This window comes from Cryptomeria japonica, chromosome 7, assembly GCF_030272615.1.
Source record: "Cryptomeria japonica chromosome 7, Sugi_1.0, whole genome shotgun sequence".
NCBI lineage: Eukaryota > Viridiplantae > Streptophyta > Pinopsida > Cupressales > Cupressaceae > Cryptomeria > Cryptomeria japonica.
In genome coordinates, this window is record NC_081411.1 from 246,702,321 (window position 1) to 246,774,409 (window position 72,089).

Here is a 72,089-nt window from a genome sequence, read left to right on the forward strand (position 1 = left end):
AATCTCTTATTGAATGATCAGACATACCAGCTCTCATCTCTGAAATAGAGATGATGAAACAATTTCAAAAAACAAGCACAAATTTCAATCAAGTCCCAAATCAAAATTCATTTGATCAAATTTCATTCAATCAAATCTCGAATCAACAACATATCCAATAGACACAACCAATGGTCCAATATATACAACCAACACAACCAATGGTGGAATATAAACAAGTTCAACCAACATATCAATGTCAACAACCACAACCAAACATTCAAAAACAAAACTTGCAACATGCACCAAGCCAAATTTTGAGCATGTCAAACCAATTTGATCAGCATCTAGTTCAAAATCAAAACATGACATCAGACCAGAACCAACTCCTTTCCAAACAAGTTCAAATTCTAGCTACAACCATGTCAAAACCTCGAAAGAAAGGTGGCCTTATTGCAAGGATCTTAAGGAAACTACCAAGTGAGTTCTTTGAGGAAGATCAAGATAATACAATTATGTCTAGCAATGCCTCATCCCCCCACAAACAAATGGACTCTCCAATGGCATCTATCCCTACACCATTAGAAGTTTCACAAGAACCTTCCATATTGTCCTCATCAAACAATACACCCAAGGATGAAATTATCCAAGGGCTATCCATAATTGTTTAACAAGATAATCCAATTCATGATGCACGTCCTTGTCATGTTTGAGAAATACAAGACCCAATGCCACCATGCACCTTATTGCCATTACCTATTTTAGAGGACCCCATTTGAAGTCCCTCTTCTTCATGTTCAAGCATTGATTCCTTGCCAAAATCCATCACAAATGTTCAAAGTGCATTTCCTTCATGCCAAAACATTGATCCCTTGTTAGAATCCCCCATGCATATCCAAAGTCCAGCCTCATGTCAAGAGGATAATTTAGAGCACGAAGAAATAAGTCCTAAAGAAAATCAAGATTAAGATCCTAAAACCTTATCATCCCATCCAATTGTTGACCAGGACCCCATCTTCCCAGACACTCACGATGATTCCCCTATTCTTGTCCATCCTATCCAAAGTCCTATTGACACTCCATTCCTTGAGAAAGATCAAGATATCCCAGTCCATCCAATCCCAAATGATCCCATTCCATTTCATGAAAAAAATGTCCTTTCAAATCCCATTGACATTCCAGATATCCTTTCCATCCTTTCCGATGATCCCATTAAAAGTCAAGAGAAAAGCACCTTTAAAGAGGATTCCAATTATCTTCCTCCTTGTAAAGATCAAATTATTCCTTTAAATCCTCCACAAGATCCTTTTGTTCCTCCATCTCCTTGTCTTAATGCTCCATATACACTCCAAGATCCCATTTCTTTTGATGATCCCATTATTTCTCCCATTCCATCTCTTGAAGAGCCTCCATTCTAACATGTTAGTACAAGATTTTCATGAACCCTCGACATGCATAATGGGTTCTTCCACTTTGGTGCAATCCGATCCACTTCAAGATCTCGTTATTTCTCTCATATCATATCCACCTCATAATGGACTTGCATCTTCTTCCCAAAGAAAAGAGTATCCTACAAGTCAAGATATTCATAAAGGCAAAGGAGTAGACCTTCATGAGAAAGAACCCCTCCATATCAAGGAAGATCTTAAGGGTCATGTCTACACAACTCACTCTCAAGACGTTGGTATCCCTCCATCAAAATCAAAAAATATACCTTCCCCATCATACTTTCCATGCATCTTAGGTCCTTATATCCCTTCATCCTTTATGTAAGGTCAGCAAAGGCACACATCCTTGAGTAAATTTCATCAATCCAAAATAACTCCATTTCATTCATATCCATCCATGCATTCCTTTCCTCCTCTAGGCAATTTGGATGCCAAGTATAAAAGTCATAAGTCTAGCAATCCACATGTATTCAAGGATCAACATGTCCAATATAATCAACATGTCAAAACAAAGAACAAAGTGATCTATAAAGAAAAGGAAAAATCCAAAAGGCCACAAAGTCCCATTGAGAAAAATAAAGGAAAGTCAAAATATATATGGGTTCCTAAATCCCTTATGCAAGTAATGCACTCCAAGGAACCACAAAAGCATGAAAAATCAAAAACCATGTGGATCCCTAAGCGGCTCCTTGAAGCACAAAAGCATAAAGAAACATCCAACTTGGCATCCAAAATTGTTATTCCTCCATCCAAACCTTCCAAGTCTATTCCTCCACCACCATCTTCATCCGTTTTGGGCCCTTATGTCCCAAAATCCATAGCCTTTGCTTCCTCAAAATCTCAATATCCAAAATACATCTTTCCTCCATCAGTCCATCACCCCTCAAGGTGTGTGCCAATGTCGATCTTGCCAACATTTCTATCCACTCAAGAACAATTCTTCCAATACCCTATCCATTATCCAATGCATATTTTCCATCCTTCCATCCCTCTGGTCCAATCCTTTGCATAAATCCTCGCCTTAGTTTCATCTCTTTTTCCATGTCCTTATCCTACCAACGTCTTTGAGCATACTTTTAAAGGTCATGGTCCATTTTTTTCTAGGCTACTATCCAAACAAAAAGATGTTTGAGTCCTTCTTCCATCCCCTATCATGTGTCCATTTTAGACTAAAATGTCAAAATCCAAGAAAAAAAAAAAAAAAAAGACGCTTGAGTCCTTCTTCCATCCCCTATAATGTGTCCATCTTCTATTGAAAAAGTCAAAATACAAAAAAAAAAGTGAGAAAAAAGACAAAAGAAAAAAAATAAAGCAAAAATAATTCATCCACTAATGAAAACCTGGCAAACAGGCGCCTTGGGCAAGTACCGTGATGAAAACCTAGCAAACAGGCGTCATGCGTAATCTATGAACTTCTTGCATACCGTACTTGGCGACAGGTTTTATCCTATCATATCCTTTTGTCCTTCATTGTTCCATTATCCTATCGAACCCCTGTCATTACCCTCCATTATCCTATTGTCCCTCATGTCCAGTTTCCCTATCCACCTTTGATCTTGACAAGGCTGAGGATCTTCATGAGCATCATGCATCTTGTTTGCAGCTTTTAGTCCATCATAGCTTTTGGTCATTTATCCATTTACTTATTACAACCTTTCATCCATATTCCCTAGCTTATTGCAACTTTCTGCCATTATCCCTTAGCCAATCCCGACCTTCAGTCCATGTCCCTTATCCATTCTTGGTCTTTCTTATCCTATCCATATCTTATCACTATCCATACACTTTTTTTTTTGTTGTTCCTTGATCTTGATCTGACATAAGGACGCAAAATTTAAACATAGTTTCAAAAAACTCTTGACATGTTCCTCATGCCATCTTCCTACTTTACATTGTCATATCCAGTCTCTTGTCCCATCACGCAATAGCCCTTGAAAATTGCATCTGTATTGTCTCCATGATAAAAGGCCTTTGTCTTTACTCTATCCACCAACATTTCAAAAAGCCTATTTATTCACCTGTCATATTCCCTGCCTTGCTAGACACTGGGTGAAAAATCATAAAAATTGAAAAATGTCCTGAAATAATCCTAAAAACATTCATATAATGTCCTAAAATAATCCAAAAAAATCAAATAATGTCCTGAAAATAATCCAAAAAAAATCAAATAATGTCCTAAAAAAATCCCTAAAAAAGTCAAATAAAGTCCTGAAAAAACGAACAAAAAAATTTCAAAACATCAAAATCCAAAAACAATTTCTATTTTGTCAATAAATGTTTCCCTTTGTGAATAGACAGATCACCGAGCATACATCCAACGACAATCAATCAAACACTGTGCTTTAATGAAATCACGCATTAACAAATGAACTTTTCAATCAAACCAGACTTTCAACCTGATCACCATTGTCACATCAATCAAAACAACATCAATATCATTTCTCCTTGTCTCTATTATCATGGGTCTTATATAGGGTGTGGTATACTCGAAACCAGACTGTGTCCTATCTTAGATGGGGTACCGCATTCCTTGTAACCAGACAACATGATCATTCTTGTTTTTCACTTTTGACAATGACGATTAAAATGTTTGTTTGACTTGGTTGAATTTATGCGTCTTATCTTTTTATTGATTTATCTTTGGCTTCGATCATGTTCCTATGTTGCTTGATGATGTCACTGAGTGATTTAGAGTGACCGAGATGGTTCATGGTCCCTTTCCTTGTTTTTGTTATGTTTGTTGTTTATGGAATGTTTGTCACAAACTAGAGCAACTATATCATTGGGTGTCTATGGTAAGTACGTTCGCTTTGTGAATGCCGCACATACCTTGACCCTTGATGTATGCACCCTAGGATGCTTCACTCATTCCTTGTGTGCGATGTGTCTATCTTTTGCCAAAGGGGTTGCGTTCCAGCTCTAGCCTTCAATGCCATGATGCTCTGCATCCACTTTCCTACAATAAATAAAGGTTCTCACCTACTTATGTGCATTTGAGAAAGCAAGTTTTCCTTTATCTCTAACTGTCCTCTGTCTAATTTCTTCTTACTAATATTTCTTCTGTCAGTTTTGGCAATTAGTCCAGTTTGGTTCTCCAATCTCCAAATAAATACACTGCATCCTGCATTCATGAGTCAATACACTCGCATTATATCAAGCCCATACAAAGCATTTTATCCATTTCATCTTATAAATGCATCATAAACATAAACAACATTCATATATGTTCCAAAGATAGTACATAGACAGTGCATAAGACATCCATACATGAAAAGTACACATAAGCCATAACACATTGCATCCCATCATATAGCTGCATATCATATCATATATCAAGAAACAACAAAGGAGAAATATATCGGAGTACAAAATTGGACTGTCTGTCCTAAGTATGGCCCGCAGGCTGATTACATCCTGTCAAACTATATATGTCTCCATCATAAGGAGCACGTGCCTCTGTCACTGGGTTCTCCCTCTATCCTCCTCATCCATGCCATGTCTCAAGGGTGAAGACCCTCTTGTCCCTGGTCCTAGCTGTGGTGGTCTCATAGGTCCACTCACCCCCATGCTGCTCATGACCTCTAAGAGTGTGGCTTGCTTTATGTCCTCGATCGTGACCAATATGATGCTACTCTCTTCTCTGGTGGAACTGCACTCTCATATAGAGTCCTCAAGTGGTGCATCTCATCTCCTACCTCTAGTAGCATCTATGCCATCTCATGTGCACTGGCATCCCTAATCGACCCAACATACTCGGTCACTCTTTGCTCTGCATGTTGTGCCTGAGCAATCGTTGTATCTTGAGCCACTGTCAGCCTGGCTATCTCTGCTCTGTCCCTATTCCTCTCAGTTGACCACTGATCCTACTCTGTCCTCAACATAGCATTCTATCTCTCTAATGTGGCAATGTATTCATGTTGTCTTGCTATGGTGGCCCTACATATCTACATCTCCTCTGCACTCATTGTCTCCTGCACTATGGATATGTCCTGCAATGACTCATGATCTGCTGGATTTGGCTCATCTCCCTCAGCCTCATCCTCCTTGTCCTCCTCTCCCTCATCCTCATCCTCCTTGTCCTCCTCATCTCCCTCGTCCTCCCCCCCCTCATCCTCCTCATCCCCTCCTCCTCTCTCTCATTGTCATGCTCCTCTCCAGTGAGTGGGAAGTCCCCCTATCTCCTAGGTACCGAAATATCAGGGTCCGTCAATGGCACTAGCCGCCATCGTGCAAACCATTGCTCATACTCCACTGTCATCCTGACATCTACAACATCTAATCTCCAATACCACTATCTCTGCTATAGCTATCTAAAGTCGGTATCTACTATATGTGGTTGAATCATCCTCCCCCACTGACTCATCTCTCTGTGAGATCGGGCAAAGTGTGCAGTCCCTCTCGGTACATCCTGCCTCTCTCCAAACTATCATCTGACTCTCTCTGGAAGGTACATCTCAATCACTCTTTGGCAATTCACTGATCGCCCAATTAGGTATCTCTCCTGTCTGCAATATACTAGTTCATCGCTATCATCTGACCACCCAGGGCAATCAACATATGGCCTCCATGTGAAATCTCTCAACCTGTCTAGCTCATGTCGCCAATACAATATGTATCCGAATGGACCCTATCTCAGTGCTCCCCCATAGCAGTACACATATGGTCGATGTGGTGGTACCTATCTCTCTATAATCGACTGACATATGGCTATGTGCTCAAATTCCCATACCTGTAACAATGTGACGCCACAGCTCAAAGTCTGTACCCTCTGATATGCTATTTGATGCAACTGAAAATATAGCATGGCAAGCACACATGGTCCACAAACAAAGTAATTTGAAGGAGAAAGAAGGACAATGGAGGAACAATGAAGGAGATACATGCTTCGGTTTGCATTTCATTTTAGTATTTCATCTTCATGCCTTTATTGAATGTTTTTAGGATTTCTTATCATTGCAATCTAGTTTTTGTGGTTGAGCTAGTTTAATAATTGCATTGATGGTTTCCATTTTCCTATCTACAGCCACCATTGTCAATAAAGTCTTGAGATCATTGTTACCTGCCTATGCAATCAGAGTTGCTGCTATCCAGGAATTAAGGTCTATTGATAAAACCAAGGTATCCTTAGATTCTATCATTGTGAAGTTAACTGCATATGAGTTGAATACCTATGATGGTAGTGTTTAGATCATCCGTTGCACCAACCATAAAAGGAAAAGAAGCAAGTACCAGTTATGAATCCATGCAAAGTAGAGGTATGGATGATGAAGAAATTCTAATGGAGTTTGAAGCTCTTCTTGCCAAGAGACTTCCAAAAGGTACTGGAAAATACAGAGGTAAGCTTCCTTTGAAATGTTTTTCTGCAATAAGATAGGACATATCATTGTTAGCTATCCTAACAATGACAATAAGGATAAACCAAAGAGGTTTAGAAAGTATAAAGAAGGAAATAGAAGAAATTGTCTTGATGCAATGGATGAAGGTGTTACTGATGAAGACATAGTATTTGTAGCTGTGAAGGAATAAGTGTCTGACAAGAAAGCACTTGTCTCTTGCATTGACAAATCTAATGAGTGGATAATTGATAGTGGTTGTTCTCACCACATGACTAGTGATAGGAGAAAGTTTCTATCTCTAGAAGAATATGATGGAGGTGTTGTCAGATTTGGCAACGATGCACCATGTTTGGTGAAAGGTAAAGGATCCATCTCACTAAATGGAAAGAGCAGTGCAGATGATTTCTATTGGGTAGAAGGTCTTAAGCATAACCTGTTGAGTGTTGCTCAGTTAAATGATAAAGGACTCATTCTGGAGTTCAAAGATGGAGTCTGCAGTATAATTGGAAAGAGTGGTGAACTTATTGCCACTAGTAAGCAGACCAGAGGTAACTTATTTAAGTTGAATGCCAAAATAAGTCGGTGTCTAATGGATAAGTTTGATGACAGTTGGATGTGGCATATGAGATATGAACTTTGATAATATTGTAAAGGCTAGTAATATCAAGGCATTAAGAGGATTGCCTTTGCTAAACAAACCGAAGAATTCCTTGTGTAGAGAATGTCAACTTGGCAAAATGTCTTCCTCAACTTTCAAAGGTAAGTATTTCTCAGCAAAAAACTTACTTGACCTTGTGCATACTGATTTGTTTGGTCCTATGAAAACTAGAAGTATTCAGGGAGATAGGTATTGCATGATTCTTACTGATGACTGTTCAAGAATGATGTAGGTCACAATCTTGAAAGAAAAGTCTGATGCGTTTGGAAAGTTCCAAGCCTTTAGAGAATTAGTAGAGAAGGAAAGTGGTCAAAAGATAAAATGCCTAAGAACTGATCAAGGAGGTGAATTCACTTCTGATGAATTCAACAAGTACTGTGAAGATAGCGGTATCAAGAGGTAGTTGTCTGCCCCAAGGACACCACAACAAAATGGCATAGTAGAAAGGAATAACAAGATTGTAGTTAAAGCGGCTAGAAGAATGATGATCCAAGGAAAGGTTGCTCACACTTTTTGGAGAGAAGCGGTGAGCACTGCAGTCTATACGATGAACTGGGTACTCATCAAGAAAGGTAGAGTTAAAAATCCTTATATTGGACCGAAAAAGCTCCCACTGTGAGTTACTTTAAAGTGTTTGGTAGTAAGTGTTTTTTAAAGAGAGGTGATCATTTGAGCAAATTTGATGCTAAAAGTGACGAAGGAATATTTTTGGGATATTCCACTAAGACCAAATCTCTCAAGTGCTACAACAATAGAACGTAGAAAATTGTTGAGAGTATCAATGTCAGGGTTAATGAATCCCCTGAGGAACCTGAGGAAACCTATAGAGAAGAAGTAGAAGATGAACTGGGTATAGCCTTCTGGAAACCGGTTAAGAAAGAAATAAGTAAAGATCTCAGTGTTCCTATACTGGTAGAAGCTGCAATAGGAGAAGAAGAAGAGGCAAGTGAAGAAGAAGAAGAAGAAAAGCTAGCAGATCAAGCTAGAGTCATTCCTAGGTATGTAAAACTACATCATGATCCAAAGCAAATCATAGGAGATAAAGATGCAAGGATACTCACAAGAAGAAAAGTGAACAAAAAATCTTGCATGATTTCTAAATTAGAGCCCAAGACTTCCAGAGAAGCACTTACAGATGAAGAGTGGGTTAAAGCAATGGAAGAGGAGCTAGACCAAATAGAAAAGAATGCAACATGATCTCTAGGACCTAGACTAGAACATAAAAATGTCATAGGTACCAAATGGGTTTTTAGGAATAAGCTAAATGAAGAAAGCATAGTTGTAAGGAACAAGGCAAGACTTGTATGCAAAGGATATGCTCAGGAGGAGGGAGAAGACTATGGAGAAACCTTTTCTCCTATGGCTAGACTAGAAGGTGTACGAATGCTACCTGCATTTACAACATTTACAACATTTAAGGTTTATCAGATGGATGTGAAGTCTGCGTTTTTTAATGGAATCCTAGAAGAGGAAGTGTATGTTAAGAAACCAGAAGGGTTTGCCTTATCAGAAGATAGTAACATAGTGTGTAGATTACACAAAACCATGTATGGATTGAAGCAAGCACCTAGGGCATGGTATGAAAGGTTACACTCACATCTTGTGAAGATTGGATTTCAGAGAACAAGTGAGGATAAAAACATCAACTTAAATTTTGAAGGTGATCAGATCTGTGAAGTATTTGTCGATGACATAATCTTTGGAGGAGATGATAAAATGAGTCATGCTTTTTCAGATGAAATGAAGAAAGAGTTTGAGATGTCTCTGATTGGAAAGATAAAATTCTTCATTGGTTTACAGATTCAACATATGAAAGAGGGTATCTTTATTACCTAGTTCAAATATGTCAAAGAGGTATTGAAGACCTTCGGCATGGAGGAGAGCAAACCAATTGGTACACCGATGGTGACTAGTTGTAAACTGACTAAGGAAGATGATTTAGTGTTGGTGAATGAGAAGGAGTACCGGTCAATGATCAGTAAGTTGCACTATGTGGTGTACAACAGACTAGATATTGCTCATGTAGTAGGCATAGTAGCTCATTTTCAGAAAAGTCCAAGAGAATATCACTTGGTAGTTGTCAAGAGGATTCTTAGATATCTGAAAGGAACAATTGACTATGGATTGTTGTATCTATATAATGGTGACTATAACCTCAAAGTATATACCGATGTCAATTGGGAAAGTAATGTGGATGACCAGAAGAGCACACCCAATGGAGCGTTCTTTCTCTGTGGAAGAGTAGTCTCATGGACAAGTAAGAAGCAGAGCTATACTTATCAGTCTCAAACTGAAGCAGAATATGTGGCAATATTTATGAAATGCACTCAAGCAATCTAGATGAAAAATGTATTGGAAGGTTTCAAAGTACCTGTATCCGAACCAGTGAATATATTTTGTGACAACACAAGTGCAATAAATATTTCCAAGAATCTGGTACTGCATGCTAGAACTAAGCACATTGAGCTTAAGTATCACTTCTTGAGAGAGAAAGTTCAAAATAAGGAGGTTGTACTACAACATGTTTCCAGTAAGGAGCAGCTAGCAGATATATTCACTAAGCCCTTACCGAAGACTGCATTTACCTATTTGATAGGTGAATTAGGGGTTATGCCCCTTCATGAAGTCAACTAAAATTGTGTGCTCCACATTAGTCAAGTTTGACAGTGTCAAATCCTTCTAGATTGATGTGTTGAAGGATGCTACTCCATAGGGGGAGTAGCATAATAAAGAATGGAAGCTTGTGCCTCCACTTTGGCATTGTTGTCAAAGGGAGAGAAGATATCTGATGAGCTATGGGGAGAAGATATCTGATGTATGGGGAGAAGATATCTGTTAATGCAATACACTAATCTATGATTTCTACAGTTGCAATGCTACACTGAGTATTTGCATCAATGCCAAAGGGGGAGATTGTTGGCATATGATGGACCGACATGTTGATATGATGATAATGTATGTTGTCATTGATGTCAATAAGTGTAAGTAAACTAGTATGCAGATTGAAACAAGTTGGTGAACTGGTATGAAGAAATGCAGTGAACCGATGTTAGGGTTTCACTAAGTGTGACTATCGATTGGTAGTCTCAGCTCTGGGGTTTTTAATTTGGCAATCTAGCTTGTGCGATGAAACTGATGACATTCTATGATGAGTTAGCTAAGAGATGAGGATGAGCTCGAGGTGCCATGTCATCCTTGTGCACGTGAAGGATTTTCTTGAGGATCTTGCATGAGAAGATTGACTACATTAAAAGTCTACCTCAGGAATGAAAATTCTTCCTGGCAATATGAGAAGTAAGAATGATGAGTTACTAATTCCCATGTGCGGTGAAGAATGAATGATGTAGATTGTCTTAGGATCTGTTTGAGATTGTATTTCTCTATACAAAGTGTTTGGACGATCAGGATTGGACCACCTATATTGTAAACCTAAGATGCTTAGGGTTTAGGGTTTATGCTACTGACCTAATTGTTGTCTATAAGGTCGATGATGTTTGTTATTGTAAGTTGTTGGCAAATGTTGTGTGTGTATCTGAGTGATGAGATACTTGCCAGACTAGTAAGAGAAAACTGTAGAGTGTAATTGCAGAAGTAGAGGAACTGAAAAAGATCTGCCTTGGCATGTAGTGTTGTTATCAGATTAGAGTTTTTTCCTATTGTCTTCTAACCATTTCAACAGTTAGAAAATTCCTTTACCGAGTAGCTTTAACAGGCTTATTATAAATCCTCTAACCAGGTGACTCAAGTTTATTGAGTTCTTTAAATCCTCTAGCAAGGTAACCTTTAACAAGGTTTCAACCTTTAACAGGGTATATAGCCATCCCTTAACCTTGTGATCTTTAACAGGATCGGTTCCTAGCAAAACCTTATTGTAAAGTCTTTAACCGGACTAGGCTCCTAACTGAGCGAGCTTCAAAAGAGTTCAAAAACAAGCTTGTGGGTATTCATCCCCACCATGATTTTTCCCATTTGGGTTTCCATGTGAAAAATTATGTGTCATGTGTTGTGCATTTTTCTTGTGATGATTAAGGATTCTTTGTTTGAGTGATTATGCATGCAGAGTTATTAAGTTATGGTATTATTGTTACACCACATGCATATGTTTATTGGTGAAGTTGTTATCAAGTATTGAATGTATTTGATGTGTTGAGACTTATCATTTTATGTTGTTAGAAGTCTTATTATGTTTAATTGGTATTGCTATGGTTAAGTTCAGTAATGAAGACAACCAGTTGGTATTGCTTTAACTTGATAAGTTGTTGAGAATTTTTTTGTCTGTACTGATTCACCCTCCCTCTCAGTACCAATTAGGGTATCTACTGTTCATCATTATTCATTAGTTTCATCCCCTATTCCCTTCTTTAGTGGCCATGCATTGGTATTTACCATGATGGGGGAAAATCTTGCATAAATAGATTTCTTTTCCTTCTGTGACCACTGAATAGGAGGAAGAGGAGTATTACAAGTGTTGTTCTTGAAATAAATGGGATCCACAACATCGTCACTAGTATCCTCTCATGTATCTCGAATATTGGCCAAATTCAAGTTTTCAATCTGCTCAAGTGTGAGGCAACTAAAATCAAGTTTACTCACATCTTCATCATCTCTACAATATGCCCAAACATCCTCTAGCCAATGTACATGTACATACTTTCTATGGATCTTATTCTTCATCCCACAAAATAAAAGTTATTGTAGGCTTTGAATCTTCTCATTGTTACCCACTACATTTCCTCCTCCATATTCTTGGCCTTAGGAGTGGTTTAGTACTAAATATCTGCCAATAGACTGGGAGGACTTGAGACCATTCTTGTGTGAAGAAGACTATCTCTCATGTAGATACACTAACTGATGGCATAGTTCTATTACAATAATTTTATCATATGGATACCTTGGTAGCATAAAAGGTTCACCAATAAAGAAGCCTACATAGATGTATGTGAATGTTGGAAATTGCAAGAAGACACATCCATACTCATAGACTTTGTTATATGCTGCATCAGAAAGTCTCTTTTACTGCAACTCTTTGTCAAATGAACACTTCCATATAGAAAAGAAGACATCATTGACCCTTCGAAAGTGAATTCTCCAATTAGAAATGGTCAACTGAGAATAATAATCTCGTACTAGAATTTGTCTTCTGTCACCTTTTGTAGATAGTCCTGTAAATTGCCTCATGGAGGTAGCAACATACACAAGGTAGGAAGTCATGTATAATTTCAAGGTAGTTCTAACTTCCTTCAATTATTCGCAAATCACATCACTGATTTTCTCACCCCAGCCTATTTTATCATTTCCTTTCCCGATGATATACATATACCAATACATCCATGTTTGAAATAAGTGAGAATCTGGAAGCCCTTTTATCCAAGACAACAAGGTAACAATATCATTATACTAAGTTAAAACACTCCTATGAAAGAGCTTTGGCCAATGGGATGTTGTGGAGTTTCTAGCAATTTGCAAGAAAACATTATTGATTATTTTCTTACACTTGTCTTCATATTCCTTGTACCATTTATGTGCACTTGTCAGAGTGATACCCACAACTTCCTTTGTATAAGAACCTTTTAAAATACTATTAAAGTATTCACTATAAAGATGGATGACTGCATTACCATCTACAACTTTGATCTGTCTAGTAGTAGGATCAAAGAACTCTGTTGTTGCTAATACAAAGTTAGGATCATGAGCTACCACTAGAAAAGATGCATATTTATGGAGCTCACTAGCCATAAGATAAGTCATTTTTGAGGGAGCCTCCTGAACTCTTTTCAGTAACTCCTCCATGTCCACATGCCCTATTTCACTATCCCAGATCAGGTCCACATTTGACTTGATAGAGCTTTCCAGGAACATGTTCAAGTACTTGTCATACTTGTACTTCATTTTCTTTCATGTCAACTTGCTAGGAGAGGGCTCAGGCATTTGCCAAAGGTTGCATTTCAACACCAAGAATCAGTGTTTAGAAAACCAACATTATCAGACTTACATTATTGTTGATTAGAATCAAAACTAGAAGGCAAAAATACCTTAGGAAGAAAAACAACAAAAATAGCAGGTCGGGTTTTAAAACCCGACTTGCTCTAAGGAAGGTCATCCTTGCATATTGGGTTTAAAAACCTGATGTGCAGGATAAAACAAATGAATCGACATGTCAGGTTTTAAAACTTGACCTTCCTTAGGGTAGAACAAAGGCTGCAGGTCGGGAAATAAATCCCAACCTGCTCTTAGAGGTAGATCAACTTGTAGGCCAATATTTATTTCCCGATCTACACATTCATAAAAAAAAAAGACATGTCGAGTTTTAAAACTCAGCATGCACCTTAAGGTAGGTCATATAGCATGTCGGGTTTTAAAACATGACATACCTTTTGGAAAAACAAACTGGTAGGTCAAAAAACTAAACCCAACCTACCTTATCAAAAGGATCAAACAGTAGGTTGGGATTTATTTTCCAACCTCCCCAAAGGAAAGAGAAAACTTTGCATGTCAGGATTTAAATCCTGACATGCGAAGGGGTAAATTTAATATGTAGGTCAGAATTTGAAGTCTTACCTACTCCCAAGATAAGATTCATGCAGGTTGGACTTGAAATTTTGACCTACCTTCAAGGGTAGAACAAAGGCAACACTGAGTGTCGGGTATCAAAACTTGACCTAGGGTTTGGAAGAAAAGCATGAGAATATCAGGAAATAAAACCCAACACTCAAAAACCCCAGCACAAAAAGAAAATGAGAGGAAATAGGAAAAAGAAAAACAACAAACCCAAAACCCTAGCCTTCAAAAAACAAATAAGGAGGAAAAATGCAAAGAAAATCATCGAACTTACCTCAGATCTGTAAAAAAATCAATGGAAACAACCAAATTCACAAGCTCCTACACTTTCTTGAAGAAAATTGGTGTCATAGAGCTCAAGAATGCAAACTACGAGATAAAAATAAGAAATGAAAACCTTAAAAACATATTTAAAAAGGTTAAACAAATGTAATAAATGCATCTTGTGCACCAAGCAGGCTGGGTTTTAAAACCCGACCTGCCCTCGAGATCAGCTGTAGGTCAGGTTTTAAAACCTGACCTGCACTCAAGGCAGATCTGCAAGACAGGTGTTAAAACTTGACTTGCCACTAGAGACAACAAACTTCCACATCGGGTTTTAAAACTCGATGTACAACCCAAAAGCTAAAAAATGCAAGTCGGGTTTTAAAACGTGATGTGCAAAAAAAAGAGAAAACAAAAAGCTAACTCCTAAAAAGAAAAATACGCTTAACTAAGACATAAAAGGGGCATGACTTATGAGGAAAGTCGGTCAATCTTAGAATACATGAGATACGAAATGGACAAGTTTTGTAGGGGTTACCTCACAATTCAGTTCATCTGAAATCAGCGACAACAAAGTTCATCTGATTTTGTCTCATCCTACATTGGTTAGAAATGTGTCCAAACATTCCACAAGCATAGCATCTCTTATTTTAGAAATTGTTCATCACAGTGCTTTGCACATGTTTGACTCATGACCAAAGTTGTTGCATTTGAAACATCGACTGGTAAAGGTAGGACCATTATTTATCATCCTATTTCTGCATTCCTTTTCCATATAACTGAATTTATTGCAAACAAAATGTTTACCATTGAATTTACAAGCATTAGGTTGTCTTACCAGAGGTCTCTTATTCTTCTAATGATTTCTTTGTCCAAAACCGAAGGAATCTCCTTTCTCATATCCAAGTTCTCACATGTCTTTTCCACTTCTCTGACTTTCTAGCATCTCATCTAGCCAAGCCAAGATAGCTTTGAATTTTTCCTTGTACTGATTAGCAGTGGAAAGTTCATCTCTTAGGATTATGATCTTCCTTTCAAGTTCTTGCCCATCATTCTTGGATTGCACCAATTCAAGTTTTAGTTGATCATTCTCATAGTTCAATCTACAACATTCATCAGATCTATCCTTCAATGACTGAGTCAGATTTTCCTCATTCTTCTTCCTGCCTTCAATCTCCTTTTGCAGCTTCATCACAATGGATTGCTTCTCATTCTGCAGGATTGCATTCTCTCTAGCAAGCTTCTCATATTCATCTATCTTGTCTTATAGATCTTGATTGTCAATGCTTTGTTCTTCTTTCTTTTTGAGCTTATCCACCAGTTCCTTTCTCTTCTCTCTAGATGTGTTCACTTGTTCTTTTAGGGATTCAATCAAAGTTTTAGTTTCTTCCAGACTTCTCCTCAAGCTACTTTTCTCTTTTATAGCTATATCAAGATCTTCAAGTGCCACAGTGAGTTGCTTCTACAAACCAAAGTCCATTGATTCACTCTTCTGGATCTTCCTCAAGTTGTTAGACTTCTTCTGAGGAATTAAGATCTGATACCAATTTTTGAAATAAATGAAAACTAAGAGGGTGGGGGGGTGAATTAGTGTTATTCTATTTACAAATTTACTAAACTAATTATTTAACCACTAGATGCATAAGAATGAAAGCAAAGTGTGGAAACATAAAACAATCAACCACAACACCATAACACTGGAATTTCTAAGTGGAAACCTGGAAAAGGAAAAACCACGGTGGGATTTGAACCCACAATATTATTATACTATGACTAGGATTATGATAATATTACATAAAGGGGAATGCACTTGCATTCAGGCACACTGCCTAGAGTTCACTGCTCAAATGAAAAAAGAGGGATATAACTTAGAGGAAGGCTCATTGCCTTACAAATGAATATAAATTATTACAATGATGAATAAACTAAAGAATAGCATCTACTAATGCCAAATAGAAATTCCGGTTAGGCTCAATTTGACTTATGCAACTGTTTTGTTTCTTTGCTCGATTTTCCTGCTTTGTCTTATACCGATGCACACAAATTTTCAATCACATTCACCAAACTTTGCATATTCTCTCATACAAATTTTCCACACACATACACACTTACAAAATTCCCACCCAAATCGATCTTATATATCCACACCACTAAAACAAATCATTTTTCATGTCGTCTTCCAAAAACTACATAACATGTAACATAAAATGTGTAACCAATGAGTCAGCTCAATCCATTGACAAATCCATATGCAGACCTAAACAAGATGATATAAAGCTTCACACATGTCAACCCAATTTCCTTGAACATGAAACCAAACACCATAATCATCCCAAATATTTTGGACCACACGTTACATCAACATAACTCTATTCTTCCTGGATCACCACATACCAGACCTTCAATCTTACTCATGAATCAACACCGGATATCAAGATTAAAGAATGAGTTTCCTTGAACCTCGAATCATCTACCTCTAGTACCACAACCAAATTAATGCAAACAAAATCAAGATATGCACACTATACTTATTCTTTGTCGGTTACTGTATTCCACGTTCCAGACTTATGCCAAATGAGCAATGCAACTTTTCGTAAATCAAATTTATGTACACCGGATATGATTTTTTAATTGAGTTGCCATCAAATTAACTCAAATCATTGAAGGGGAAACTTAACATTTCATGCCTCTCATAAATGAGTGATATAATATCATCCCCTTCACATCTAACTATCAATTAACATCACAATAATAATAATAATAATTTAACCTAATTAACTACATTAAATAGCATCATTAATATTTTACCTCTATGACACTGACCATATAATTATATTCCCTAAACAAGGTTAACATCATAACATCATTAGTATCATGCTATCTCATCCAATCAAAATATCATAAAATATGATCCATTACTTTTAATCAACTAGTCTAGTAAACATCATTTATCTTATTCTAGTCATTACTCAAGTCAATATTTATATCCACATCTCTCATATAGAAATTCTATAGCCTCCTAAAATTGCACCTATTTGCAATTTTAAATGCATGCGGGGCCCTCACCTTAGCATTCTCATCCCTATGCTTAATTAGGACCTATTTATGCCTCTCCCATGCAATAAACTTCATGTTTTCATCTTGCACTATGTTGGGGCCCCTTGTTCCTGACCCAATTTAGGGTAGGACTAGGGTGCCACACCCTGGTCCTCATTAGAACCAGCGTGCCATGCCTAGGTTCTCCCTAATTGGGATCTATTTTGGCCCCTAGGCCCTATCTCAAATTTGAGCAAGAACTGATTCCTCATATCAGCCTATGTCAAAAAATTAAATCTTTGACAATAGGAAGGTATATAAGGAGGCCTTCCCCTCACAATTGGATATACATTCATGAAGGCGGAATTGCATCTCAAGGATTCAAGCATTATTCAAGGCTGCATATTCTTCATCTATCCATTGGAGCAAGATTACTTCATTGATTTGAAATAATGTGTGTGTGTGTGTTAGGTTTTTGCCATGTTCATGCCATTTCATATAACATATGTGATTACATTCAAGAAGCAAAGGATCATCATCATCTATTGCAGATCTGAAGGCATACCTTTTCATCATTTATTTCATTCATTTGTAGTATTTCAATCAAGGTTGATTCCAAACCAGGGTTTGACTTAGGCAAACCCCTAATCCCAACACCTTTCTCCTTCTTTCTATGTGCGGAAATAGGTGCACAGTTGTACCTCTGATATTAAGCTTTATTTGCAGAGGTGAAAAACCCTTTTCGACACATGGAAAGTTCTGATGACCAAGAGGGTGGGCATCCTAGTCTGAACACACGGTTCCTACTACCTTTGGCAGATTTCATAGAGAGGCTCTGAATTATTTCATAATTCTAAATCTAGGTACATGACAAAATCCCAAATTTGTATCTCACTATTTTCGCTTATTTTGTCTTCAATTTTAGCACTTTACTTATTCAACTTACAAAAGAGGGTCAAACACCTTGTAAACACAATCAATATACTTAGTATTCCTTCCTTGTGTCATTTAGGATTGGATCTAGAGGATTAATCCCCTCTTTTGAATGTAAAGTCCTCCAAGTGAAAATTGGCCTAGTGATTTCCCCCTTCCATGTGGTGAATTTGCTAAGCTCAAATTTTCTGCTTTACAAATTCTAAATCGTAACATTGATCTATCTCAACCATCAAGTACAATAGGTCTAAATTATGCCATAACAACAACCAAATGAATCAAGTTCCCAAATAAATCATAAAAAGGTTCTCACAAAAATGCACAAGAAGAGAACACACATCCCACTGCAACAACATAATCAAATTGAAATCCATCACATCACTGGTCTAGAACAACCATGAAACACATATCAAAGCAAGGCATAAGATAACACTCATGATCACATGCACTGCATCAATGAAGAGTCCAAGGCAAGATCAAGTACCATAACAAGATCCGCATCCAACTTCAAAATATACAATCTACAACATAAAGCCAAGTCCACATACAAAAGTATGAAATGTAGAAGAGCAGATATGAGGGGCATTACATTTATTTTATTCCTAAAGTAATTAGATTTAAAGAAAATTCAAAAGATGCAATAAGGCCATGAGAAAGTAAATTTCTTAACACTATCTTTAACTAATAGTATCAACAAAACCCCCCAAAAAATATTAACGCATTCAACTCATTAATCATGCTAAAATTATCAATTTTAACATTAAAATGAAGCTAGAATTTAGAACATAAACCACCATACACATATTTACTATTAACCTCAATTACCATAAACCATTCACAAATTGATTATAAAAATCAAGATGCATTCAAGTACCTAGAATGTTTTATGGGTTAAGGAAGTTAAAAGGAAAAAGACAATACTAGATATCTACAAGAAACACCCATTGAGATAGTGAGTCATGTGCTAAATTTCTATTAGGCTCCAATAAATATATCAAAAAAATATTTACACTTCTTCTCAAAAGTATTTCTCAAATAAAAAACTATTGAATGCAATAAAAAATTCAAAGACCATGAACTAAATAGGACTTCGAATCCATCAATTCGCAAACCCTCATAGTGGGTTCAAGATTTCCATTTGTATAGATAACAACTCAAAAATATACAAGGTGCAACCAACATGCAAGGTTTATCCAGAAAGAAAACACCTTTTTAGCAATTTTTCCAAAAGAGCTCAAATTTCACACCACAAAAAATAGGAAGAAGCATAAAAAAGATGCAATTGTTAGAATCAATGACAGTCCCAAAGACACTAAGAGGGGGGGAGGTGAATCAGTGTCTAACCAGTTAACAAAATATTTATACTTACTAAAAACTTTGCATCCCAAAACATTGTACCGGTAAATAAGAATTAATGCAACAAATAAGAATAACAGAGACAACATAGAGAACTTACAATAACATAAGATATTTAACGAGGAATTCAGGTGTGGGAAAAACCTCAGTGGGATTTGTGACCCACAATATTCACTCACTGGCCAATGAATAAATATTACTTACATGAGGGGCCTGCACATGCAGGAAGGCCAAGAGCTTAGAGCTCACTGCTCAACTACAAAATAGATGCCTCACTGACTTACAAAATGGATGATTAAATCCAATACAATGTACTACTCAAATCAGCATCACCTATGCCAGTTTCAGTACCGGTTTAGGCTCAGTCTATAACCAAAACCTTGCTGTCCTTATACAAAATTCTTCTATCAATTTCACATCATATCATTCCTCTTTCATCACATATATCACTTATCAAAATGACCTGCAATAATTCATACATATATGAGTCTTTTACAATCTACCAAGTCGGCTTACAAAAGGATAATTATATTACAATAAAAGATATTCCCATGTCGGCTTGAGTGTCGATATAAAGTTTCTGATGGAAACTGAATGTCGGTGAATGCCAGTTAGTTCCCTATCAGTTTGTCAATCAGTTTGCCATCAATGACAACACAACCATTCTCACAAACCATTCTCATAAGAGTGTAGAATGCCAACAATCTCCCCCTTTGGCATTGATGGCAACACTCATGAGAAAAATGAAAAACTACTATCCAAAATTTGATATCCAAAAATATGTGCTCCCCCTGAGCAAATGATCTCCTCTGAATAATCATTTTTCTCCTCCCACTACTCCCCCTTTGACATCAATGACAAAGATGGTCAAAACTAGTCAAACGAGTGTAAGAATTTCACCTCAAGGTCTCTAACCAGTTGGTTACAATCTGAAAAATATCTACCAAAATTAAGTTCAGACTCTGCATAAACCTTTTTCTATCATTCAAGGTTGCCTCAGTCTATTGGATCATGTCGATGAGATAGTCCATGTGTTCTTTTGGTGATCACTCTCCTCTAAGTAATGCCTTAGAGATTTCAATTCTCTGAGAGATAAGATTGTCCAACTTAGGACCAAGTTTATCTTTAAGTTTTCGAGCATTTGACCTTATCCTTGCCTTCTCTTTCTCAAGTTTCTCTAATTTCTCCTCAAAACCTACCATTTCCTGCTCAATAACTGATATATGTCTGGATGAACCAATTACATTATCAACTATGTCATCAATTTCTTTCTGTGTTTTACTGATCTCCTTATCTATGTCCTTGGTCAAAAGGTGAGGTTTGCATGTTTCCCTATACAACTCTTCATACTCAAAAATTGTAAAGTTAAGTACTGGTAATAATGTATTCAAGTAATCTGTACACTTCTTTATAGTGTCTTCAAAGAATTTGTTTTTCTATTTTTCAACTCTCTCCTTAATTATGTCCTCATTCACCTTGTCAATAGTTATTACATTATCAGCAATAAATTTGGACAATGTGTCCAATTTACCTAAATAATCCTTAATATGATCTATGTTATAATTTGGTGTAATCAATTTAAGAACTGGTAAAGTGTTATCAATTGCCTTCTAGGCCAATGCATTGCAATCTGTTATCTTCTTGATTGAATCCAAAAAAACCTCTGTAACATTGGTAGGTCTAAATTCACCTGTAGATATGCTAGATGTCTGACCAATTATCTTTATTACCTCTTTTCTTCCATCCGGTGTATCCATTTTTCTTGCATTTTCCTGCAGTGGATCATTCTGGGTTTGCATCTCAACCTACAAAGGTTTCTCAGACTCTTTTAATGTCTCTGTGATTGTCGATTTCGTTGTTTCTGTGTGTACCTCTGCCTCAGTTTGTTTTTTTGAAAGTTCAACTGTTGGTATCTCTATCTCTGGTGGCCCTGTACAAGTACCTTTAACTTCAATAGGTTTTTCTGTTTCTGATGCTTGCTTTGTTTGGGTTGGGATCTCAGCTTCAACAGTTTCTATCGATTTCTCCGCTATGTTGCTACTGTCAACATTGTCTGCCTTAACTTCTGAATTATCCTTATCCACAATAATGTTTACTTCTTGAGTATTCACATTCATTGTAAAAAGTATCTCTGATTTAGGATTAGTATCATCATGTGTAATACCTTAAGTATCAATAATCGGTGGATCCTTTGAGTGTACCGGTGCAGTATCCAAAGGTGGTGGTGGTAGATTGTTAGTAATATTAATGTTTGGAACTCCACCATTTTGTCCTTTGCCCTTGTCCTTGTCTTTCTGATACACTTTGAATGTCTTTTTAGGTCTGCTCATTTCCTCTTGTGTTTCTTTCTCCACAAAAAATATATCCCAATTATCTACAGTCTCATCTGCAATCTCTTTCACTCTTCCTGTCATCAAGCTCACTTGCTGGTATGCCACTAAGGTTCATGACATTTTATTTGATTTCCTTTACTTTTTTAGAATTATCTCTAATGTATTTTTCTCTTTTCTTTCTTTTCTTCAACAGATTTACATCACTCTCAATAGTGTCAGCACTACCAAATACTTTTCTGATGGTTCTCTTAGTGCATCTAGTAAAGCTTTGGCATATGTCTCCAGAATAGTAAGATCTACTTCATATCACATCTCAGTGACCCAAATAGTCCTAGGGAGTACTGCCTCCATCCATGTCTCATCTCTTTTGATAACAAAACATATTTTTTTGTCATATTTATCTACTACACTTTGTGGTAACCTTTCTCTAGCTCGCATCTTAGCTTTGAAAGTCTTGAAATACTCAGAAATGTTATTCTCACAGTCTGATCCCATATCGGTGAAAGCTTCCAGAATTTGCTTACCTACCGGGATGTCATATGCAAAGTCCTTGTGACCAATACCAAGTATTTCCTTAACAAAGTACAACATCAAACATACCGACAAATTTCCAAAATGGAAAATGGAATGTGCCTTTCTTGTCTCCTTTAATCTTTTTCAATTTATCAATAAGCTCATCTTTGAACCATTCACAAACATAAATTATTGCATTGTTTTTTACCATCTCATAAGCACTATGTATATAGAGACTAGAAACATAATTTACCCTATTTGCATGAGTGGTCTTGTATCCTAGCACCATACTTACAAATCTCACATTTGTATTCTTAATATCATTTACTCTAAGTGACCTGTTGTCAGATGTTGCTCTGGTTAAGCTTGTCACCATTTTGTTGGGAATATTCTTTATCTTATTAGGTCTACTACCGGATGAGGGTAAACCTATGACTGCCCTAATTGCTTCTTTGGTAATTTTGCAATTTGATTCCAGCCATAAGAACTCTCCATGAACTCTACTTAACACAAGTCTGACGACCTCTTTAGGGAATACAGGGATGTTCAAAATATCAACAAAACCTACGGTTTCCACAATCTTGTGATCTGATTTAATAACTCCTTGTTCATCAGTTATAACCTCATCATACATTTTCTTCAAATCCTCAAATCCTAGATCATCTATATTGCAATGTATATAAATCCTAGGGTCTTCAGCAAATGCTACACCTTTAGGAATTTTTGAAAATGCCCCGACAAAGTCATCTTGTTTAGCAATTTCGGGAATTATCTTAAACACGGGCCTAGGTTTCTTAATGTTCTCTATAATGGTATGGTTTGCAATAAACTCGGGAACAGAAGAAGAAGCCATTGAAAAATACCTTTTATTGCCTGAAAATATTTTGAATATCTGAAGAAATCACTTCACACGTTCGCCTTGAATGCCTTCGCTTAGTTTTCATGCTCTCTAATAATTTGAATGTCCAGTGAGTCAAAAATAAGGGAAATTAGATGATTTATAATGACATATCATCCACCAACCGCATTAAATGCTCACTAGTTAAGAGAAAACTTAACACATCTATTGGTAAAGAAGAAATCAATCTTCTCACCATCAACTGAGGGTAATCTACATGATTTTCAACTTGTTGCAATACCCCCAAAGGGTTACTTCTCAGTTGGATGAAGAATCTCCTACCAGTGGAGAGTTACTCTATTCTATCGGTGCAAAGATGGTTTCATCAACTCTCTGATCTCTCTTCTTAACCCATTGTTTTGAAAATTCTTCCTTTACTTCTTCGACCTTTTCTTTGCCTTTCAAACTGGATCCTTTATTGTTTGTCGGTGAAGTATTGCTTCTACAAAATTTTGCAATATGTCTAATCTTGTTACAAACATAACAAGTTACATTATTCTTCTAAATATCCTTTCCATATCTTACGTCAGTTTGTGTTCTGCATTGATTAGATAAGTGCCCAAATCTTCCACAAACCTAGCATTTCATATTCATTCTGTAATTTTTTGAATTATGACCAATTTTATTACATTTGGAACATTGATCAGTGGGTTCATTAATATTCTGATTATTTCTAAGTATACAGTGATTTTCTCTATGACCATATTTGTTACAGTTAAAGCATTTCCCATTAAACTTATAAGCATTAGGTTGTCTTACTAGTTTACTGTGATCATGATTATTTGCAGTACTGAAACTTTCTCCAACTTCAAATTCAAGTCCATTAGTATCTCCATTAGGCTTTTGACTTTTCAGCATGTCATCAAGCTCCTCTGAACTTTTCTTGAATTTGTCTTTGTGTTTATTTGCAGTAGCCAGCTCATTTTCCAGAATTCCCTTTTGTCTCATAAGCTCAGTTTTATCATGTTACATGTGAATTAGATCTGTCTTCAGCATATCATTTTCATGACTAAGTCTTAGATTTTCATTTCCAGCATCATTGAGTCTCCTAGTCAAGTCTTCTTCATTATTCTTCATGTCTGTAATATCTTTACATAAGCTCATGGTCATATCTTGCATTTCATTCTTCATATTATTGTTTTCTTGTCTAAATTTGTTTGAAAGTTCTCTAAGAGTTTCTTCTTCATCATCATCTTTCTGCATCTTTTCATGAAGTTGTTTTCTTTTATTTGTGCTATAGAAAAGTTCTCTTGAAGTCCTTTAATGAATTACTGTGCAGTCCTTAGATCATCTTCAAGTTTGATATTCTTCAATTTCTCTGCATCATAATCTACAAGAGCTCCTTCCAATTGTTTTCTTAAGTTCTCCATTTGTAACGGTGTCACAATATTCCTCAAGATGTTAGGCTTTTGAAAATAGAGGACCAGGCTCCAATACCTATTGTTAGAATCAATGATAGTCCCAAAGACACTGAGAAGGGGGGTGAATCAGTGTCTAACCAGTTAACAAAATATTTATACTTACTAAAAACTTTGCATCCCAAAATAGTGTACCGGCAAATAAGAATTAATGCAACAAATAAGAATAACAGAGACAACATAGAGAACACACCATAACACAAGATATTTAACGAGGAAACCCGGTATGGGAAAAACCTCTATGGGATTTGTGACCCACAATATTCACTCACTGGCCAATGAATAAATATTACATACATGAGGGGCTTGCACATGCAGGAAGGCCAACAACCTAGAGCTCACTGCTCAACTACAAAATAGAAGTCTCACTGACTTACAAAATGGATGATTAAATCCAATACAATGTACTACTCAAATCAGCATCAACTATGCCAGTTTTAGTACCGATTTAAGCTCAGTCTATAACCAAAACCTTGTTGTCCTTATACAAAATTCTTCTATCAATTTCACATCATATCATTCCTCTTCCATCATATATATCACTTATCAAAATGACCTACAAGACTTAATACATATATGAGTCTTTTACAATCTACCAAGTCGGCTTACACAAGGATAATTATATTATAATAAAAGATATTTCCATGTTCTCTTGAGTGTCGGTATATTGTTGCCGATGTAAACTGAATGTCGTTGAAGTGTCTACCGATGTCGGTGCTTGCCAGTGTATGTAGAAATATTAATGTCAATGAATTCTAGTCAGTTGCCTATCAGTTTGTCAATCAGTTTGCCATGAATGACAACACAACCATTCTCACAAACCATTCTCATAAGAGTGTAGAATGCCAACATCAATATTGAAGAGATAAAATGGAGATTTCATGCTACATCTCAAGTGGAGTTGTATTTTCCATTATAAGTATAATTGGAAACTCACAAATTCTTATGTTGCAATTTGGAATATTGAAAATAGAAACTCTTGAGCTACACTCAAAAAGGAAAGTTTGTGCTTATGCCAAGAAGGAAAAACCCAACACCAACTTTGAAGAACTAACTTGCTAATTTGAAATTGATTGTGATAGGAAAGAGAGAGCCTATGTTGTGTATGGGAAAGAAATTTTCTATTTTTTCTATTTTTTGAACTGCATCATGATGAGGAAAGTTGCCCACAACATTCAACTAACATCAATTAATTTCCTTGATCTCCACTTAAAAATGCCCTACTACCAAATAATCTAAATTAAAGAATATTTTATGAAAGAATAAAAGAATATCCCAAAATTTGAATTTAAAAATGCCACTTCTCTTATTTCTTCTTATACTCTTTGTAACTCACAAGGTAGTAGTTTAGTGGTTCTTTGTCGGGTGTATCTACCCAACTTATTTTGAATTTACCTACACTCAATGCTTCAATCAACTTGCCAATGACCTCTTGTAGTGCCACTCCATGATTCATATTCCATGATTGTTGTGATGGATACTGATGGACTCTTTTCATGTTTTGATACTCGTTTCATGCTTTGCTCTTTCATATTTTTTAGGTACTCCATATTAGTGGATACATTATGATATTTATGATGATGATGCTATAATTAGGTTTACTTGATGATGTTAGGGTTTACTATTTGATGAACTTTGTGATAATGCATTTACTAGATGATATGGTTTATGTTTACTACTTATGATGTTATATCTTGTGCTAACCCTAATTCTAATAATCTCATTGAATGATGGTTGTTTGATTATATTATATCTATGCTTATGATTTTTTGGTGTTTGCAAGTGTATAAGGGATGATATCACATCACTCATCATGAGAAGGGTGTGATGTTATAATTCTCTCTCACTTGACTATGTTGATATGATGTATGTACACACACACACACACATATTGCACATGCTTTGTCCTTAGATGATGTTGTGTAGAAGTACAGGTACTAGGAACCGATTCCACCTAGTTCCTCAAGTTTGAGCATGCCTCCTTTACCAATGGTAGTATATCAAATGTGACACTAAGGACCTACCACACCTAACCCCAATCAGTATCTTGGGTTTTGACCTTTTGTCTTGATTTCATTATCTTGACTAATCTTCTTGCAGGATGTGTGGTCTTGAGGGTGGCTATGTGTTTAGTGTGTTTTACTCCTTTCACTATGTTTTGTTTTTTTTATTTTATTAAGATTTATTATGTTATAAGGTTAATTATTATTAATATTTATTTATTGAAATTAATTAAATATTATTTATATTAGAATAAGTGTAAGTTATGATAATATTATTGCTATATTAATTAAATGTGTATTTTGAGGAAGTGGATTGATGATTAATGTAATTGTGCTCCCTATTTTCCTTCCTACTTTCTAGGAGGAATTATTTGATAAATAAATTATGTTTTATGGTTGGCAATAAATATTTATATGCATAAAATATTTTAGGTGGGATATAATATTATATGATTAATATTAATGAGTTTGGTTTTCATAATTTAATCTTTTGTTGTGATTGGTTTGGGAATTTGGTTGTTTTCTTGTACAAACTCCAACTCCATTTTTGGAAATGGTATTTGTCTAGGAAAGGACATGATTTTGGGGGTTATCACTTTCTATAAAGTTTGTGGATTTTAGAGGAAATTTGTGAGAAGGATTGAAACCTTGTTTATGTTGCATTTAAGGAATTTAGGAGAGAGTTTTTGAAAGGATTATGTAAGAATTTGGAATGACTTTCATTGATGATTTTTGTTGTGTGGTTGGTGATTGATAAATCTCGCTGGATTTATTGGATTTGTTTTTCATGTGGGGGGTGTGTTTGCAGAGGTGGTTCTTCATCTTCTCTTTGTCCATTTTCTCCTATTCTTCGGGTTGGATCCTTAAGCCTTTTGGTTTTTATGTATTTAAATTATTTATACATTTGATAATATTTTCTTCTTTTTTTTTTTAATGCCTTGATTGCATTCTATAAATAGTATGTACTTTTGGTTTGTCATTTGTAAGTTAGATGAAGTAGGTGTTTCCTTTGATGCATTTTTCCAAACTATTTTTGGTGTTTTAGCCCTTGGATATTTATAATGTATCTTGGTGGTGATCAAATTGTATTTATAGTATATGGAATTCACCCCTCTCAAATCGGTCTCTCTTATTTTTTGCATTTTGATTTGTTTGGTTATCGAATTTTGAGCCCAAATTTAACACTAGGCTTTTGTCCTACTTCTTGTTGTAAATGCACTAGAACAAATTTTAAAAGTGCTAAAATATGTTTCAAATGAATTAAATGATATTTAAAAAGTGCTAGAAGTGGTAAATGCGCCACTTTAGGGTGTTTAGTGTAGAAACCTTATTTTGGCTTCCCGATTCAAGTTTTGGGACTTGTGTCAATCTAGGTTAGACCAAAGGCTTATTATTGGGTTTATATCTTATGTTATACATTTTCTAGAGGTTTTATGAGTGTTTTAAAATGGATTCATGTTTCTCCTTTTGGTTGTATGTATTCATCCATTGTGGTTTGTTGAGTTTGCATCATGATGATGCCTTAAGTGCATTTGAATAAGAGAATGTTATGTGGATCTAAAAGCAAGTTATGGATTAGTTTTAGTGTGGATTCTATATAATATGATTTATGTGATTCTTATTATGATCCTTCATATCTCTATTTCATGTTAAGAACAATAGGTTAGGGATGTCTAGGAGCATGTTATGGGGAGTGGCTTCCAAGTGGGTGTCGAGCCCTAAGTGGCTACTAGGGATTCTCATTGGAATTTTCTTTAACAAGTGAAAACTTAATTAAATGTGTTATGGGGTAGGGTATATCTCACATTAAAAAGATAATGATGATGCCCCAACTCATGGTCTAGATTTCTTGTATAGGGTCAGGATGATATTGGGAAGGCACGATGGCAAATCGTACCACCTTGTCCTCATTAAAGGTGGATTTGGTTCCGCATGGGTGTCACATTGGTGTTTGGGCTAAGAAGAATACTAGGGAAACTCATGGTGATGACACTCTTCCCTAAGTGTGTCCCAAGACTCTTTCCTATGTGTTTTTCAAAAGCCTCTGGTAGTCAGTATCATGTTTGCTTCTAGTCCTTGTGATTGTTGCATTCATGTGTTCATTGCATTTCCATGGTTGTGTTAGCATCAACCTTAGTGGTATGTGTTGACTAAATTCATGTCAACCTTATCCCTAAAAATTGCCGATCTGAGATCAATCTTCACTGGCTAAAACACTGCTATAAACCTCCTAAAAGAGCCCTAAAACCCTTGTTTTATACCTTTTAATCATTCTCGGGATCTCAATTTCTATTTTTGTGTTGACCAACCCAGGCGGTCAAATAACTTAGCATCCACCGGCCAAAGGGGCCTTAGTCCATGGTGGAACGGATTCCCCTTTCTCCCTTTAGTAGCAAGCAAAGTTTCATGGCTTTTCACCATTTGGTGGAGTGGGGGACTTATTATTTTGTTCCCCCTGCGAAATAGTGAAAAGGCTAAGTGATTCACTATTTCACAAGAGAATTAGGGAATATTCCACCCTTCCCCATGAAACAACAAAGTGAAAGACAAAGGCCCATGGTGGCCCCCCTGGAAAAATAGTGATAGGTGGGTTGAAGGAAAATTGTGCTAAGTTTGAAGACTTCGCGGTTTTGCAAAGACAAAATTGAAAGGCGAGGCCCTCCTCCCAAAGCCATGAAATGGATGCGGTGACATAAAGGGATATCACAATTTTGAGGTTGTTAAGGCCAGTGCAACATTTGAACCCATGAAATGGCGACAGGACCATAGAGTTGTTTAAAAGAAGAACCTTTTTCGTAGGGTCATGACGGTTAAGCTTTAACCACCACTTGACCCTGTGATTCAGCGATAGACAAAATAGACCCCACCATGTTTTAAACTTTCATTGAGACCTATGGAGGGCTATGTGGCACAATCTTGTGTGTCCATCTATGTGTGCCATGGATGATCAAAGGGCCAAAATTTTAACTTGCAGGGCAAGTGAGAATTTAAATCCTCTACATAGAGTAGTTGCTGACCAAGTGGTCGAATCCATTCTTTGGCTCAGTCGATGCCCCAATCTGATTGGATTTCACTCCAACTGCCTTAACTCTAGAAGTGACCCTATGGATGATTTTTGGATGCTAGGTATGTGGTTCCTCAATAGAAATTGAGGACTTTTGTGCCCTATAGGTTTGTCTCAAACACATCATATGCAAAGTTTCTCTTTTTATGTAGGGATATTTATGTTTCTTCCTAGATGTGGAAGATATTTTTCAAACTATAACACACAATTTTATAAATTTATTGATCTGATCATCTTCGTCTGATATTTTGTAACCTAACCCTAGGTAGGGTTAGGGTTTCTTAACTGTAATTCAATATGCATTATGCCTAAACTACAAAAGCAATTTTGTATTCTTTTTTCATCATCTTCTTTCTTTCTTTTGTATAAAACTTATGTTTCTCTATATTTGTAAATTTTCTTTGCCTTTACATGAATAGAATTACTTGTCTTCCTTATTTCAGTTCTTATAATTTATGTAATTCCATTACCTCCTCATATGAATTCATCTTCTTTTGTTTCCTTTGCATGGTGACTATGTTGATCCCTCTTTAAATGTCATCAGTGGACTAATTTCAGTCCCTCTCACCATTTTACAAGAATTCTAACCTTCACTCATACAAGTAGGGAGCTGATTTAGGTAGAAATTTGTGCATATTTTGGGTAATTATATTAGTTCCTTGTGTAATTTTAGGAAGGGGAGATCAATTTCAATCCAGATGCAAACCTTTTTCCCTTTCAAGCATTCCTTCTTTCCCTTCCCACCCCCCCCCCCCCAACTAGTAGAATATATTTATATGTGTTGGGTTGGTCCAACACCTGCATCCACTTGATAAGGAAGTCGACCTTCTCTAGAGACTCAACCTCACATTTAGCATGGTCCCACACTTGGAGGTTGTTTCAATGTGTCATAGGCTTGATAAGTTCAAGAGTTCATCTAGGGTGCAGGCTTTTGTGACAACAATTTTTGGCATGCCCAATGGGACCAGTATTTCAACATATTTTCTAATAATTTAGTTCTTCTCCTAGCAATTTAGCCTTTTGAGGAAATCAATCAAAGCACTTGGCGACTCTGAGGAACAAATGCAGACTCTTGGTGATGACCAGTTGTATCTTTTATTCTAAGAGACAAACCAAATCATCTTCAAGAGGTTATTTCCATTTCATTTAGCTTCCTTATTCAAATTATAGGAGAAGAGAGCGTAGGCATTCCTTGTCACCAATTAGGGGAACTGAAGCAGAAGCATCTAAACCCCTAATGTCCCACTCTACTCCTCCTACTACAAGGTTATTATGACCTAAAGGCCCTGCTATTGATATCAATAGACCACCCATTTCCATGATAGTCACCATTTGTCACCGGTTGAACAACTAACTACCATTAAGAAAGCATCCCATGAGTTCATGGGAAACTTCAACTATAGATTTTCAAAAACTTGGGATAGGATCCTAGCATTGGTTAAGCCATTTTCAAACCATTCTTTCTTCTATTTTCTTAGGGCTTTAAACGGTGATATTGTTGTAATAATTCAATCAATGGGAGGATAAAATATTGGAGGAGCTTATGACATGCCATAAGGGCAGAAAATTGCTTAATACAAGATGGGAAGTTGTCTCGTAGGCCTCCAATACCTTTATTCCTAAAGGCTCTTACACAACAACCTACTTTGGCACCCATACCGGTAGCATCAATATGTAAATTTCTTACCTTCAATGGTGGAAGCCCTTTAGTTCTATCCCAAAAGAATGATATCCTAGTCGCAGCCATAAAAGCTATACCATTCTTTACTAGAGAAACCTTTATTACTCCATATGAACACATCTATGATGTTGCAAGTATCTGCATGATGTTTGATGTCATAGAGGATAATGTTGCAACTAATCTTCTTGGCTCATCATTTAAAGGAAAGGCCCTACAATGGTATAGGGGTTTATTCTCTGGATCCATTCATAATTGGGATGAATTGGGAGAGAAGTTGAGTAAGCATTTTGAAGACAAAAGTGACCATTTGTCACTAGTTGAACAACTAACTACCATTAAGAAATCATCCCATGCATTCATGGGAAACTTCAACTATAGATTTCAAAAAACATGGGATAGGATCCCAACGTTGTTTAAGCCATCTTCAAACCATGCTTTCTTGTATTTTCTTAGGGCTTTAAATAGTGATATTGTTGTAATAATTCAATCAATGGGAGGAGACAATCGTCCAAGAGCTTATGACACTGCCATAAGGGCAAAAAATTTCTTAATACAAGATGGGAAGTTGTCTCGTAGGCCTCCAATGCCTTTGTTCGTAGAGGATCCTACACAACATCCTACTTTGGCACCCATACTAGTGGCATCAACATATAAATTTCTCACACCTGCACCTACTGCACTATATCTAGAGTTTAAGGAGTTGTAGACCTTGTTGTAGGCCTTGTTGTAGAATCTAGCATTATTTTTCTAATTGAGTATTCTTCTTGGGTAGCCAATCTTGTTCTAGTTTAGAAGAAGAATTTGGAAATTAGACTATGTGTATACTTTAGGGATCTCAATAGAGCCTCCCTCAAAGATCATTATCCCATCCCTTCCATGGAGAAAATTTTAGCCAAAGTTAGTGGCTCTGAAAGATTCTCATTCTTGGATGGATACTCAAGATATAACCAAATCCTAGTCCAAGAATCGAACCAATTTAAAACTGCATTCACTACTAAATGGGGTGCTTATGCCTATTGTAAAATGCCTTTTGGACTAACAAATGCAGGTGCCACTTTTCAAAGAGACATGGATATGGCCTTTAAGGGGGTATTCACAGAATTTGTTCTTGTATATCTTGATGATAACACTGTATATTCCAAACATGTAGTAGACCACTTTTCTCATCTTGAGTAGTTATTTACGAAGTGTGGGGAATATGGTGTGTCCTTGAACCCCAACAAATGTGTTTTTTCCATAGAACAGGGAAAGATTATAGGACATATCGTATCCAAGGATGGTCTGGCCATTGATCCAAAAAGAAAGGAGTCCATTGTGTCCCTCCTACTCCCAAGCCATAAGAAAGGTTTACAAATCTTCCTTGGAAGGATCAACTTTATGAGAAGGTTTATCCCAAACCTGGCTACCATGGTGAAGTCTCTCATAGCCATGTTAAAGAAGTGCATGATCTTCAAATGGACCAAGGAGGGTAAGGAAGGCTTTGACCAGATCAAACAATAAATTTCTCAGGCCCCTACCTCGGTTAATCCAAATTATGAGAAAGACTTCATCCTCTACACTTTGGGAGGAGAAGCAAGTATATTTGTTGTCCTAACATAGTTAAACCAAGATGGGTTGGAGAAATCCATTTCTTTTTTCAGTGAGGGTCTGAAAGATTATGAACTCAAGAATAGTTATATTGACAAATAGGTCATCACAGTTGTTAGATCATTGAAAAAATTCAAAAATATGCTCTCTAAAAACTGGATTCAACTTCCAGTTCCTCATGCCAACATTAAAGATTTCCTCCTAAATAGGGACATTGGTGAGAAGAGAGCTGGATAGATTACAAAGGTCATGAAATATGACCTTAACATTAGGATAACCAAGCTAGTGAGCGGAAGGGGACTTTGTGAGAAATTCATTTCAATATTTGGAAAACACTATTAGGATTGATGATAGTCCCAAAGATACTGAGAGGGGGGGGGTTGAATCAGTATCTAACTCATTTACAAAATATTTGACCTTATTAAGTATTTTGCATTCCAAAACAATGTACCGGTAAATAAGAATTAATGCAATAAATATGAATAGTAAAGAAAACATAGAAAGAACACCATAACACAAGATTTTTAACGAGGAAACCCGGTGTGGGAAAAAATTTGGTGGGATTTGTGACCCACAATATTCATTCACTAGCCAATGAATGGATATTACTTACAAGAGGGGCCTGTACATGCAGGAAGGCCAACTTCTTAGAGCTCACTACTCAATTACAAAAGGAAGTCTCACTAACTTACAAAATGGATTATGAGAATCCAATATAATGTACTTCTACAAAACAACATCTTCTATGCCAGGTTTAGTACCGGTTTAAGTTCATACAATAACCATAAACCCTTCTACAAAATCTGCCTTAATATTTGCTCTACATATCCATCATATATGTCCTCTATCATGTATCTCTTTTTAAATGATCTAAAAGATCTCATACTTATATATGAGTCTTATTACAACATGCCATGTCGGCTTAAAAAAAGATATTACAATTAAATACAAAATACAATAATCAAAATCTTGTCGACTAGGGTGTCGGTAAACATTATTGTCGTTGTCAGTGAAATATCTATCATTGGAGAGTCTATCGGTGCTGGTGCCATAAGATTGCATGTTTTCCATCAATGACAACACCCCCAATCACCTTTAACTACCATTAGAATGTGCGATGCCAACAAATACGTAGGGGTCTCCCTCTTGCTAAAGGAAGAAGAACATCTTCATAGTCAAGGATATGCACAAACTTGTTGGTTTGAGAATATCTATGCCTTGTTAAGGGATAGTATCTACCCTCCTCACTTTGATAGAACCAAGAGAAGGCATCTCAAGTTGTTTTCCATCCCTTATGCTTTGGTGGATGACATTTAATTTAAAAGAGACCTGAACTGTGTCATGCTAAGGTCCATAACAAAAGATCAAATCAGCAGGTTGTTAGAAGAATTTCATAATGGGCCCTCAAGTGGTTATTTCTCAACAAGAACTACAACTATAAATATCATGAGGGTAGGTTATTATTGGTCTTCTTTATTTAATGATTCCCACATGTGGCTTAGATAGAGCAAAGAGTGTGGACTCTTTGCAGGAAAGCAAGGATTGGTTGCCTTTCCTCTTCATCCCATTTCAACTGATCAACCCTTTGCACAATGGGGCCTTGACTTCATTGGTCCCATTAATCCATTGTCAAGTTTAGGCCATAAGTGGATTTTAGCCACCATTAATTATTTTATTAGGTGTAGAGAGGCAGTTGCTTTGACAGATGCAACTGAGAACTCAGTGGTGCAATTCCTTAAGGGGATTGCAACTAGATTTGAAGCCCCTTCCACAATCATATCAGATAATTCCAAGGTCTTTATAGGATCTCAAATTAGCTTATGGGTTGTCCAACATGATGTATTTCTAAAGACATCATCAAATTATTACCCTCAAGGCAATGGCCTAGCTGAGTCTTCCAACAAGAACCTAATCAATATCATCAAAAGGACCCTTGATGATAATCAAAGGTCTTGGGACATATAATTGGGAACATCCCTATGGGCTAATAGAATTAATCCCAAAAGAGCATTAGGTAACTCACCCTTCATGTTGGTATATGGAAGGGAAGCAAGGCTTCCCTTATCTCTTGAGTTACCTTCTCTTGAATTAGCACACCAACTAGAGCTCCTAGAAAATGATGCCATGTCAATAAGGTATGCAAATATCAAATAGTTGGAGGAGGTCAGAGAAAGGGATATGCAGACCCTAAGTGTCCATCAAGGACAAGTGAAGAAATGTTTTGACAAGAAGGCCACTTTTAGGATCCTCAAGGTTGGAGACCTTGTCCTAAACTAGGATGCTCATAGAGAAAAACCAAGAAGATACTCAAAGTTTGATACAATATGGAGTGGTCCTTATGTGATTACATACTGGAAGGAGGTAAATTCTTTTAATCTATCAAAGCTAAGTCGCAAAGCCCTCCCTATTGTAGTTAACGACATCCACCTCAAGGGTTGTGTTTGAGGTGAATTTCAGGTTTTTGTAAATATTTTTTAGTTTTCTGATGAAGTGCATGTGCACAAGCTATTCTTTCAGAATGACAGAAAAATTTGATATACTATAGGTTGCAGGTGAGAAATCTTCCTATTTTTTCCACATATTGACTCTATGCCCAATGGATATTTAAGACTTCTAGTCTTTTCCCAAAATAGGCTTAGGGCTCCCTGTGAGTCACCAAAAATGTTGACTACATTCATGTCAACCTTATCCCTGAAAATTGCTGATCTGAGATCAATCTTCACTGGCTAAAACACTGCTATAAACCTCCTCAAAGAGCCCTAAAACCTTAAAACCTAAGGTTTTATACCTTTTAATCCTTCTCAAGTTCCAAATTTCTATTTGTGTGTTGACCGGCCCAAGTGGTCAAATCACTTAGCATCCATTGGCCAAAGGGGCCTTAGTCCATGGCAGGACCATTTTCCCCTTTCTCCCTTTACCGACAAGCAAAGCTTCATGGATTTCACCATTTCATGGAGTGGGAAACTTATTATTTGTTTCCCCCCATGAAATGGTGAAAAGGCTAAGCATTTCTCTATTTCACAAGAGAATTAGGGAATATTCCACCCTTTCCCATGAAACAACAAATCGAAATAAAAAGGCCCATAGTGCCCCCCCTAGCGAAATAGCGATAGGAGGATCAAAGGCAGATTGTGCTAAGTTTGAAGACTTTGTGGTTTCGTAAAGACAAAATGGAAAGGTGGGGACCTCTTGGCGAAGCTGCAAAATGGATGTGGTGACATAAATAATTTTTCCGTTTTGCAGTGGTTAAGGCCAATGCAACATTCAAACCTATGAAATGGCAATGGACCCATAGAGCTAAAAGAAGAACCTTTTTCACAAGGTCGCGATGATTAAGCTTTAACTGCCACTTGACCCTGTGATTTAGCGATAGACAAAGTGGACCCCGCCTAATATGTGGCACATCTTACAACCCTTGGATTTTCATAAGAGGTCGATCAATGTGTTAGCAGCAACAAAGAAGGAAAATTGAGAGGGGGGTGAATCAATTTTCACTAGATTAAACAAATTAAGCGCAATCTCAAATCTAATCAACTGCAGCAAGAACAAAGATAAACAAAATATCACCAATACACATATCACCAATATTTTTGATGTGGAAAACTCGGTTAAGGGAAAAACCACGGCGGGAACCTACCCACAAAAAAATGATACTCTGCAGTAGTATGTTTAAATATTACAATGGGGAATTTACATGCATTCAAGCACACTTCCTAGAACTCACTGCTCAAAATAAAATGACCTACAAGCCTCCAACCCTTAGGGAAGGTTCACTACCTTACAATAAGATTTAGACTATAATCTAGATTACATGAACTGCAAATATAGCATCTCCTTATGCCTGATGATAGTTCCAGTTAAGCACATTTGTCTACCCTACAACAATCTCTACTCAATACACCACACTGAAGAATAAATTTTCTTATGCACATATACACCATTCTCTGATAATGCAGACACAACATCAACACACAAATTACATGACTATACCAACTATTTATACAAATCATCAACCTTGAATACAAGGTCGGCCAAACCCTCAACCCTCAATTAAAAAAATACATCACATGATACATAGATCATCCATTGAACCAATATAATGACATAGCATGGACCTAAATCAAATCTCCAAACATGCATCACCATCAGAAATCTTGCCAATATCAGCCGCAACATGTTACATGACCAAGAAATACCACATAACATGAAGAATATCACCAGATTAGCAAAATAACCAAGAACACACACAAGGATCAATGCAGACTACCAAAACAAATAGGAAATGATCAGGAAATACCAACAAGAATGTTAGAACCATCTACAATAGCTGCACCAACACCACTTATTAAAATCTTCATCGATCAAAGTGCTAACTCTCAGGATCACTCAACAATAATAATTCGGGCTAGACAGATAGCTTGCGGAGCACCAAATCATGAACCATCTAAAATGAAGATACACATGAACGTCCAAAACAGTCTCCCAAATCCACAACCAAGGATATGATCATATCGGAGCTCACCAAATCAAATACCAAACACTGCCAACCACTAAACAAAAAGACTGAACTCCAAATCGAATCAAATAATATGATCAAGTAAACTTTTCAGATTATTGAAACCCATAAGGAATGAAGTATTCCAGCACTGCAAATAGATAAAACAACCAGATAAACTCAATGTAATAAATAGAACACCAAATATCTCTCAGCAGCACTAAAACACAGGAATATGTTGACATCAATGACAACAACATATCCTAGTAGCAACAATATCCAACAATGACCATGTTTTAAACTTTCATTGAGTCTTATGGAGGGATATGTGGCATGATCTCGCACATTCATTTGCGCATGACATGGATGATCGAAGGGCCAAAATTCAAACTTGTAGGGCAAGTGAGAATTGAAATCTTTTACATAGGGTAGTTGTCGACCAAGCGTTCGAATCCATTTTTTGGCTTAGTCAATGCCCCAATCTGATTGGATTTTAGTCCAACTACCAGAATTATTTTCCTTAACTCCATAATTGACCCAGAGGATGATTTTCGGATGCCACCTAGGGCTCTTCAATGTGGATTGAGGACTTTTGTGCCATGCAAGTTGGTCTCAGACACATCATACATAAAATTTATCCTTTCTGGAGGGATATTTTTGTTTCTTTCTAGATATGGAAGATATTTTCAAAATATAACTCACGCATTCGGAACAATTTACTAATCTAATCATCTTCGTCTGATATTTTGTAACCTAACCCTAGGTAGGGTTAAGGTTTCTTAACTATAATTCAATTTGAGTTATGCCTAAACTACAAAGGTAATTTTGTAATCTTTTTTCATCATCTTCTTTCTTTTTTTTGCAAAAAATTTATGTTTCTCTATATTTGTAAATTTGCTTTTCCTTTACATGAATAGAATTACTTGTCTTGCCTTATTTTAGTTCTTGTAATCTGTGTAATTCCATTACCTCCTTATATGAATTCATCTTCTTTTATTTCCTTTGCATAGTGACTGTGTTGATCCCTCTTTCAATGTCATTTATGAACTAATTTCAGTCCCTCTTGCCATTTTACAAGAATTTCAACCTTCACTCATACCAGTAGGGAGTTGATTTAGATAGAAATTTGGCATATTTTTGTTGGAATCATCATTGTTGTTACACCAAAAGCTTGAGCTGTCAGTGAATGGGAGAGCAATCAGAGACAAGGATCCACAGCAGGTAGGAGGAAGCCATGTTGCGAATCCCAAGGAGGTGCTAACCGACTGGCCAACAATCCCCCCTCACATCCAACTGTGGTTATGTGAACTTCTTTTAAGGAGACCATAGGGTGACCTCCTAGGATTTCAACCTGTAACCCAATGCTCTAATACCAATTGTTAGTATCAGCATTGTTCTTACACCAAAAGCTCGAGCTATCAGTGAACGAGAGAGCAGCCAGAGACAAGGATCCATGGGAGGTAGGAGGAAGCCATGTCATGATTCCCAAGGAGGTGCTCACCAACTGGCCAAAAATTTTAGGTATTTGTATTGGTACCTTGTGCAGTTATAGGCAGGGAAGATCAATTTCAATCCAGGTGCAAACATTTTTTTCTTTCAAGAATTCCTTCTTCCCCTTTTCCCCCCTCAAACCAATAGAATAGATTTATATGTGTTGGGTTATTCCAACACCTGCATCAGATTAATAAGGAAGGAAAGCCTTCTCTAGAGACTCGACCTCACATTTAGCAAGGTCCCACACTTGGAGGTTGTTTCAATATATCACAGGGTTGATCAGCTCAACATTTCATCCAGGGTAGAGAGTTTTATGACAATAGTATGTATGGCGTGTGGAGCCTTATGTCATTCTTTGGAGCATGGGGAGTGGACCTTTAGGTTACACATGGTCGAGTGGTTGATGTTTTCTTCCATTGGGTTTTTTGTGATATGTTCATGAGCTTCTTAGATCGAATATGTCTCCTTAAGTTACAAGTGCTTTGGATTAGGGTGATAGTAGTAATATCTTACGTAATGATTCATTTATGTATTACAGTAAGTTTCCATTTACATTCATTATGTAATAAGGACACTGTCCTTGAGAAGAAGATGTAATGTTTATTTAATGTAATGATGTTAACTATGTGAATGTGTTATGAGTATTCATAGTACTATGTTTCTACCATCTATCCTATATGGGTGATTAGATTCTTAATAAGTAAGATGTGGATTGTAATTCCTTAAGTGATGTTTCATGAGAATAATAAGTTTAGTTGTTATCATTATTTTATAATGTGGAAAGTAATCTTAGGAACATTTGGATTTTTTGTTTAAAATAAACATAGTTCCTAGGAGTAAATTTTATTGCTTAGCTCTCGTATGATATCACTTCTAAGTTAAGATTCATTTATGTATTAGAGTGAGTTTCCATTTATATTCATTATGTAATAAGGACACTCTCCTTGATACGAAGATGTAATGTTTATTTAATGTAAAGATATTAACTATTTGAATGTGTTATAAGTTTATGTAATGATTCATTTATGTATTATAGTAAGTTTCCATTTATATTCATTATATAATAAGGACACTCTCCTTGAGAAGAAGATGTAATATTTATTTAATGTAATGATGTTAACTATGCCAATGTGTTATGAGTTAACATAGTACTATGTTGCTACCATCTATCCTATATGGGTGATTATATTCTTAATTATTAAGGTGTGAATTGTAATGCCTTAAATGGTGTTTCATGAGAATGGTAATATTTAATAAGTTTAGTTGTTATGTTTATTTTATAATATGGAAAGTAATCTTAGGAAAATTTGGATTTTGGATTTAAAATAAACATAGTTCCTAGGAGTAAATTATGTTGCTTAGCTCTCATATGATATCACTTCTAAGTTAAGATTCATTTATTTATTTTTAAGCATTATGTTATGAAAAGTTTATATTAAATATGATTCTAGTGTTTTAGTAGGTGATGTTGTCTTCAAAATCTGATTCCCTTTAACATCCTTAAAATAATATGATTTAAGCTTGGTGTAGAAGAGACATCAAAGATAAGGAAATTCTCAAGACAACATATGAAAAGGTTCGAATAAACCTTCTACACTTCGGGCTTACTCAGAGCCCAGGTGGGTATACCCTTGTGAATTGAATTCACACTTTCAAACATAAACCCACAGTAAACCAGTCCAGAAAACCAGTGGATCTATTCACTTTGAAATCAACTGAAAACAAATAATGGAAGTTATACTTAAATTTAGTATTTCGATCATCAAAACATGCAATAAACAACTTCAATCAATACCAGTTCCTTATCCAAGGTCACAGAGTCATCTAAACTCAAATAAGACTTCTCAAACAAAACATCTTTATGCTTCCCATTGGCTTAGTTTCTATTAATCCTTGTATATGCCTGACACCTACAAGAATTTACGCATCCCAAATTAAGCTATGATCATCAAAATCCAAAGTCTCTTCCAAAAGAGTTTACCGGTATGAGTGATCCCCACATCTTTAATTTCTCTCCTAAAGAGAAAAGCTAAGGAACACTTCTACTAAAATTGCTTTGCAATTCCATTCAAACAGAACAACCCTGGATTATTCAGAATGAAAATAGTAAACAAATTTGCAAACACACTTGAAGACAACATAGAGCTTTACTCAAAACCGATGGTCTGTATATTGATATTTGGTTCAAGAAATATTACAAGAAATTTTGATTCTCCATTAGACTTAGAAAAGCTCAGATAAATTTCTACAGCGTTTTCTTACAATTCTTTGCGATCCCTCTTCCTCTCATCCTGGTATCCATTTATAACAACATGGATGCACAAAGCTTCGGACTTCTCGAGGAGAGTTTGTTACAAGCATTTCTTTCAAAATAAAGAGGTTACAAACTTTTCGCAAAAGTAGTTACAAACTCTTTTCGGCCTCTACGATTTCTTCAACAAGCTGTTCAGTTGCAACCTCTTCTACCTTTTCAGGGGTGCTCTCCAACTGTTCTGGATCATGGGTGGCATATTTAATTGTCCACTCACCATACACCTCTTCTATCGGCCATGAAAAATTATTCACTTTATCTTTAGTCTTAGTCAACCTTTTCCAAGAATTTCTCATTTTGTTGACTTCTGAATTGAGAAAACCATAATGTGACTTAATTTTCTCTATCTCTTGTATTGTCACAACAAAGAAAGAAGCATCATCAAGATCAATAATTCCTTTAACTCTTGTTGACAATTTAGCTTCTATCTCCTTAAGCCACATTTGTTTGTCTTTTAACTGATCCGGGCTAGCAAAAAATCCTAGGAGCAACTCAAAAACTTGGTCAGTGTATTCCTTCTTGTACAAATTAACCTTCCTATCCACATTATCCACCTCCACTGCTAATTGTATTAAGATTTTAGCGACATCAGAAGTGGATTTAATGATGGGATTAGCCCTTGCTTCATCACAGGATACACACATAAACTCTAAATCTTGCTCCCTAGGCCTCCATCTGTCAAAAATAGGTGTCAAAATGGCCTTATCTCTCCTGAGCTCATTCCATATTTCCATAATTTTACCTACATTGTTGTAGAGCAATGAGGCATTTATTGTATCTACAAAACTGGAAATTGTAGCCCTTACTTTCTCCTCATATTTCTTTGCATATAAGGCCTGAGCCTGTTTCAAATTTTCTAATTCTTGGGGAGTGATTTCAATCATTTAAGAGCTGGAGGGTGCTGGAGATGGTGAAAATTCAATGATAGGGCTGGTAGGTGGAGGTCTTGCAGGAGAAGAGGATATCGTCAGTGTTGAAGACTCACCTTGATGGTATTGTCCAGTCAACTGGCTCTACAATTTGGCAATGATGCTATCCTTACCTCTTACCTCCTCCTTAGCATTGTTATAAGCCTTCAAAACTGTTTCCAGCTTAATTTGGAGGGCCTCTTTCTCTTTGGCTTCCTTCTCTACTACTGCAACACTAAATTTTGTAGTCTCTAACACAGTGCTAGCAGCCTCTACTACCCCTGTACTCTGCACTCTCTTCACCATAATTCCACCGAGGTAACTTGACCCTGGGGTGTCTTTGCTTTTCTTACTCTCATTTCTCTTGAGAGACCACATGACAAGTGCAACATTGTCCTTATTGAAAGTAAGCCCCTCCATAGGTTTAGTCTCTTTTCTTACTGCATCTAATACCAGGGCATCTGCAATATCCCATTTGGGTAATATAAGCACTCCAGCTTGTGCTACCATATCTCTTCCCTGCTCAAGGGTGATGGTTTTTAGTTCTTCCATCATCTCTTGCTTTATTTCCTCTTCCACCAGGGATGGATCTTTATTGGGCTGCTCAGCCTTTCTTGTTTCACATCTAGCATTATATCTATCTATGTGTTGTTTCCATATAAACTGCATAAATGCTTCTGATGTGACAAAATTGTTGTCAGCTAGAAAGGCACTACTTGCCTGCTTTATCTCAGGATCTCACTCCTGGCCTTTAAGTTCAGTGGAGGTAATATCCATTTCAATAGCAATGGGTTCTTTTGGCATCCCTTCCTCCACTTCATCATAGGTGTATGCAATTTCCCCTAGACTACCCAATTGTAGGAGTTGCTCAGCTGCTGCTTGCTCATTTCCTATATGGATAGGGGATTGGGATGGGGAATACAAAGGTGTATCTAATTGTACTTCTTTCCCCACCCTTTTCTTCTTTGGGCTCTCTTGGATGTCAATGACATCTTGTATCTTCCTCTTTCCTTTGGACGTAGAGGGCTCCCTTGTTGTAGGCACCAACACACTATAACCTGATTTCTTATGCAGTGTGTAATCACCAGGAGGGATTGCCTTGCTAGAAGCTAACCTACTAAGGATCATTCTTTCCTTCTCAGGGTTGCTCTTAATTATAGCTTCCCTTTTCTCCTTCAGTGTCTGCATGACATCTTCAAAGCAAACAATCAAAAACTTTATTTTCTCTTCCAGTGGGAAAAAGCTAGACAATGGGTCATAGCTAGCATCAAACTGATGCACAAAATCCAAGGCTTTCTTATAAGCCACCCACTTCTCTTTCCTTAGCTCCTACTCATCTAGATCAAACTCATTTCTGATGAGGTCTTCAGGAAATTGGAATTGATGAGGCCTACCTCTGCATGCTACCTTCTTCCTAAACATGCCATTGAAGAAGTCTTCTGGATCAGCACACCTGGACACTACAGTGGACAAATGATAAGGCTTGAGGAAATCCTCAAAGCAATTCCAGCCTCCTTTTGTTATTGCAAATTGGTGAGCTATGGTAGCTGCAGGGAAAATAGTCCCTTTACCCCTGCCTGTTAATTCTGCCTCTTGTAAGCCACCAATTTGTCTAAGGATCTCCGTAATTCCCACTTTGAGAGGGACCTAGTAGGGTAGCAAAAATGGGGTGCCCTTGAAACCAAAAACTCTGAAAACTATGGAGACTGGATACAAGTAAATGTCACCCCAGTTATGAACAATTTTTATGTTCTCTACGAATTCTTTTGGTCTCATGAATTCCAGAAGAACTTTGGGGATTCTTGGGTTCTCAGAGTAGAGGAGAGTCCTTATCTTTGATGCAAAATATTTATCAAACTTCAAAAAACTGGCATCCTCTCTATCCCATGACAACACAGTACTCCATAATTGTACTGGCATTTTTTCTCCTTCCTTCTCCTTAACAAGGTCTAGTCCACTAGCAAAATAATCACCACCTTTGAAGAGAAAAAGATGCATCAGGAGTGAGTACCATCCGAAGGCCTATCCACCTTTCCATTCTTGATTCCTATCAACCCACCATGAATAGCATCAACAATATAAGAGGCATAATCAAATGTGATTGCAAGAGAAGGATTCAAAATCTGAGCAATCATTAACAAGTAATGATTTGGCATATTTTCTTCAGAATCTTCTCCCAAAACTTGGCAAAGTGCCCAATACATTCCTTTAGTCCCGAGGGTGAACATACTTAATGAAAAGGGCTCCTGTGTGTTGGGTCCTACAACTGTTAACCCTCCTATTTTTACAAAAAATTCCTTGAGAGGCCCATTCCTGAGATGACTCCTCTAAGTGCCATAAATTTGGGCTAATGATGTGAAATTTATAGGTTCTACAAAATTGGTGAACTCATTAAGCCCAAAAGCTATTATGAACTCTTCAACATTAATCTCAACAAGGGTTTTCCCATTTACATCCCAAATGCTTCTTGTGACTGGATCATAGTTGAGCACAATTTGGGTTAGCAAATCTGTGTCCATAAATACTCCTGGGACAACTAATTTCCCGACATCTAATTCCCAGATACAGTTTTGCGGGGCAGGAGAATTTCTCATTCTGAATCCAACTTTAAACAACCCCAACCCAGACAATCCAACCTATGGGTCTCTCAACCAGTTACCCTTGTCATATAATCCTTCTCCTATCTTTAAATGAGGAGCCTTGGGTACTAATTCTTTTGCCTTTGAAGCCTGATTAGTTGACAATGTCAGCTGTTCTAAAAAATCATCATAGACACTCCTCTCTGAATAGTTAACCTTACCAGAAAATTCTCTTTTAGGAGCCATTTTGAAAGCGTAAGAAGTGAATACCACTCCTAAACAATTCTGTGATGAATCAATTATCTTATTTAAAACACTACACAGGAATTGCTACACAAGAATATGAGAGAACCTATTCTTTGCTTGAAGGAATTTTCTCTGCAACTGAACCAACTTGCTCTGTACCTGAAGAAAATAACTCTGCATCTGCTCTTCTACAAAATCCTTTAAAAGATGTCTTCACCCGGTTGATAGGAAATCAAATTTTTGTACGTTGGGCCTTAACTACAACATTGATTCCGCATGCTTCGGCCATCCCTTCAAAATTGAATTCATACAAGAATTCATATTTTTCACTCCAACGGGTCACAACGTTCCTGCAAGTGTTTCATTTTGCTCTTTCGCAACTTCACGAAGCATAACTATCGAGCAGCTTAGTCCTACGAAATAGCACCGACCGTCTGATCTAAAGGAACTTGATCGAGTGTTAAATTAACCAACAACTTTGGCTCCGTGCCGGGTCCCACTTCTCTATTGGCTATATGATACCACGTGGCACCCAGCCATTGGCTTTGAAATTTTCTTCGCAGTCGACTTAACGCTGGCCGCGTGTCTTTCCTTTATACCGCTGGTTCCACCTTGGCGGGCCCACACTTTCTTCTTAGACCACATGTCATCATGACACGTGAATGGCTCTCATGCACTCTCACTATTTCACGGGGTATAAAGAACAAGCATCTTACCCTTGCGAAATAGCACGGGCCGTCGGATCATCTCTCAAGCTGATCTGCTTTTAATCCTCTGAAAAGGCTTTCAGGAGGGGTGGGCTCGCTGACTCATTGTGAACACCTGGCGCCCAATCACTTTCAGAGTTGACTTGTCACTCTATTATACGCCAAAAGGAAACCATGGGGCCCCACTTTCTTCTTAACAGCTATATCCTCCAGGTCATCATCATGACACGGGGACGGCTCTCGTGCACTCTTGCTATTTCGCGGGGTATAAAGAACAAGCATCTTACCCTTGCAAAATAGCTCGGGCCATCGGATCATCTCTCAAGTTGATCTGCTTTTAATCCTCTGAAAAGGCTCTTGGGAGGGGTGGGCTCACCTTTAACCTCTAATCCCGACCCGCTGACTGTTGTGACTTGTGCCACGTGCCACCATTTTACTTGCTGTCAACAACTAGCTGGACCGTCTATGTGGCATGCCATGTGGTTTTCGCAACTTCTCTAGTTTTAAACTATGCACAAGTTCACCTAGCAAAATAACACGAGTCCTAGATCCATCCATGAGATGCGCACTAGTTACTAGGCCTGACAACTTTAGGAGAAAACATATAAGGCATAAATTTTTCGATTAATTAACATGACCGCCTAGGCAAACAAGGGACACTTCCTACGACCCCATGACCCATTACTTAAGTGAATAAAGTAACTAAAGATTAGAAACCAGAGGGTTTAAAATGAACACAAGAGGATCTAAAATCAAAAACCCTTAAACCCTTGAGGTCTAGAACAAAGATGAAGCATTTGGAACTACATCCTATTCAAAATTTCAACAACTCATAGCCAATCATGGGAAAAGAAAAGCCCATTTTTAATCAGTGATAACAAGTGATAGTGTTGCCTCATAGTGACATTAGGGAACCTTAGAGGACGTAGGTGTTAATGTTTTAAGATGTTTCCACTTGTCCTTAGATAAGTTGTTCTCATGTTTAATATTAAGTTATTCATTATCATAGTATTATGGGTTAATTTATTTCTCTTTAGAAAAAAAATGTTCTCCTCCTTGAGGTTAGTTAGTTAGTTGAATTGTCCTTTGGGATTCCTTAGCGAGGTGTTACACCTCTTCTGGGGTGCCAATTTCTTTTGTCACCTACTCTGATGATAGAATTAATTCTAAGCACTCATTCAAAATTTGTTGGTCAAATTTATGGTTTGGACCAATTTTTTCCTCTACCAACTTATATACCATTGGGAAAGGCTTACATCCTTGATATCAAGCATGTCTCTATCTTCTATATGTGAGTTGGCATAACTAGTATTAGATATGAAGTTCTCAAAATTGGTGTATTCTTGATGTACTAAAGGGTGTTATTTCAAAATTGTAATCCTATATTGCTCTATAACATCTCTCTTAAACTCCAAACTCACAAAGCTCTTTTGAATGAATTCAAAACTTTTCTCTACACTAGGATATTTTTTGGCTCAATTTATTTAGCATCAAGCTCCTGATAGTTCTGATACTTAATATAAGTACAGATCCAATAGCCAACAAGATGAGAGGGGGGGGGGTGAATCATACAAACCTAATCATCCATAAAAACATCAAATTCAACCTCGGTAACATATATATCAGTCATATAACCAAAACTGTCAAACATGCAAACTCAAAAGCATATGAACAATATAAACCTCATAACACTAGATTTAACATGGAAACCCAAATAGGGAAAAACAACTATGGGATTTTGGACCAACTAAGAAATATACTCTTCTAGAGTATGCTCGGTTAAAAGCAAATCCTGTTAAAGATTACAAACACATTGCTAGATGTGACCCGGTTAAGGGATTTCCCTCAGATCTGTTAGGATCTTCACTTTGTTAGAAGTGACCTTGTCAGAGGATTTCAAACACTCAATCAGAATGTCACCTTGCTAGAGGATTTACATATAAGACTGTTACGTCCACTCCGTTAAGAGATTTTCTATCACTTTCACAAAATAACAGTAATAGAATCTATCTGCAACTTCACATCTAAAATGCTAAATTAGATTCCTATTTTTTCAATATAATTTAGACATAGAACTAATCTTGTCTAGCTGCTGGGCTTCTATACTCTATTATTCTAACAGGTCTTCAAGCTTCTGTGCTCGGTAATCACTATGTAGCATCCCTGTGCATACACTTGCCCGCATACATTGTTTATCAATAGTTTCCTATTTATAAGCAATTAGGTAACCACTTTAAACTCCTTGATCACATTTCCCATGATCAATCATAGCCATCAGATCTTCAATCTTGTCCAGGTTCAATGCATCTTTCAATCTGAAAACATTTTACCTCTCCTTCGAACTTGTGCCAGGGTATTGCGGTTCAATCTGAGTTGTAGATCTTCATGGTGACTTTCCATTGCCTTAGATTTGTTAACAAACTTCTTCCACAACTTACCAATCATTGATCCGCTCCAGCTGATCAGCTTCTTTCATTAAATACCACATGCAAACATTTAATGCATTCTATTATAGCTCAGTTAGAACACGGTAGCAACTCGGTGAATACTAAACTTCACTCGGTAGACATTCAGCCTTCATTAACCGATAGCGATAACCTTAGGGTTTACTGACTAGGTTCTTTGCCTGATAACATAGTATAGTATTAACCTTTACATTTTACAACATATGTATGATGTTAAAACAATCTAAAACATCATGATCTCATCATTATCTGACTCGGTAGTAGTTGCCCATTGAATACCTTATTCATCCCTTTATTCATCATATACTTTCCTATGTCTTTTACCGACTTCTTTATAATCTTCATATCATACTTCTCAAGATATGGCAACATCATACCGAATTAGAAAATCAATTTCTTAACATCAATGACAAAATAATAATATCTAGATAGTAAAACATCTTTAATCAATTATATCCATAATCATCAACAACCTTCTCAATATCCTTATTGAAATGCCAACAATCTTTCATTGTCTATTATAATGCAATATTGCCAACAATCTCCCCCTTTGGCATTGATGGAAAAACCAATTGATTTGACCTTAGTAGATTCAAATTGCTGTGATTCTGAAATGCTAAAATGCTCTCCCCCATACATTAGAGTTCTCCTATTTTCTCAGTCTTCTTTCCAATCTGTAGTCTGCTCTTCTCCCCTTTCATAGGTATTCTCCCTTTTTCATAGGTTATTCTCCCCCTTTGACAACAATGCCAAAAAGAAAAGAACTAAAAACATGATTTGTTGTTGTAAGAAGTTATTTCTTGCTATTGTGTATCAACTAAGTCTTGGTTAGAGAATTTGTCTTCAATTCATGTTCCCTATAATATTCTTTGTATTGTTTCCAGTATTAATTTCAGTACGCTTTTAGAAAACATTCTAAAGTGTATAACTCCATCATCAACTCCCAAAAAGATATTCAATAGAGTCATTAGTTTGATGCTTTCACCGAACTTGGTCAGTGAGTAGAAGATAGGGGTAGGACCCCTAACTTACTTCTGAGATATTCAAAAGTGTCCTTTGGTAGTGGCTTGGTGAAGATATCTGCTATTTTCTCCTTTGTGCTAACATATTCCAACACCACTTTCTTCTCTTGAGCTTCTTCTCTAAGATAATGATATTTGATAGATATGTGCTTTTTCTTAGAGTGCATAATAGGATTTTTTGAAATATTAATGGCACTAGTATTGTCACAGAATATAGTTACTGGCTCAATAACTTTCTCATTTATACCTTCCAATAGTTGTTTGATCCATGCAATGTTGGGACAGTTCAATGCTCCAACAACATATTCAGCTTTTGTTGTAGACTGTGAAACACATCCTTATTTCTTGCTAAGCCAACTCACTAGTCTTTCTCCTAAAAAGAAAGCTCCACCACTTGTGCTTTTTTTGTCATCAATATTGCCTGCCCAATCAGCATCAGTATAAACTTGTAAATCAAAATCATTTCCTTTCTGATATACTAGGCCATAATCCTTTGTGCCTTTCAAGTATCTAAAAATTCTTTTGATTATTGTCATGTGTGTTTCCTTAGGATCTGCAAAGAATCTTGCAACTATACCTACTGCATGTACTATGTTTGGTCTGCTGTGAACAACATATTGTAGTTTTCTAATCATTGATCGGTAGAGTGTCTCATCAACAGATGCAGATTCATCATTCTTTGATAATTTATAGTTGGTAGTCACAGTAGTACTTACTAGTTTTGAATCATCCAATCCAAATTTCTTCAAGATTTCATTTATGTATTTGGATTGAGTAATGAAAATCTCATTTTTCATTTGCAGTATCTGTAAACCTATAAAATACTTTATCTCACCGATTAATGACATCTCAAATTCTTTGCTCATTTCATTTCCAAAGTTCTTGCATAAAGAGTCATTTCCACAAAATATAATATCATCAACAAATATGGCTGAGATCAGTATTCCATTTTCATCATTCTTCATGTACATTTTGTTGTTCTCACTTGTCCTTATAAAAACAATCTTAATCAAATAAGAGTACAATCTTTCATACCATGCTCTTGGTGCTTTTTTCAAACCATATAAAGCTTTGTTCAACTTACATACCTGATCTTTATTATTGTCTTCAACAAATCCTTCAGGTTGTTCAATGAAAACTTCTTCTTCTAATATTCCATTCAAAAATGCAGATTTGACATCCATTTGATATACCTTGAAGTTCTTGAAAGTAGCATAGGCCAACAATGTTCTTACTCCTTCAAGTCTAGCAACAGGTGCAAAAGTTTCACCATAATCAATTCCTTCTTCTTGTGTATAACCTTTGCAAACTAATCTTGTTTTGTTTCAAATGACCTCCCCTTTTTCATTTAGCTTGTTTATGAAAATCCACTTTGTAACGATTACATTTTTGTCCTTCGGTCTTGGGATTAGTGTCCATGTGTCATTATTTTTTATTTGATCAATCTCTTCTATCATAGCATTTACCCAATCTTCACTATTAAATGCCTCTTTTACTATTCTCCGTTCAAATTCAGATATCAAACATGTTTTATGTCTCAGTTTGTTCCTTGTCGTCACTGGATCATCCTTATCTCCTATAATCTGACTTGGTGCATGATGTCTTCTGACATATTTGGCTAATACATGCTTGGTAGGCTTTGTATGATCTTCTTCATCACTCGGTAACTGGATATTTTCTTCATTTTCTTCAACAGTTTTCTCGATAGGACTTCTCGATTGCACATAGACAAATTCATCATAGTCTTCTGGTTCTTTGGAATTTCCTTCATCATTTCTTTCTACAAATTCATCAATTTTCACATTTGCACTTTCTACTATTTTGTTAGATGATTTGATCAGACATTTAAATGCTTTGCTTCTAGAAGAATATCCTAGAAATGTTCCTTCTTCACTTTTTTGATCAAACTTTCCATTTCTATCATCTTTATGAACATAGCATCTACTTCCAAAGATTTTAAAATAACTAACATTAGGTTTCTTATCATACCAAATCTCATATGGTGTCGTCAAAGTACCTTTCTTCAATTGAACTTGGTTCAAGGTGTAAACAGTTATTCTTATTGCTTCTCTCCAAAATGTTTGTGGCACCTTCTTCTCAATCATCAGTGTTCTAGCACAATCCACAATAGATCTATTTCTTCTTTCAGCTATTCCATTCTATTGTGGAGTTCTCGGTGCAGAGACTTGTCTTTTAATACCATGATCATTGCAGAATAAGTTGAATTCATCATATGTGAACTCTCCTCCTCTATTTGATCTAAGACATTTCAGTTGTCTACCTGTTTCATTTTCAACTCTTGCCTTGTACCATTTAAACATTTGAAAAGCTTCTGATTTTTCTTTTAAAAACATTACTGACATCATCCTTAAATAGTCATCCACAAATAATATGAAATATTTATCACCATAATAACTTTGAACTTTCATAGGACCACAAAGATCAGTGTGCACTAGATCTAAAATTCCCTTAGAAGTGTAAGACTTACTTGTAAAGCTTGATCTTGTCATCTTACCCATCTGGCATCCTCGGCACATAGCATTCTCAGGTTTTTCAAGACTCAATACAGCTCTTACTCTGTGCTTCTTACTTATCTTGATCAGGTTATCAAATTTTACATGATAAAACCTCTTATACAATAGCTAGGTATCATCAATCTTTGCATGCAAACACTTATTTTGAGTTGAGTCAAGGTGAAATGTATTACCTTTAGTTTGTGTCCCGGTAGTAGCTAACTTTCCATTCTTGTCATGAACCTTGACAATTCCTTTCTAAAATTCTATTTGGTAACCTGTGTTGTTTAGCTATGCTACACTCAACAAATTGTATTTCAAACCTTCAACCTAATAGACATCATTGCATCTTGCATTATCAAGAAGTGTTATAGATCCTTTACCTCTTACTGGACATGGTGCATCATTACCAAATCTAACATAGCCTCCATCATAATCTTCTAACATAACAAACTTGTGTTTATCTCCTGTCATATGATGTGAGCATCCACTATCTATAATCCAAGAATCATTAGTGTTTATGTGGGACATTAGGGATTTTTCTTCATATCTTTCTTCATCTGATCCATCCTTGATAGCTACATAAACAACTTCCTCTATATCAGTCTCATCTGATTTATCATCGTTAGATTCCTCATCAGCTATTAAGCATGTCTTTCTATCTCTTCTTCTGAAGTCTCGGTGTCCTCTGTAATGGTTATCTTTCTATCTGTCATCTTGGTAATCTCTCTTTTCAGTAAAATCTTTGTCAAGACAGTTAGAAGCCATATGTCCAATCTTATCACAATTGAAACATTTCAAAGGTAGTTTTCCTTTATACTTACCTTTGCCTCTCGGTAACCTTTTGGCCAATAGTGCTTCAAACTCTTCTTGCTTTCTGATTTCTTCATACAATTTGTGTACTTCTTCCATGTTCTTTTGAAATCTTTGACTTGCTCCACTATGATCTCCTTCAGAGTACTTATACTTTCTTTCATTGTAATCATTAGATTCATCAAGATGAAAAGAACTAAATGTAGATTCAACTTTATTTACCGAAGATCCACTGTTATCAAAATTACTTAACTCAAATGCATGTAGCTTACCAATAGTGGCATCCAAGGAAACTGGCATATTAGGTATAGACCTCAATTCATTGATTGTTGAGACTCGGATTGCATAAGCTGGTAGAAGGGTTCTTAACAACTTACTTGTTATATCTTTTTCTTCAATAGTTCCACCTGCTCCTTTGATTTGATTGACAATATCCTTTAGTCTTGTACTATACTGAGTTATGTTCTCACCTTCATTCATCCTCATAGATTCAAGTTGTCCTCTTAAACTATCTACTTTTTCTCTTTGAACATGTTCATCTCCTCCATATACTGATATGAGCTTATTCCACATTGCCTTTGCATCATTGCAACCTTCTAGATCATTAACCTCTGAATCGGTCAATGCAGATGTTATTTCAATCATTGCTTGAATATGTTCTTGCTTCGCCTTTATCTCTTCCATAGTTAATGGATAGGTGCTTGGTGTGACAAAATCATTCTCTAGATAGTATACAGCATATTCTCCAACTCTTGATAGATGTAGCTTCATCCTTTTCTGCCATGTAGAGAAACTTGACTTGTTCAGCTTCGGTGCATCCCTCTTATACATCTTTGGATCTTTCACTCAAGTGCCTTTAAACTTTCCTTCTGGAGTCCAAAGCTCTGATACCATTTGATAGTTCAGATACTTAATATAAGTATAGATCCAATAGCCAACAAGATGAGAGGGGGAGGTGGGTGGATCATACAAACTTAATCATCCATAAAAACATCAGATTCAACCTCGATAACATATATATCAGTCATATAACCAAAACTATCAAACATACAAACTCAAAAGCATATGAACAATATAAACCTCATAACACTAGATTTAACATGGAAACCTAAATAGGGAACAACCACTATGGGATTTTGGACCCACTAAGAAATATACTCTTCTAGAGTATGCTCGGTTAAAAGAAAATCCTGTTAAATATTACAAACACATTGCTAGATGTGACCCGGTTAAGGGATTTACCTCAGATCTGTTAGGATCTTCACTTTGTTAGAAGTGACCTTGTCAAAGGACTTCAAACACTCAATCAGAATGTCACCTTGCTAGAGGATTTACATATAAGACTGTTAAGTCCACTCGGTTAAGATATTTTATGTCACTTTCACAAAATAATAGTAATAAAATCTATCTGCAACTTCACATCTAAAATGCTAAAGCAGATTCCTATTTGTTCAATACAATTTAGACATAGAACTAATCATGTCTATCTGTTGGGCTTCTATACTCTATTATTCTAACAGGTCTTCAAGCTTTTGTGCTCGGTAATCACTATGTAGCATCCCTGTGCATACACTTGCCCGCATACATTGTTTATCAACAGTTTCCTATTTATAAGCAATTAGGTAACTGCTTTAAACTCCTTGATCACATTTCCCATGATCAATCATAGCCACCAGATCTTCAATCTTGTCTAGGTTCAATGCATCTTTCGATCTGAAAATGTTTTACCCCACCTTGGAACTTGCATAATAGTCTTGGAACTTGTGCTAGGGTATTGCGGTTCAATCTGAGCTGTAGATCTTCATGCCAACTTTCCATTGCCTTAGATTCGTTAACAAACTTATTCCATGGCTTACCAATCATTGATCCACTCTATCTCATCAGCTTCTTTCATTAAATACCACATGCAATCATTTAATGCATTCTATTATAGCTCGGTTACAACTCGGTAGACATTCAACCTTCATTAACCAATAGCGATAACGTTAGGGTTTACCGACTAGGTTCTTTGCCTGATAACATAGTATAGTATTAACCTTTACATTTTAAAACGTATGTATGATGTTAAAACAATCTAAAACATCATGATCTCATCATTGTCTGACTCGGTAGTAGTTGCCCATTGAATACCTTATTCATCCCTTTATTCATCATATACTTTCCTGTGTCTTTTACCGACTTCTTTATAATCTTCATATCATACTTCTCAAGATATGCCAACATCATACTAAATTAGAAAATCAATTTCTTGACATCAATGACAAAATAATAATATCAAGATAGTAAAACATCTTTAATCAGTTATATCCATAATCATCAACAACCTTCTCAATATCCTTATTGAAATGCCAACAATCTTTCATTGTCTGTTATAATGCAATATTGCCAATAGATCCCTTATTTCTTTTAGAAACTCTATTTGTTTTTCATACATAGGGATATCTCTATCCCATCGGGTGGCCATGTTAGTAGCAAGCAAGAGGGAATACTGAGAGGAGGGGTGAATCATTCTTCACTCGATCTCATAACAAATTAAACTTCCAAAACATAAACTGATAAACCATAACAATAAGAGATAGGAAAATTAACATCACAACACCAATATTTTTACATGGAAAACCTGGTTAAGGGAAAAACAACGGTGGGAACCTACCCACAATAAGATGATACTCTATAGTAGTATGTGAAAATATTACAATGGAGAATGCACGTGCATTCAGGCACACTGCCTATAGCTCACTGTTCAAAATATATATGCTCAGAAGGCTAAAACCCTCTGGGAAGTCTCACTGACTTACAATATGATTCAGACTACAACCCAGAAGGAATGAACTGCAAAAATAGTATCTATAAATGTCGGGTGACAGTTTCGGTTAAGAACAGTTGTCTTGTCTGCAACACCAAGCTCACCACAACACTTCGTTGAAAGATATATCCTTCCTCGCACATTTAACTTTCTCTAATAATGCAGACACAATACTGACACGTAAATTACTTCTTTTAAGGAGACAATAGGGTGACCTTCTAGGATTTGAACCCGTAACCCAATGCTCTGATACCAATTGTTAGAATCATTGTTCTTGTTACACCAAAAGCTCGAGTTATTAGTGAACGAGAGAGTGGCCAGAGATAAGGATCCACGGGAGGCAGGAGGAAGCCATGTCATGAATCCCAAGGAGGTGCTAACCAACTAGCCAACAATTTTAGGTATTTCTATTGGTGCCTTGTGCAGTTATAGGCAGGGAAGATCAATTTCAATCCAGGTGCAAACATTTTTCACTTTCAAGCATTTCTTCTTCCCCTTTTCCCCCCTCAAACCAGTAGAATAGATTTATATGTGTTGGGTTATTCCAACACCTGCATCTTTTTGATAAGGAAGGAAAGTCTTCCCTAGAGACTCAACCTCACATTTAGCAAGGTCCCACACTTGGAGGTTGTTTCAATGTGTCACAGGGTTGATGAGCTCAAGAGTTCATCTAGGGTGGAGAGTTATATGACAATAGTATGTATGGTGTGTGGAGCCTTATGTTATTCTTTGGAGCATGGGGAGTGGACCTTTAGGTTCCACATGGTCAAGTGGTTGATGTTTTCTTCCATTGGGGTTTTTGTGATACATTCATGAGCTTCTTAGATGGAATATGTCTCCTTCAGTTACAAGTGCTTTGGATTAGGGTGATAGTAGTAATATCTTACGTTATGATTCATTTATGTATTACAGTGAGTTTCCATTTATATTCATTATGTAATAAGGACACTCTCATTGAGAAGATGATGTAATGTTTATTTAATATAATGATGTTAACTATGTGAATGTGTTATGAGTTTACATAGTACTATGTTGCTACCATCTATCCTATATGGGTGATTAGATTCTTAATAAGTAAGATGTGAATTGTAATGCCTTAAGTGATGTTTCATGAGAATAATAAGTTTAGTTGTTATCGTTATTTTATAATGTGGAAAGTAATCTTAGGAACATTTGGATTTTTTATTTAAAATAAACATAGTTCCTAGGAGTAAAGTATATTGCTTAGCTCTTGTATGATATCACTTCTAAGTTAAGATTCATTTATGTATTACACTTTCCTTGAGAAGAAGATGCAATGTTTATTTAATGTAATGATGTTAACTATTTGAATGTGTTATGAGTTTATGTAATGATTCATTTATGTATTATAGTAAGTTTCCATTTATATTCATTATGTAATAAGGACACTCTGCTTGAGAAGAAGATGTAATATTTATTTAATGTAATGATGTTAACTATGTGAATGTGTTATGAGTTTACATAGTACTATGTTGCTACCATCTATCCTATATGGGTGATTAGATTCTTAATAATTAAGGTGTGAATTGTAATGCCTTAAGTGGTGTTTCATGAGAATGGTAATATTTAATAAGTTTAGTTGTTATGGTTATTTTATAATATGGAAAGTAATCTTAGGAAAATTTGGATTTTGGATTTAAAATAAACATAGTTCCTAGGAGTAAATTATGTTGCTTAGCTCACATATGATATCACTTCTAAGTTAAGATTCATTTATTTATGTTTAAGCATTATGTTATGAAATGTTTATATTAAATATGATTCTAGTGCTTTAGTAGGTGATAGTGTAGCCTCGTAGAGACATTAGGGAACCTTAGAGGACATAGGTGTTAATGTTTTAAGATGTTTTCGCTTGTGCTTAGATAAGTTGTTCTCATGTTTAATATTAAGTTATTCATTAGCATAGTATTATGGGTTAATGTATTTCTATTTAACAAAAAATGTTCTCCTCCTTGAGGTTAGTTAGTTAGTTGAATTGTTCTTTGGGATTCCTTAGCGAGGCATTACACCTCTTCTGGGATGCTAATTTCTTTTCTCACCTGTGCTAATGATAGAATTAAGTCTAAGCACTCATTCAAAATTTGTTGGTCAAATTTATGGTTTGGACTAAATTTGTCCTCTAGCAACTTATATACCATTGGGAAAGGCTTACATCCTCGGTGTCAAGTATGTCTTTATCTTCTATATGTGAGTTGGCATAAATACTATTAGATATGAAGTTCTCAAAATTGATGTTTTCTTGATCTACTAAAGGGTGTTATTTCAAAATTGTAGTCCTATATGTTAGGCTTCCCATAGATACTGAGAGGAGGGGGGTGAATTAGTATCTAACGGGTAATAAGATTTTCATAATTTAAAACATGTAGAGCATATTAATATTATGTACCAGTAAATAGAAAGTAATGCAATAAACAGAGACAAAAGTAACCACATGAAAGACACACCATAACACAATACTTTAATAAGGAAACCCGGTGTGGGAAAAAACTCAGTGGGATTTGTGACCCACAATATTCACTTACTGGCCAATAAGAGAATATTACTACTACAAGAGGGGCCTACACATGTAGGAAGGCCAAGTGCCTAGAGCTCACTGCTCAATTACAAAACGGGAAGTCTCACTGACTTACAAAATGGATTATACAAATGCAATATTGTGTACTGCTTCAAAATAGCATCTACTATGCCAGATCTAGTACCAGTTTATAGCTTTGCTTCTTACATAAACCCTTAACCTATAATTCGCATAATAGGCCTACCTTATTTCGCCCAATTACATTCCTCTTACTTATTCAAAATGTTCTACAATGATCTCTCATATATAAGAGTCATTTTACAACTTTCCAAGTTGGCTTACAATGATTTTACAATAATAAACAAAATATATTAACAACATAATTCTTGTCGGCTTCTGTGTCAGTATGCTTCCATTCATTGCCCATGCCGATGGTCTGTGTGCTGGTGTAGAATCTAACTTTGCTAGTCCCGGTGGATTGCCTTGCCGGTGTCATAGGATTGTAAGGTTGCCATCAATGACAAAACCTTCAATCACCTACAATGTCTCATTGGAGTGTGCATTTTCCAACAATCTCCCCCTTTGAAATTGATGGCAACACTCATGAGAAAATTCAAAAGGTGTAGTCCAAAAATATGTTACCAAAAATGTGTGAACTCCCCCTGAGCAAATGAGTCTTTAGCTGATTATTTTCTCATACCACTACTCCCCCTTTGGCATCAACGACAAAGGTTCTCAAGGTGTCAATAGAGTATGGTTTCCTATCTCAACCTTGTAACTGGTTGGTTACAATCTGAAAAAGTTCCGCCATAACCAAATTCAAGTTCTTAATGAAATTATTACTGTCTTTTATTGCTACCTCTACTCTTTGAACTGTACCGATGAGGTGTTGCATTTGCTCTGGCGGTGTTTTCTGTCCTTGTACCAGTGCATCAGAAATTTCTTTCCTTAAAGATGCTAGGTAGTCCAGTTGTGGACATAGTCTTAATTTCATGTCTTTAGCCTTACTTTTTATTCTCTCCTTTTCTCTTTCTAGCTTTAATAACTCTTCCTCAAAACCTGTTATCTTTTACTCAAAAATTGATAATGAATCAGATGAATTAATAAAATTGTCAGCTAGCTTATTAATTTCCTCCTGTATCTTGCTCATTTTCTTGTCTATGTCAACTATCAAAAAGTTTGTCTTACAAGTTTCTCTGTACAAAGTTTTGAACTCCTTAAGTGTGTTGCACATTTCTGGTAGAAGTGTGTCAAACTACCTTGTACACTTCTTTATTTGTTCCTCAAAGAATTTTTGTTTTTGTTTTTCTAACCTCTCTTTGAATGCTTCTTCCTTTATTTGCACGACTGTCACTGTGTTGTCAGTAATATACTTAGACAAAGTGTTGAGTTGACTCAAAGAATACTTATTATCAATATTGCATTTTGGAGCTATCATCTTCAAAATTGGAATTGTATCATCTATAGCTTTATATACCTGTGAACTACAATCTGTTATTTTCTTTATAAAATCTAAAAGAACTTCAGTTACATTTGTTGATTTAAATCCTGTAGTTGAAGGGTCAACACTCTAAATTCTGTTGGTGGGAGCAACATCCTTGCTTGTAGTGACCTCTAGAAGGTCAGTCTGTGTTTCCATTTCTTTAAGAAAAGGTTTTTGTTGTTCTCCTATTGCAGGTGGCACTGTTTCCACATGAGCATGTTCCTATTCTGGAGCTTGTTGTTCTGCTTGTTGCTCTGTTTATTGTTCTGCTTGTTGTTCTGTTTTCCCATCTGTCAGTTTACCTTATGTGTTATCTGTTTCATTATTTACCAGTGACTCACTAACCATATCTATCTTACCGATTGTGTCCTTATCTACCACAATGTTGACCTTTTGAGTATCAACATCAACTATGTATAGTACCTCAGAATTAGGATTTGTATCCTCTTGTGATACATCCATACCCTCATCAGTCGGTTGATCTTCAGTTGTTGTTACTGGTGGAGTAACTAGAGGCGGTGGGGAAAAGTTATCTCTTATTTTGATGCTTGGAGGACCACCAACCTTTCCTTTACCCTTATCCTTGTCTTTATGATATACCTTGATTGGTTTAGGGTTTCTATACTCTTCCTATTTTTCCTTCTCAACAAGGAATATATCCCATGCATTTTCAGTTTCTTCTACAACCTCATTTACTCTTCCAACCATTAGTGCAATATGCCAGTGTGCAGTAGAGAATACTGACCGATTAGCCTCTACAATTAGATCATCTATTTCCTTTAGAGAGTTAACTGGGTAGACAATAAGTAATTTTTCAATTTTTATTTTCTTGTCAAGTTCTACAACAGATTGTCTTCTTGCTTCTAGTCTCTTGAATAGTTCATCTGGTACTTCATCTACAACTTGCATCAAGAACTTTTTGTAGATATCCAAGTGTAAAATAACACTATTTTCAACCTTTTCTTTATCATCAACTGATAGTAAGTCATATAGTTTGTTGATGTTTTTAAGTTTTCCTTCTTCTGTTATTTCATCCAACAGTCTATCAATCGGAGAAATATTTTGTTGAGTCCTTTTCTTTGGTGTCAACTTTTTCTTCTTAGGAGTAGACTTCTTGACCGGGGGCCTCACTGCCTGTTGTTTTTGCCTGGTTCTTCTAGGTGCAGGTGTGGATACCGGTGAAGGTTGCCTTTTCCTTACAACTCTTTTAAATTCAGCTGGCATGTCACTCTCTGAAGAAGTTGCTACCAGTGAAACATGAGTTTCTGGTTGTTGTGCCTATAACTCATCTTCAGTGATACCAATTTGTTTTAGTACATCTTCTTTGATAGCCTTAGCCTGCCTTGAACCTCTCCTCACTGTTGCTTCTACTTTCTTCACTCTCTTTTTGGATTGAATTTGTTTTTCAATGGTTTCAGCACTGCAAAATACCTCTTCCTTAGGTTCATTGGGTGCTTCTAGAAGGGCTTTAGCATACATTTCAATGATGTGATCATCTATCTCATAACCCATTTCAGTAACCCAAATTGTTCTTGGGATAACTGCTTCCATCCAAATCTCATCCTTCTTAATCACAAAGCATATGTCATCCTTTAACCATTCAAATACATCAATTTTTACATTATCTTTAACCATATCATGAGCACTTTTTATGCATAAGCTGGAAACTGAGTTAAATTGGTTTGCATGTATTGTTTTGTAACCTAGAATCATGCTAATGAATCTCACATTTTTTTCAGTTACATAATTCACCCTTAAAGACCTTTTGTCGGATGTTGCACCTGTTAGGTTCATTACTAGGTCATTTGAGACCTTCTTTGTCTTGTCTGGTCTGTTACTAGCAGAAGGTAACCCTGTTACAACTTTCATAGCTTCCTTAGTGATTTTGTGAATTGAATCTAGCCAAAAGAATGCAGCATGTACCCTACTCAATACTATCCTAATAACTTCCTTAGGGAATTCCAGAATGCTGAGGATTTCAATGAATCCTAGGGTTTCAATAATTTTGTGCTCAGGCTTCACATTACCAGAATAATCACATATGACAGTTTTGTACATGTTCTTGATTTCCTCATCACCTAATTCTTCTATGTGGCAATGGATGTACATTCTAGGGTCTTTTGCAAAAACAACTCCTTTGGAAATTTGGGAAAATGCATCAACATTATCATCCTTTTTAGCTATCTCGGGAACTAGCTGAAATACGGGCCTAGGGCATTTGATTACCTCGACTACAGTAGGGTTTTCTATGAATTCAGGTATAGAAGAGGATGCCATGATTATAAATACCTTTTTCTGCCTTTGGAAATATTGATTGCTGAAGTGCTTTGCCTCTTTGCTCAAAATGCCTTAGCTCTGGAAATTTCGTGCTCTTCGAATGTTTGAATGCTCGGTGAAGTGAAATGGAGCCAAAAACATTAATTTATAATATCGGACCGCCAACTACCACATTTAATGCTTGTCAGTTAAGTAATCACTTAACATATCTATCGATATAGAAGTAATTTCAACTTCTTACCATTAATCGAGGGAATAATAGCATATTTTTCATTTAATTGCCAAACCCTCAAAGAAATTTTCTTCAATTGGATGAAGAGACTCCTGTCGGTGGAGTGCTACTTTTTTTTGCTAGTGGAGTATTGCTTGGTTCTACCAGTGGAGGAGTATTCCCAACACCATTTAGGTCTAATTTTTTGATCCATTGTTTTGAGAATTCTTCCTTAACTTCTTCAACCTTTTATTTTCCTTTCAAACTAGGACCTTTGTTGTCTACCAGTGAGGACTTGCTTCTACAAAATTTAGCAATATGCCCAATTTTGTTACATGCATAACAAGTCACATTATTTCTCTGAATAGCCTTTCCATATCCTATGTCAGTTTGTGTCCTGCATTGATTAGATAAATGTCCAAATCTTCCACAAACATAACATCTTACATTCATTAGGCAATTCTTGGAATTATGACCAATTTTGTTGCATTTTGAACATTGGCTGGTGGGTGCATTGGTATTCTGATAATTTCTAGATCTACATTGATTTGCTCTATGACCATACTTGTTACAGTTAAAGAATTTGCCATTAAATTTATAAGCAATACATTGTCTTGTTGGTTTTCTATGATCCTGTGTGTTTGTAGTACTGGAGCTTTCACCAGTTTCAAAGCCAAGACCATTAGTGTCACCATTAGGTTTCTGATTCTTCAATAAGTCACCAAGTTCTTCTGAGCTTTTCTTGAATTTCTCTATATGTTGATTTGTAGCAGCCAGTTCTCCTTCCAAGATACCTTTTTGTCTCATGAGTTCATTTGAGTCATTTTGTGCATGCATTAGATCTGTCTCCAACATATTATTTTCATAACTGAGTCTTGTGTTTTCATTTGCAGCATCATTCAGTCTTCTAGTCAAGTCTTCTTCATTCTTCTTTCTATCTTCAATTTCTTTACAAAATTTCATAGTCATATCCTGCATCTCATTCTTTGTTGTCATGTTCTCTTGTTTCAGCTTGTTTATCATATCATTAAGAGTTTCCTTTTCATCATTCTCAAATTGCATCTTTTCACAAAGTTCTCTTCTCTTGTTTCTTGCAATAGTAAGATTTTATTGAAGTTCTTGAATAATATCCTGAGCTTCTTTTAGGTCATCTTCAAGTTTGATATTTTTCAATTTTTCTCCATCATAGTCTGAGAGAGCTCCTTCTAGTTGCTTCATCAAGTTTTCCATCTCTACCAGTGTCAAGATCATCCTCAAGCTGTTAGGCTTCTAAAAATAGAGGACCAGGCTCTAATACCAATTGTTAGGATTCCCACAGATACTGAGAGGGGGGGTGAATCAGTATCTAACTAGTAATAATATTTTCTTAATTTAAAACATGTAGAGCATATTAATACTATGTACCGTTAAATAGAAAGTAATGCAATAAACAGAGACAAAAGCAACCACATGAAAAAAACACCATAACACAATATTTTAATGAGGAAACCCGATGCGGGAAAAACCTCAGTGGGATTTGTGACCCACAATATTCACTTACTAGCCAATAAGAGAATATTACTGCTACAAGAGGGGCCTGCACGTGTAGGAAGGCCAAGTGCCTAGAGCTCACTGCTCAATTACAAAATGGATTATACAAATCCAATGTCTTGTACTACTTCAAAATAGCATCTACTATGCCAGATCCAGTACCGGTTTATAGCTCTGCTTCTTACATAAACCCTTAACCTATAATTCGCATAATAGGTTTGCCTTATTTCGCCTAATTACATTCCTCTTACTTAATCAAAATGTTCTACAATGATCTCTCTTATATAAGAGTCATTTTACAACTTTCCAAGTCGGCTTACAATGATTTTACAATAATAAACAAAATATATTAACAACAAAATTCTTGTCGGCTTCTGTGTCGATATGCTTCCTTTCACTATCGGTGCCGGTGGTCTGTGTGCTGGTGTAGAATCTAACTTTGTTGGTCTTGGTGGATTGCCTTGCCAATGTCATAGGATTGTAAGGTTGCCATCAATGACAAAACCTTCAATCACCTACAATGTCTCATTGGAGTGTGCATTTGCCAACACTATATTGCTCTATAACATCTCACTTAAACTCCAAACTCACAATACTCTTTTGAATGAATTCAAAACTTTTCTCTACGCTAGGATATTTTTCAACTCAATTTATTTAGCATCAAGCTCCCTTATTTCTTTTAGAAACTCTATTTATTTTTCATACTTAGGGATATCCCTATCCCACCAGGTGGCCATGTTAGCAGCAAATAAGAGGGAATACTGAGAGGAGGGGTGAACCATTCTTCACTCGATCTCATAACAAATTTAACTTCCAAAACATAAACTAATAAACCATAACAATAATAGATAGGCAAATTAACATCACAACACCAATATTTTGACATGGAAAACCAAGTTAAGGGAAAAACAATGATAGGAACCTACCCACAATAAGATGATACTCTACAGTAGTATGTGAAAATATTACAATGGAGAATGCGCATGCATTCAGGCACACTGCCTATAGCTCACTGCTCAAAATATATATGCCCAAAAGGCTACAACCCTCAAGGAAGTCTCACTGACTTACAATATGATTCAGACTACAATCCAGAAGGAATGAACTGCAAAAATAGCATCTACACAAATGTCGGGTGACAGTTTCAGTTAAGAACAGTTGTCTTCTCTGCAACACCAAACTCACCACAACACTTCATTGAAAGATATATCCTTCCTGGCACATTTAACTTTCTTTGATAATGCAGACACAATATTGACACCTAAATTACATAATTATATCACATATATATACAAATCAACCTTCATAACAAGGTCGGCTAAACCCTCAACCCTCATCACATAATAAGAAAAATTACATTACACGATATAAAGATCAACCATTGGACAAATATTATGATTTACATTACATACCGTGGACCTAATTAAAATTTCCAAATGATTACATCCACCGAAAATCTCGCAAAGATCAACTGCAACATGCTACACCACCAAAAATACTACATAACATGCAAATTATCACTAGTTCAAAGAAATCACCAAAAACTCACTCAACAATCAATGTGGATTGCCAAAACAAATAGGACACGACTAGGAAACACCATCAAGAATGTTAGAATCATCTAGAATAGTTGCATCAACATCTCTTTTCAAATCTTCATCAGTCAAGGTCTCAAAGCTCAAGAACACAACCAATTAGCAAGTGTCATGAAGAAAGATAACTTGTGGTGCACCAAATCATGAACCATTTCAAGTGAAGATACACAAGATCATCCCAAACAATAATCTAAAATTTCAGCACAAGATCTGATTACACCGGAATATACCGGAAGGAATACCAAATTCTGTAAAATAATGATCAACAAAACCAAACTACAAAAGCAGACCAAAAACCTTTTCCAAAATCACCGAAATAACTCATAGGAATATGTTGACATCAATGACAACAACATACCCTAGCAGTAGCAATGAACAACCAAATCCAACGATCTCCTCAATAATCCAACAATCGCCGCCTTTGGCATTGATGGCAACATATGAATGTGAAAAACAGTCAATGCAAAGAAAGAAGATATCACCAGCAAACTCCCCCTAAGATCAAGATAGATAAAGCAGTTTTTCACATGATCTCTCTCCCCCTTTGACAACAATACCAAAGATCACCAAAACATAAAAATCAAACTCATTCTCCCCCTTTTAATATGAAACACAAATCTCTCTCCCCAAAACACAGAAACATGAATCAACAGACTACTCCAGTAGAGGAGTAGGACCAACTCATTAATCTAGATAAAAGAATAAGGCTCTAAAATCTATTGGATCAATGCAACTCAATGCATCTAGTTCTCATCAGGAGGGGTGGAGACCCCTAACTTGTCTCTCAGATAGACAAATGTATCTACAAGCAAAGGGTTAGTAAAAATATCAGTAATTTGTTCCTTTGTAGATACATATTCCAGCTTCACCTTTTGTTCACCAACTTACTCCCTCAAGTAATTGTATTTGATTGATATATGCTTAGTATTTGAATGTTTCACTAAATACTTAGACATGTTTATAGCACTGGATTTATCACAATATATAACAATAGGCTCATCATAAATAACTCTGATATCTTTCAATATTTACTTCATCCATACTATCTGAGTACAATTACTAGCAGCAGCAATGTACTCAGCTTTAGCAATAGATAAAGATATTGAATCATGTTTCTTGTTGGCCCATGAAACCAAATTTTTACTTAAAAAGAATGCTCCATCAGTAGTACTCTTTTGGTCATCAATATCACCTTCCCAATCTACATCAATGTAAGCACACAACATGAAATCATCATTCTTTTGATACCATAAGCCATAATCTTCAGTTCCCTTTAGATATCTGAATATTCTTTTAACAACAGTGACATGACTCTCCTTTAGAATAGCTTGATATCTAGCTGCCATACACATAGCATGCTTAATGTTAGGCCTAGTTTGAGTGAGATATAATAGTCCACCAACCATAGATCTGTACAAACTCTGATTAGCTTCAAGAGATTCATCATTATTAGATAGTTTAAAACCAGTCGACATAGGAGTTCCAACCAATTTGCATCATCTAATCTAATCTTCTTCAGCAATTCCTTTAAATACTTAGTTTGAGATATAAAGATACCTTTTCCTGTTTGTGTAATCTGCAAACCTAAGAAAAATTTCATCTCACCAGTCATAGACATCTCAAATTATTTTTGCATATCACCAGCAAATTTCATGCTCATATCATCATCACCACCAAAAATAATTTCATCAACAAAGACTTCAACAATCAAAATGTTATTATTTTTAGTTTTGAAGTGCAAGTTACTATCAGCAACACCTTTGACAAATCCCAATTTAAGCAAGTATTTGTCTAATCTAGCATACCAGGCTCTAGGGGCTTGTTTTAATCCATAAAATGACTTCTTCAACTTACATATCATGTCTCCATCATCTGACAATGAAAATCCATCAAGTTGTTAAATGTAAACTTCTTCTTCTAGATCACCATTCAAAAATGTAGATTTGACATCCATTTGATATACCTTGGAATCTTTATAAGCAACATAAGCTAGCAACAATCTAATAGCTTCAATTCTGGCAACCGGAGCAAAATTTTCTTCATAATCAATCCCTTCTTGTTGTTAATATCCTTTGCAAACCAGTTTGGCTTTGTTTCTGACTACTTCACTGACTTTATTTAATTTGTTCCTCAAAACCCATTTAGTACCAATAACATTTTTATCCTTAGGTCTAGGTACATGTTCCCAAGTATTTTTCTCTTCAATCTAATCTATCTCTTCTTCCATGGCTCTAATCCAATTATTATCTTTAAAAGCTTCAAAAACATCTTTAGGTTCAACTTTAGAAATCAAACATATCTCTTTTGCGGCCAACCTTCTTCTAGTCATTACTCCTTTATTCTTATCAACAATAATCTAATTCTCAGAATGATTAAATCTTACATACCTCAGAGTCTTCTGATTGTTTTGATTCTCAGACTCGAGATCCTTAACATTCTCACTGGCAGTAGCAATAATCTCTATTTCTACCGGATCATTCTGTTTAGGCTCTTCAGGCTGAATAGGAGCTAAAACAACATGTTGACCTTCATCATAGGCTCTAATCTCCTTCCCAAGCTTTTCATCCACCTTCACACTTGCACTCTCAACTATCTTTCTCAGTCTCTTGTTATAGCACTATTAGGATTTTCTATTTGTAGAATATCCCAAAAAAGATACCTTCATCACTTCTAGCATCAAACTTTCCAATATTCTCATCTCTCCTGATATAAAATTTTCTACCAAAAACTTTGAAATATTTCACGATAGGAACATGACCAAACCAAAGCTCATAAGGAGTCTTACTGGTATCACCTTTGATATGAACTTTATTGAATGTATAGACTACAGTGCTAATAGCTTCTCTCCAATAGACCTTCATAGAATTTACTTCAATCAACATGGTTCTTGCAACATCTAAAATAGTACGGTTCTTCCTTTCAACAATCCCATTCTATTGTGGGGTCCTAGGAGCAGATAGTTGTCTTATGATTCTATGCATTTAACAAAAAGAATTAAACTCACTGGAACAAAATTCTCCACCTCTATTAGATCTCAGACACTTCAACTTCAATCCAAACTCAGTTTCAACTTTAGCTTTGAATATCTTGAATTTCTCAAATGCTTCTGATTTTTCCTTCAAAAAGACAACCCACATCATTCTGGAATAATCATCAATTAGCAACATAAAGTATCTATCACCCTGCACACTTCTAACATTTGTGGGTCCACACAAGTCAGTATGCACAAAATCTAACAATCCATCTGATGTGTACCATTTACTCTTGAAATAAATCCTTGTTTGCTTACCCAACTGACATTCCTTACATATCGGATCACCATGTTGAACAATCCTAGGCAGATCCCTAACAACTTGTGTGATGAATAATGATGAACAATAAATACCCAACAGGTACTAAGAGTGGGGGGTGAATCAGTATAGACAAAAATTTCTCTGATAACTTAAACTTCAAAGACTGAACAAATTGGCAGACTGCATTACCAACCTAAACCAAGACAATACTGGTAAAACATGGTAGGACTGTAAAAGACATAAACCGGTAAAACTTGGAACTTCTCAAAACCTAATATCTCATCTCAACTTCACCCATATGCTTAAGCAGGTAATACAATAGAAATACAATGACCATTAGATCAGCATGCTTTACCACTTAACAGTTAATAGCAATACTGGTAAAGATTAATGCATGAAATAGAAAGACAATAACATCCACAACACATAACACTAATGTTTGTATGTTGAAACCCTGTACGGGGAAAAATCATGATGGGAAGCCTTACCTATAGTCAAATGATATTACTGTTGATAGTATGTGTTTACAATATGGATTCTACACATGCAGAAAGGCCGGCTGCCTAGAGCTCACTGCTCAATCACAAAATGGGAGTCACACTGACTACAATTGGATGGTTAAATCCAATAATAATGTATTATACAAAATAACATCTTCATATGCTGGATTCAGTACTGGTTAAGTTCTGATTGCCTTCACAAAAGCCTCCTTCAACCTTCAAATGATGTCTATGTGTATAGCTCTACTTATTTTTGCATATACTCTATTACAATTCTTCTTCCCAATCGCATATCGATCTTACATATATATCATTACCTAAGACCAATTGAATAGGTCGGCTCACTAAAATATATTACAATAAAATCAATTACAAACAAATCAATATCCGATGCATGATGTCGGCTCAATGCATTTACAATAATAATAAATCATCTCCATAACATGTCATGCTGATCTGGAGTAGATAAGTATGTCGATGCTTATCTTGGACCTATTTGCTGGTAAAAACAAATATGCAAACCCGAATAAATAGTTAACCAAATCACCAAAACAAAGTGATAGAATAATGTCTTTGACATAACTGAGTAGTTTCCAAGTCATTCCAAGTGCCAGTGAACAATATAATTTGCCGATGAACCAAATACTAGTGTTTTGCATAAGTCTTTGTCTTGTTGGTGAACATAGCCAAAATCTCCAAGTACTGATAAGTGTTGACAAGTAATGATGGGTGTTGACATCAATGAAAAAACCATATCAGCATATCCAAAATACCAACAATCTCCCCCTTTGGCATTGATGGCAACACAAGATGGAAAAACCATCAAAGTGCCAAAATAGAAATGCCAAAAACCAAAAACCAACAATCTCCCAAAGAGATCATTAACCACAAATCAAAAATACATAATATCATCTGACTCCAAAATAATAATCTTTCCCCCTAGGAATAATATGTGTTATCCATGTGTTTTTCCATATCAATCTCTCCCCCTTTGACATCAAACGCCAACGCAATACAAAACCAAATAGAATTAGTTCAAAGAACTTATCACAAAATACCAACTCATTTAATATACCAGCTACTCCCCTTGAGAAGTAGCTCTCCTCATCAAATCCGGAATAAAAGATTTCTCTGTTAATTCTACCGGTTAATGACAAACATCAACTGTCTAAGTCTCTAACGGTGGGGGTAGGACTCCAAGTTTCTCTTTGAGATACTCAAATGTTTCCTTAGGCAAAGGCTTTGTAAACATATCTGCAATCTGCTCTTTAGTATTAACATAAACCAATTTCACTTCTTTTGCTTCAACATTCTCCTTTAGAAAGTTCAATTTGATAGAAACATGTTTAGTTTTAGAGTGAAGTATTGGGTTCTTTGATATATCAATTGCTGATGTATTGTCACAGTAAATAATTATAGGTTCCTTGCAATTTACCTTTATGTCCTTCAACATTTGCTTGATCCATAGCACCTGTGTACAATTAGTTGTTGCTGCAACATATTCTGATTTTGTTGTTGATAAACTTGTACAACTTTGTTTCTTGCTCAACCATGAAATTAGTCTGCTACCAAGAAAAAATGCTCCACTGGTGGTGCTTTTTCTGTCATCCACATCTCCTGCCCAATTAGCATCTTTGTATGCATATAAGTCAAAATTTTCATCTCTAGGATACCATAAACCAAGATTTGTAGTGCCTTGCAGGTACTGGAAAATCCTTTTCACGACTGATTCATGATTTTCTTTAGGATTACTTTGAAATCTTGAAACAATACATACTGCATTAATAATATCAGGTCTTGTTTGTGTCAAATACAGTAAACCTCCTATCATAGATTTGTATCTAGGTAGATTAACAGGTCTAGATTCATCCTGCAAAGATAATTTATCATTTGTAGTCATAGGTGTGCTTACTGGTTTACAATTCTCCATGCCAAATTTCTTTAGTAATTCCTTCAAGTACTTAGATTGACATAGGAATGTACCTTTATCAGTCTATGAAATCTACAATCCTAAAAAGAATATTATCTCTCCAATCATAGACATTTCAAATTCTTGCTGCATTTTGTTAGAAAAGTCTTTACACAAACCATCTTCTCCTCCAAAGATTATATCATAAATAAAAACTTCAATAACCAAGATGTCATCATTAGTTACTTTGTAGTATAGATTGTTGTCTGCATTACCTTTTGTGTAGCCAAGCTTCAAAAGATATTTGTCCAATCTTGCATACCAAGCTCTAGGAGCTTGTTTCAATCCATATAAAGATTTCCTTAACCTGCAAACCATGTCTTTGTTATCTATCAAAGAAAATCCATCAGGTTGCTCAATGTAAACTTCTTCTTCAAGATCTCCATTCAGAAATGCACATTTAACATCCTGATATACTTTATAGTTCTTGGGTGCTGCAAAGGCCAATAAAAGTCTTACTGCCTCAATTCTAGCTACCGGTGCAAAGATTTCATTGTAATCAATTCCTTCTTTCTGAGAATATCCTCTACACACTAATCTTGCTTTGTTTCTATTACCATGCCATCTTCATTAAGTTTATTTCTAAAAACTTATTTAGTTCCAATTACACTTTTGTCTTTAGGCCAGAGAACTAATGACCAAGTGTTATTCCTTTCAATTTGTTTCAATTCATCTTCCATTGCTTTAATCCAATATTTATCTTCACATTCCTCATTAATTGATGTAGGTTCAATTTGAGGAATAAGACATACCTCTTGATTTGCCAATCTTCCTTTAGTCATAGCTCCTTGAAATTTGTTTCCAATTATCTGATCTTCAGAATGATTTAATCTTACATACCGGGGTATTTTTGCTTGTTGTTGTTCTTCAATGATTGTTGAATCTCTAGATGATGCCGGTGTAATTAGATCACCATTTTGTACTAGTGTATTTACAGTAGGTTCATTTGTGATTATCTCTATTTCCGGTTCAGAGTATGTGTACCTTGAATTTCCTCTAAATTGTTCATCAATCTTCACGTTTGCACTCTCAACAATTTTCTGCATTCTCTTGTTAAAACATCTATATGCCTTTCTCGTAGATGAATAACCAAGAAATATTCCTTCATCACTTCTAGGATCAAATTTTCCAATATACTCATCTCTTCTAATATAACATTTACTTCCAAATATTCTAAAATATTTAAGAGTAGGAGTATTACAAAACCATAGTTCATGTGGGGTCTTACCGGTTTCTCCTCTGATGTGAACTTTGTTGAATGTATAAATAGT